The sequence below is a fragment of the Tachypleus tridentatus genome, chromosome 1 (assembly GCF_004210375.1).
Source record: "Tachypleus tridentatus isolate NWPU-2018 chromosome 1, ASM421037v1, whole genome shotgun sequence".
NCBI classification, from domain to species: Eukaryota; Metazoa; Arthropoda; class Merostomata; order Xiphosura; family Limulidae; genus Tachypleus; species Tachypleus tridentatus.
In genome coordinates, this window is record NC_134825.1 from 158,725,102 (window position 1) to 158,797,190 (window position 72,089).

Consider the following 72,089-nt stretch of genomic DNA (forward strand, 5'->3'; position numbering starts at 1 on the left):
TAACTATCATAGTAAAAATGTATGCCAAATCCATTCAGTCGTTTTTCGAGAAATATTGATGGCATATGTCGCCTGGCTGTTATATTTCGACGCTAGGTTTGCTTATTATATCCAAGTACACAAAGCAATGGTCCAAGCCTCAATACATGTCATAATTTGCTTGTTATTTTAACACTGCCTGTATCCGAAAGTTGAGTAAACTCATGTTGGTCAGAAAAAAACAAACAAACAAAGAAGATCCATTGCGTTAATAGTTTTATTTTTTTGAGCAATATCATTGATAAAAAGACAACGAATTGATCTGTTTTTAAATGCACCATTAACTGTTTCAAATCTTTTGTTTGCATTTAAGCACAAAACAACACAACGGACTGTATGGACTCTCTCTGCCCATCACAGGTATCGAAATCCGGACTCTAGCGTTACGAGTCCGCAGACGTATCAATGTATTACTGAAATTGTTGAAAATGACTACCAAAACTACACAATGTATTGGCTGCTGTTGGTAGTCATGTGTTATGATATACTCAAAGCTATCTGTGTGCACTTTTTAAGTATTTCTCTTCAAGCTATAAAAATAGCAATAAACACTATCAACTGTCACGAAAAGGACTTTTATTCGTTTAAAAATGAAGAATAATTTTAGTAAAGATATATTGATTGTGTTCTTTAAAAGCTAGTATAAATTGTAAAACATTGTATTGACGATAAGTCTGAGGACTTAGGACACTTAAAACAGTGTTTTGATACCCGCGCTGGGCATTGCACAAACAGTCCATTATGTGTCTTTGTGCATAACTTCTGGTGATGCAGCCCCGCATGGCGAGGTGGGTTAAGGCGTTCGACTCGTAATCTGAGGTCGCGGGTTCGAATCCCCGTAGCATTAAACATGCTCAATCCTACTATTCGTTAGTAAAAGAGTAGCCCAAGAGTTGGCGGCGGATGGTGACGACTAGCTCCTTTGTTTCTAGTCTTACACTGCAAAATTAGGGACGGCTTGCGCAGATAATCCTCGTGTAGTTCTGTGCGAAATTAAACAAACCAACTGGTGAGAAAAAGAAATTCTCAAAGAAATAATGTGAATATTACTGGAACAATTTAAATTGACACTTTGGAACAATACTAGTATGTATCGTGATACCAAAATAATTTTAAAACAAATCAGGTAAACATAATAAGTTAATATAATAGTTTAACATTTCATGATTTCTTTATGTTTTTTTATTAAAGTTCACGTGTTTTTTTTTTCAAGCGATAGTATGTAAACAATTGATATTGTATATTTTAATAACTGGTTACATTAGTCTTTTTGTTCTATAATCACTTTTGTTGGAGTAAACTCTTAGGGACTGCTTGCAGTTGTCATCATTAAAACTTGTCATTGTACTATAACTCCATGATTCACCCAATCTTCGTCTTTTACCGAACAAAGAAAATATTGAAGTATAACACCTATGTTAAGTTAGATAAGATGAAATCAATGACTTGCTAGCCACATCAGTTAAAGTAAGACATTGAGAGCGAAAAGATAAAGATAATTTTATTAATTTTTATAACCATATTTTTACTTGTTTTACTTACCTACTTTACTGAACAATGTTCTCTTACTTTTAATAATGTAAATTATAAACGGTCCCTTATGCTCTGCTTAATTGTTGAATTTTCCTTCTTTATCCTTCAAGCGTATAGAGGGCACAAATGTAAATATTCTGCTTACTTTCCCTAGGTGGCGGTATAATTTCATAATTCAAAATGGAAGGTTTTGGTAAGTAGTGTAATTATATAAGGCAACTTGTTTATTTCGTTCTTGCAATAACATATTAATTTTTAGTAGTTTATAAGTTTGTTTTAGTATCATAATGACATTTACTTACTTTTATTACATTGTGAAAGGAAAACATGTAAAGGATAAAGTTGCTTTCCCAGTTTGACAGATAGTCAGTCACAGTGTATGTTGGTTATTCAACTTGTTGTCGCAAGTAAAAGTTGAAATTAAAAATATAAAAAAAAAATTAAAATAATTTAAGTTATATTAATAGTAAATGTATAACTTGCTGTAGGAAATAATTTTAGATTAGTCAAGCTATTTTCGCAACAAAACAATGTGACACACGATGGGTAGAAAGCACATTACCGATGTACGAAACGTGCGATGTTTAGGGAGATCTGGGGGCATACACCCGAGAAAAGTTTTGAAAATTTGATGCCGTGAGATTGAGTGTGGAGCCATTTTAAATACGGTACAAACGCCATATACACACAACGTAATGTACTGAATTAAAGTTTTAATATATAAGTTGTAGTTATATTATCTACATCTCATGAAAAAGTGATTGTGGCATGGTCTGATTGGTTTTACCGCTTCCTACAGTCTTGTAACTATATTATAACTTGTATTAACTAATTATATGTTTAATACTGTACAATGGTAAATGTATGATAAAGAATATAACTGTGGTAAGTTTGTAAACTTGCTAATAAAATTTAGTAACTCCAAATCTGATATTTATAAACTGTTTGTTGAACTGTCACACTTTGGAAGAAGTATATGTATAATAATTAATTCTCAGATTACTGACATCTTTTTGTGTCATTCATTATGGGTGGAAGCTGGAGTTCACCTATTAGTATTACATCATTTTAAATCATTTTATGTTTTTGCCTCGTATAACACTCTAAGAGAAGTTGCAAACTTTAAAGTGAAAATTTTCAGTGCAAATGCATAGGATTTAGGAGATATAGTTAGTAATTAGTGTAATTAATTGCAGTATTAATGATGATTGTGTTTAGATTTCTTTTTGTAACTTATTTGTTATTAGGAATGCTGTAACTTCTAAGTGACAAAAACATGGATCCAGAATCAATTTAATTGATACATAAATAGTTTAGAAAAATGTGTTTAAAATAATCAGTAGGCGGCAGTAATTTTAGATTTATAACATTCTAATAATAAGTTTGAGGATTATATGGGATCACAAATGTGAAAGGTTGCTTGATTACATCACTTCAGTTTTAGGTTTCACAAGCTGTCCTTTTATTGCATATATCTAATGACTTGTAAAAAAAAAAAAAATTGATGAGTCACCACAAGTAAACGTAATCTTAAAAAGGACGTGGTCTACCACTACTTTATTAATGTAAGCTTTGAAAGGAAAATACCAGTTTTCTAGTCAGGCAACTTAAATTCAGATTGGCAATGTTTTGATTACTTGGATAGTTTAAACAACTGGAAGAACTAATTTTGATTAGTTAATTATTTTTGTGACATTAAAATATCTGATCAATTTGGGTTATTTTATGTAATTGAAGCTTTAGTCAGAATCTTGAAAAATACAGCCAGAAGTATAAATTACTTAAGTTATAAGCTCTTTGACTGAAATAGGGTATTCAGTATTGATTTAACTTGGTAAAAATGAAATATTTATTTGATGTTTTGCAGTAGTTTGGCTCTTTTTTCAGTACACATGATGGCTGGTTCCTTTGACCCTTGGTGAGCCAGTATGTCACGTAATTAAAGCAGTGTGAATATGTACTGGTATATGACAGAAAAAGTATATTATATTAAAGGATAAATTGTATTTAGAAAGAATCTATTGCACTTGTTCACTTGTTTCGTTATTAAATATTCAAAGCACTTAGGACAACATGATTAACTGTGCAGCAATATTTTTAATACTAAAGCCACTCAGTGTAAAAGGCAATGCAAATCAGGCTGCTAATTTACTTTTAATTGCATGTAATGTAGTAATTGTCATATATTGTATTGTTTGCATGCTCTAGTTTGGTGACATACCTCTCACTTAACTTTGGAAATGAATAAAAGTACATTTTGAAACTGATCTGTCTTCAGTCTTGATGAAAACTCTCAATAAAACTTTTGCACTGGAAGAAACATGGGTCATAATTATTGTTTAGTGTAAATCATTGTTCATGTGTTTGCTACAATATACTGGGAACAATCTTGGAAACACCAAATACCCAGAGGTCCATGATTTCATGACTGTGAATGTTGATAAGCTTCTAATACGATAATTTATATGTTTTTGACATTGTCATCATTATCGTTAATGTTGTAGCTCATCAGTATTCATATTTTTGGTCTGTCAGGTAGTTAGTATTTGAAAGATTTTTTTTTTACTGTACTGTATGTAACTGCTGTGTTTAAGTTAAGCCATTTATATCTTATGATACAAAGTCACCTGAAATTTAAAAGTCAGTTTGATGTAATGAAAATGTTATATTTTTTTAGAAATTTATATAAAAACATATATTTTCATACCTGGGACCTTCATTTGCATTAGATGGTAGCAGTTGTACATAATTAGTGTTTATTATATTACTTGTAGCACCAAGCTTTATCTGTTAAAGATGGTGTGTTTCTAAACAAAATCTATCTCAAAAGAACTAGAAATAGGTTAAGTACTAAGTCTCCTTCACGACACTTGTTCTTGGACAGGTAGGAGCAACATGTTTTTTACTACTGATATTTTTATATTTTCCCTAAGCAAAGAGGGTGACAAAACATTTATCTTTTGTTATTATGATGAGTTGTAAACTTGATTTTTGATAGTAATGGCTTGTTTATATGTTGTTGGTTTTTTCCCTTCCCATGATAATATTCTGTAATATCTTTATAATTCTGGAGAATAAGCGACAAGTATGAAACCTAGAATTTAGAAAAATGGATAAAGGCAGTGTACATCTATATAATGTGTTACTATAATTTTATTTCATCACTGTCAATATAACTTTAGGGTTTTTATTTGTTCAGATTAAGGTTATTAGTTTATTAGTCCAAAATTTTAAAACAGCTCACTGTGTTATGTTAAGAAAGAAGCCTAAAGTTGGGAACAGTTAAAGATAAATTACCATAAATGCCCCACTTTAACCCAATGGCTTACCCAGGAAAAGTAGAAAATAAAGGAAAACATTGCAAATTTAAACAGGTTTTTTTTTAAATGAAGGAATATAATGCATGTGTAAAAGATCTAGTCATTTGTCAATAATATCCCTCTATTCTTGAAGTACTAATACCACAATGTTTCACTTGATTTTCTTACTAAAGTTGAGAAGTTTGGTGATGTAATTTTGACTTGGAGTTAGTGCCCAAGGTCATAGCAGACATCTTGTAATACTGAGGTAACTAATATTCCAATACAAACCTCCTCAAGACATCTGTAATACTGAGGTAACTAATATTCCAATACAAACCTCCTCAAGACATCTGTAATACTGAGGTAACTAATATTCCAATACAAACCTCCTCAAGACATCTGTAATACTGAGGTAACTAATATTCCAATACAAACCTCCTCAAGACATCTGTAATACTGAGGTAACTAATATTCCAATACAAACCTCCTCAAGACATCTGTAATACTGAGGTAACTAATATTCCAATACAAACCTCCTCAAGGCATCTGTAATACTGAGGTAACTAATATTCCAATACAAACCTCCTCAAGACATCTGTAATACTGAGGTAACTAATATTCCAATACAAACCTCCTCAAGACATCTGTAATACTGAGGTAACTAATGTTCCAATACAAACCTCCTCATAGATTACTTACAATATAACATTTGTGGTATGGGTAATTTCTCCATTACATCAAAATATTTGTTTTTGTAAGAATGTGTTGAATTATTTTTCTGCATGATTCCAGTCTTTATTTCAACCTATCCAAAACTTGTTAATGAAACCCAGCACAACTAAATTAAGTTTTTTTTGTGTGAAATATTATGCTTGTAAATAATTCCATTTCTATATTCTCTGCTTTCTGCTGTAATGGAAGCATCACTAGAAGAATATTATGGGAAACTTGTGCTTGCTTAGCATCATAAGATGTAACTTCTATAAAAGTCTTGCCACAGTATCTGTCTGTTGCAGCAGAAGTTTGTGGTTCAGTTGTGGTTGCCAGTTTCTTGAAAGGATAACTGCATTATAAGAAATGTTTAACCCAGTTTACATGGTTCCTTTAATCAGTAGACAATAACTTAAGCTGAGTTATGATAGAAGCGATACAGAAGTTATCCAGTGGAAAGATCAAACCACAGATAATTAAACAATTTTAAAAGCACTAGTTATAAATGTGTAATTTTCTGCCCACAGACATAAGAGGGGTTCACTGTATTTTTCTTAGAATTAATTATTGCACAAGTATGTTTGACTGACTGGCTTCTTGAGTTCATCTTTGAAAGTTGTTCTTTAAAGTAACCATAAACCTGATGTAGGTGGCACAATAGATGTAGATCTAGTTACCTTTTATATACATGATGTAATAGACTCCAACTCTTGTTATATGAGGACTATATTTCTGGATGTGAATTAATTCCTTAGTGGAACATATCTCTGCTATACATGCTACAATTTATTGTATAGCACATTTTAGTGTACAACTAATTATACACTAGCTTATGTTTGGAATGAGTACACATAGATTTGAAAAGCCAATATAACAAGCTTTGAACTTTGAAGGGAACAAAAAACTGTCTTACTTATTTATTTTTTTCAGTGAAACAATGTTATGTGTAACTGCTTGGTATATTTTTTCATAATTTTGTAGATGTCCATAGTATTTTTTTTGCATAATTGTGTGCTACGAAAGACTGCAGAAGTGTTATAAGTTCAATTCTCTTGAGCTTTAATACCAAACATGGTTTACAAATGTTTTATTTTCTATACTGTTTTGCTATTTAATTTTCATTGATAATAAACTAGAAAGTTGGTAGAGCTTTAAGTGCTTGTCTCTGATCATTGTTTTAGATAATTGAAACGTAAAGTCATGGAACAAAACAATGGTTTCTTTTACCTTTGTTTGAAACAACTTTTAAGTCAAACTCAGAGCATATGTAGTCATTAAATTTGACACAGGTTATTGTCGATTTGCTGTGCTAAAAGAAACTGTTGAATTTTTTTTTAACATTCAGGTCAGGGATAATCAAGTTACTTTGGAGATAAAGGCAATATATGAATAGATCAAATTAAAATTTCCATTTATCAAAAGTATTATTTTATGAAGAAATCACATGTTACTGCAGTTAGGTTTTCATTTTCTAAAGATTCACACAAAAAAATGCACTGTTTGATAAAGATGTGAGAATTTAGCAGAGTTGAAAATTAGTTGTAGTGCATTTGTTCCAGATTTGATGGATATTTGAAAACAAGTTTTGCGAGTCCAAAACAAATTGAATACTAAGTGCATACAGAAAAAATTTAGTAAACAAAACAGTATTTGATTTTAAACATACTAGTTCACAATAACATATCAGACTTAAGTAAAGTTAGCAGAGATATTTTTAAGTGTTTTTGCAGTCTAATAGTTGTATTAAAGTTTTTATACAGTTCTTAATAAAGAAATGAATGAATGCTTATGAGGGCTGTTATTTCTTAAAATTGATGTGGCTATTTTAAACATTTCAGATATATTTATGGGAAGAGATTAGGGTACATGTAAGGTACATGCAACTAATGACTTATTTTGTCAGTGATGCATTTTAAAACAAGTTTTTGTCTGTAGCTACTGAACCATCACTTTGGTCTTTAGAAATTATTATTAAAACAGAATGCCAAACTGAAGGCAGCTGCTTTAGTGCCTACCAGTGATTTAGCATAACAGTATTAAACCAAGTGCAAATTCTCATAAACTCTTGTATCGAGTGTAACATAAATAATGAACTCTATAAATTTTGGTTGTGACCCAGAGAGTATGTTTTCTCAAATAGGGAAATTTTACAAAATATTCTGCACAACCTTTTATACCATAGGGTGTCCTACTGTAGCATGATTGGTCTATAGCCCTACTATAGCTGTACCTCCACTGTTGAATTTCTTTGTTTCTAGAAGTTGGTAGTAACTGACATTGACACTTTGTTTGTAGAATATTGTGTGATATAAAGAAAACCACAAGTTATGGAATAAATTATTTAATATTAATAGTGTATTTCCATGAAACATTTTAACACCATTAGTTTGTTAGTGTACTGTACTCTGCTAAGCCACCTGTATTGCTCATGTAATTGTGAATGACTATAGGAGTTTGAAAACCTGTTAAATTTAGAAGCCTTATTTTTAGCACAACGCAAGCATTCAAAGTTGCTGAAACTGGGTCGTGTAATTTCTGTGTCTTACTAATAAACGTCAGTGAAATTTTTTTGCTCGTTTGTTTTAAAGCTTGTAAATTGTATATTGAAAACATATGGGCTGTTTAAGTGATGTCGAGAAAACTCACTTGTAGAAAAATAAATTACATGTAACAACGGCTCATTTGGGTTGAGAATTTTTTACGTTGGGGAGCGAACAACGTATTGACCTTCACAAACCTTTGTTAACCTGACGATGACCGAAGAAGGTAGAAACGTTGTTCGCTCCTCCACGTAAAAAATTTTCTCGACCTAAACGAGCCGTTTTTACAGTTATGTATGGGCAGTTTAATTAATTACATGAAGTCGAGTACCGATTAAAGCAATGCAGGGAAAGAGACTGTTGTTGTTAGAAGGTTTTTAATTTCAGGTACGTTGTTAGTCGCATGTTTACATATGGCAGTTTACAGCTTCACATACAGAAAAATCTAAACATTTTTATGTGATACTTTATATAATTTATTAAACATGGACTTGTGTACAATAATTTGAATTTTCCTTGTGTTTCTTCCTTTTATTATTTAACTGATGACGTCATTCCATGTGAGAGAAAAAACAATGAAAACTTCTCTGATATTACTTTAATAGTTTGTGGTAATATTTATGATCGTGCGTTTAAATATTTGACTTCAAAAATGTTATACACTAACATAAGCATGCTGAATGTTTGTTATGCACTTTGTAGGCTACAACACAGCATAGTAGGTGAAATTCAAAAGGGAAAACGAAAAATATTTGTTACTCTTAATTTGGGTTTTAATTACTTTTAAAACAGAGCACTTTGGAGAACCTGAGGAAGTTCTTAAGTTTAATACAGGGTGTTCGGAAAATCACTGTGCAGTTTTGTAATCATATGTCTATTCAGTCTATTTCAAGCCAGCAACTGATAGCGGTGTTTAGAAACAAAATAAGAATGATCCAGGCCTGTATTGATGCCAACAGGGGTCACTTTCAACATTGTTTATAATTGTCATTCATATTTACCTCCTGTATTCTATATTGAAACATGTTTTAATAAATATATAAGTGTACAGTCACTTTCCGAACACCCTGTGTGTAGTACAAGGCACGCATGTCGATTGTTTTCATATTTATCATGTCGTACAGCGAGAACGATCGTTGGATCTGTTTATTTTTTTGTTTTTCGAGGTGTTATGATTTATTCCTTGGGTGTAAATTTCTTTAGCAATGGTAAATCTGTAGACAGTGTAAAACTAGCGCCTTAATTATCGTCTTCGTTATTCCAGCGTATCATCTTTCTGCCATTTCCCGCCAACTTATCCTTGCAATTACTTTATGTAATATTTTGTATTGAAATTGAGTCTCGAGACTTCGTCGTTCACAACCAATGGAACTTGACTTCGTGATAAAGACCGACGCCTGTTTGTCAATCCGCGTTTTAGGCTTAAACCGTTACCAACAGCGTTCAGAAGCAGATGACATGTCAGTCTGGTAACTTCAGCCACGTGCATTTGTCTTTCGTCTTCCAGCGAAGTGCCTACTGTCTCTTAACAAGATTCTTTCTTAATTATATGAGGTGAATGACCGAGTTCATTTAACTATCAAAGTATTTAAGATAGTTTTTGATTTATTGTAGAATTACCCAGAAACTCAAGGTTTATAGTGAAAGTTACAAGACATTATAATGTCTGTTTTAAATTCAAGTTCAGTAACATTTACCCATGGTAATGAATCTGAAGAACAAAAAGTGAAAGGTCAGCCAGAAAGGGTTAACAGTCAACTCACAACGAGAGGTAAGGTTTGGTGTTATTCGGATCTTCTTTCCTCTCATCTATTCTGAAATAATAATATTGAGTGAAAACCTAACCATGAATTTATATATGGCCCGCGCTCTCACTGTGATGTTTGTTTTGTGTTTTTGAATTTCACGTAAAGCTACACAAGGGCTATCTGCGCTATCCGTCCCTAATTTAGCAGTGTAAGACTAGAGGGAAGGCAGTTAGTCATCACCACCCACCGCCATCTCTTGGGCTACTCTTTTACTAAGGAATAGTGGGATTGACTGTAACATTATAAGGTACTCCACGGCTGAAAGGGCGAGCATATTTGGTGCGACGGGGATTCGAACCCGCGACCCTCAGATTACGAGTCGAATGCGTTAACCCATCTAGCCATTATGGGTCTTCACTGTGATGTATATCGTAAAAAGAAATATTCGTGGACATTTATCAAGGGGTAAAACATATACTAAGTTTTCTTCAAATTTATTTTCTGAACTTGTGTACATCCCTGAAATAACTGCTATTTATTACAGAAAAGGAGAAATGAACAAATTAAGATGGATGGTTAAAAAATGAACCTATTGTGATAATTTATTACAAATACTAAGCCTTTTTGTTTCGCCAACTTTCGACATGTGAAATCGCACCTGAATAGTTTTTCCACATTGAATAACAAGAAAAGGGCACAACCCCAACTTATAGAACTAATAAAAGGTGAGGTTCAATACCTTTCGTCAGTTTAGTTTAAAAAGAAATATAAACTCGGGGTTTTATGTTCTCGAAATTCACCGTCACACCTTTCTCGTATATAATGAAACTTTCAACGAAACAAACCCTTCTGAAGAAATCTGACGTTTGCATCGTACGTTATCCTCGTGTTTCAAATAAATATTTCAGGTTCACGTGAGTTATCGAGTGTTAATTCAAAATCTTAACGTTATTACTCGTTACAAAGACAAGAGGAAACGTGCCCGCTGCGGTAAACATTCCTCCCTGCGTTGCGACTTGGGATGTGTGTGTACGGAACGCGGCTATTTTCAATGCTCTGCCTGTCATCCGTAACGGTTAACCGTGCTCCTGTTAAATAGAAACTGTTAGCACAGATCTAGTAAAACACATATGCCTAGATGGGATAAATTCCTGAAATAATAATTATAAATAAAAAAAAAGAACGTATGTCGTAGTTTCCTAAGGTGTTGGAATATTTAAATTTTAAACTTTAGTAGGAATAGATTTATTAAAGCTGATTTTGTTATAGTTTACGTATTTTTCTTCATTCTGATGATCTACTATCGCTACTAGAAGTTTGAAAAGTATTGTAAATAGTTTGGCTCATTAGCAAGAAATATCGTTAAATACTGAATGTTAACACATTGAAACATGTATATATAGGCACTTAAACTTTCATATATCTTTTAAACAAGACTTTGTTAACAGACACGTCACTCATTTAAACTAGTAATAACATAGTTATGTATGAACTTTTAACCCGTTTCTTTCTGGGTAGATCTATCCTACCTGGCTAGAGGTACCCATATTTTGTGTTAGATAGCGCTAAAGCTAGACACATCTCACTTTCTTGGACCTAACTGTACTTTCTGTAGGGCAGTGCTTCGGTTAGATCTGCCTCACATTTTAAGACGTAATTGTTTTTTTATATAAGAGAATGATAAAGTTAAACGTGCCTCACTCTCCTGAACCAAGACGTATTTTTGTAGGACAATGCTGAAGGCGAGATGCGTCTTACCCCCCTGGACTTGTGTTGAAGAGAACTAAATCCAAATGTGCGTCACCTGACTGGCTGAGCTAGATTTGCGTATTCTTAAACCAGGCTTTTCTCACTTTCCTGTGCCTGGATTTGTTTAGGAGAGTAGTAATGTCAGATATTTCTGGTCTGTGAGCGACGGCACCATATAGACATGTCTGTTTTATAGGTTTACCCTCTGATGTTTATAGTGCCCATGGGGAAAGTGACACTGTCCATCTTCTGTGTTTTTAATTTTTACGAGTCATTGATCTATTTAATTCTGTTTGAATATTTCATTCGAACTTCTGACATTGCATTATTTTAATTTGCTTTATTTGTTTTTTACACTTTATAATTTTTTTTTTTTTACCGGTCATATGGTGCTTAGTTGTTTTGGCCAATAAACCAACCAACCAACCATTTCTAATCTGTCTAGATTTGGTTTGTTTTGTGTAATACAGAAATCAGGCACTTCTGAACTGGCCCGGCATAGCCAAGCGTGTTAAGGCGTGCGACTCGTAATCTGAGGGTCGCGGGTTCGCATCCCCGTCGCACCAAACGTGCTCGCCCTTTCAGTCGTGGGGGCGTTATAATGTGACGCCTCAATCCCACTATTCGTTGGTAAAAGAATAGCCCAACAGTTGGCGGTAGGTGGTGATGACTAGCTGCCTTCCCTCTAGTCTTACACTGCTCAATTAGGGAACGGCTAGACAGATAGCCCTCGAGTAGCTTTCTGCGAAATTCAAAAACAAACAAACAAACACTTCTGAACTCGTCGCTATAACATTCATTTGGTAGTGACCTGAATCCTGACATTTTAAATCTGCTTTGGCATAGCTGGACCTGATTAGGCGATCCTAAACCGAACATTTCTCATCCAGCTATAGCTTACTGGTTTTCTAGGTCAAGCATGTTATTCCCGACTGGACATAGCTGGATGTATTTAGAACTCTGAGGTCATGCTCTTGCTGATCAACATATATTGCTGTGTGTTAGATTTTTTGAGAGTTCATCTAGTTTTCTGTTTTGTTTTATCTTAATATTTAGACAGTTGGAAGAATGGAGAGAAGTTACATTATTAAATTCTCTTGATGTTTCATAGCTAAAGTTTAAGTACCTCACATTAACTAGTTGTACAGGTACGTAAAATAAAAAGTCACACATTAGAGTTGCAAAGCTTGTAACTACCGTCAGCAATGACTTTCAACTACCAATGGTTCTGGTTTGTTATAAATATTTATATTACTTCATGTAACAGTAATATTGTATTGATTGTAGTAATTATTTACTCATGTTGTAGTCTTGTGTGAAGTTTAGACTTTGACTTACAGTTGTTCTGGTAGTGGTGATAGTTTAACATTTCCAGTCAGAAACAAAACACAGTTGTGATACATTGATTTCTATACACACACAACAAGTTTTGCCAAATACTGGCTAACTAAATCTTCTGATTGGTCAGGCATATGCTTAACTACTTGTGATAATCTATAAAATCTTGACACTTAAACGTAGACTGAAATGTGTCACAAGTGAAGGAGTAAGTTATGTTGTAGTACTTGTGTAAATACAAACAAATGACAAACAACTGTAATTTTACCAGTAATATGTACTTACACTTACCATTAATGTATATTACATGCACTATTGATATATACTTATGTACCACAGTTATACACTTACATATATTACTAAATATGTATTAACTCAACTATTGATATGTTGTTTAACTGGAATGTTAGGAACCTTTAAGCTTTTCACGTGGATACAAAGTGTTTTGTAGCTTTTATTTCGAAGTTATTGACAAGTTAGACTTGTACAAACTAACTGATAAGTAATGGCTGGACACAGGAGTGGACAGTTTGTACAATATTATTGGTTTAACTAGATTAACCTTAGAACACCAGTGTAAGGTCACTACAACTCCGTAGAAGTTAACAAGTCTGTATGCTGCACTAACTACACTAGCGTTCTAGAAAAACATCCTTTAGATATGTTTAACAACCGTTAAACTTTTGTTGGAAAGTTCGAGTAAGATGAAAAATGTAGGAACTTTAATGACAATTCTTAGTACATACGACTTGTTAGCATATTACATGTTATATTATATACGTCTTGTTAGCATATTACATGTTATACTATATACGTCTTGTTAGCATATTACATGTTATACTATAACACAATGCTCAATACATATTTAAGTAAAAAAAAAACGTTAGACATCTTTGTATTGAAATTTCATAAAATCTCGAACTCAAGTCTTACAAACAACAGATTTTAAGGAAACAATCGTGAACAAATTTGCGCGCCCAGAATCAAATGGAAAACAACAGAAAGTAGGAAGCTATACTAGTAAACGTGTGGGAAGACGTTTTAAAATCGAAAGCGGAAATCATTAAAGTTTATTAAATGTGAGAATATACATGTTTTTTCCTGGTAATGTGCATATAACTATAAATGTAATATTTAGAGTAAGAGTAGTTGGCGCTCAGATGAAAGGTACGAACGCCCTCTGAGTAAGGGGACAGTCATTCCCTGAGTTGTTTTAACCAAACAAAACTAAATCAACGCCCTCTGAGTAAGGGGACACTCATTCCCTGAGTTGTTTTAACCAAACAAAACTAAATCATTTAAGAGTAATAAATGTTTGAATTTAAGTTATATATTTCCATGTTTTAGGTTTATTTGCACTAGGATTATAACAGTCCAGCTTTTAACACCTTTTGTATAATAATATCATAAGTTTGTTCAATCTATCGATTTCTCTGAAGTAGACAAACGCAGTCAGTAAATTTAAAACTGTTTTGGTTTGTGTGTTGACTTTATCAGTAATTGTACAGTCTTATTGCATTACACAGGGGTGGGCAGAGAATGGACAGTAAACTCAAGGCTGACTTGATTGTACGACTGGATCGGCTCGGCATGGCCAGGTAGTTAGGGCGCTCGACTCGTAATCCGAGGATCGTGAGTCCGAATCCCCATCACACCAAACATGCTCGCCCATTCAGGTGTGGGTGCGTTATAATATGACGGTGAATCCCACTATTCGTTGGTAAAATAGTAGTCCAAGAGTTGGCGGTGAACGGTGATGACTAGCTCACTTTCCCTCTAGTCTTACAGTGCTAAATTATGGAAGGCTAGCGCAGGTAGCCTTTGTGTAGCTTTGCGTGAAATTCAAAACAAACAAATAAACTGTACAATGGGAATATATCCAGCATGGACAACTGTAAGCGACAAAATAATTAAAACCAAACTACAAACAATCCAAAACACACTCCTCACAACAGCATACAGAGTTCCTAGAGTAACATCATCTCAATGCATACATCAATATTCCAACATACCAACCATACCAGATGGACTCCTACATAGTACAGTAACGTACTTCGATAAAAATTGGATAAAAAACAAATTACTATGCGGACTAGATAGTTACCTCATACATGATGAAGTTAGTCCTAAACATCTCTCCCCGGTCAATATATATTTTAAACATAAAAGAAATAAATAAAAATAGTAAATATATAATAACAGTTGTATGTGTGTGTGTCTGTATATATATACATAAATAAAAACAAGTGCCACCAACAAACTTGATATCCAGCTGATAGGGCAAAATAACAACCATATATGTACCACAACACATGGACATTTGCCCTGAAAAGGATCGGAGAATTATTCAGTTTACTCTGACCCAAAACTGAATTAACTATCACTATCAAATACTGCAAGAAGAGGTCAAAAAGAAGCTGACTCTTCAGGATACGAACATACAATACCCAAACAGAGAGAGAGAAAGAGCGAACAATGGGAATATAGGTTGTGCACTATACTTTTCTTGCTTCTCGATCAATCGAAGCGTTGGAAATAACTTTAAAATTGTTTCAAAACGACGTTTTTTTTTTTTTTTAAAAAGAGTAAACATATTCAAGAAGAGTGCAGTTCAAGTGACCCAGTTTCTTCAGGATAAAAAACTGTTAGAAAGAATGTATACAAAACAAAAGTATATAGTTAGATATATAAGCTGTAATAACTTGAAATAGGAGGGCAATTTACCCTGTTCTTAATGGAAGTCCAAATACACTTGTATTTATTATTTGACTTTATCTGCTTGTGCGTCATGCGGCAAGTGGGGAGGGAGGTTGGGGGACAGCTCACAGAGATGTTTTATTCTGCCTGCGCACGAATCTATATCACCGTCTTTTATGTCGATTATGTTTAGAGTTCTTTTAAAGCAGTGGGAAAAATGCTTGGTTGTGATGGGACGGGTAACCTACCTACGGATTGCAACTGTGGGCGGGTAAAAAAAAGTTTCGCCATTCATGGTCAGTCATGCTAGACCAAACAGGCACTTGAACGTTTTACGTTACACCAACATTTGATAAAATCGTATTTCGTTTCCACGTCCTGTTTCCTAGTTATTCAGTTCTTGGGTTAGTGTGTACACTGTTTACTGTTTTTGGGGGCATTTCTTATACAACTGCGACTGCATGCCACATATGTGTGTATATATATGTATTGTTCGTGTCTTTCTCGAATTTTGATTTTGGTGTTGTTGTATTATTATATTATTGATAACACACGCTTTAAATCGATTTTTAAACTTGACCACTACAGAAAATGAAGTGTTAATTTGGAAATAAAACTCAGAAAAATAAGAGAGAAAGGAAAACAGCAACGTCGTTTTAAATGTTTTTGTAAATTATTATTGGATGGCAAAATTTAATATACGAGATTAGTATGTATGGTTTTCATATGAGACATATTCCAGTACTCTCGATTTTAACATGTGTTTAGTGCCTGTCTTTATATATTCTTCAAAACAAGAAACGCAAAAGGGATATTTTTGTTATTTTAAAGAGAAATATATGTAATAACGTTACAAGCTCAGAGTATGTGATGTTACACGTGTTAAGACACTGATTGAAAGACCAAAATGACAATAAAGTTGTGCACTTTGAAAACGGAGGAAAACATCGGATTTTTCGCCAAAACGCATGCGTGTCCAGTAAATTTGTTTGAGAGATCTGCATGTTCTGCAAGTGCAAAATCCCTATAAAAGTGACAGGTTTTCGATTTCCATAGCTCAGTGTTAAGCCACCGACACGCAATACAGTTACGCCAAGACTGACTGAAGCACAACGCAACAACGCCATTGGTCGCTGGAAGCAGGCGAATCTCGATCAGATGTTGCCAGAGCTGTGAATGTCCACCCAAGCACCATCACAAGGCTATGGAATCGTCACCAACAACATGGATCAACTCGTGACCATCCACGATCTGGCAGACCTCGTGTGACCACGCCCGCACAAGATCACTACATCCGGTTACGTCACCTTCAGGATAGGACCACCCCTGCGACGTCTACTGCCTCAACCATACCAGGGCTGCGTAGGATTTCCGATCAGACCGTACGCAACCGTCGACGAGATTCTTAGGCCCCATGTGCAACCCATCATGGTGAACGTCAACGACGTTTTTCAACATGACAACGCTCGTCCTCACACAGCCCGACTCACCACTGTCTTCTTTAGACACCACAACATCAACATTCTTCCCTGGCTCTCCAGATCACCAGATTTAAACCCCATCGAACATCTTTGGGACGAGTTGGACCGACGTCTGCGACGGCGACAACCTCAACCGCAGACTCTACCTCAGCTTGCAGCAGCTTTGCAGGCTGAATGGACAGCTATTCCACAGGATGTGATTTGTCATCTCATCGCTTCCATGGGCAGGAGATGCCAAGCAGTTATTGATGCTCACGGGGGGCATACTCGTTATTGACGTTGAGTGACGTTAAACTTCACCTTGTGAGCGTGGACTTCGGCTTTGCAGACTTTGGATGTTCAGCAGTAAATGTGCAAAGTTTCACACATGTCATACAGAAATACCCGGAATAAACTTGTTAACAATTTGTCTTATATTTTGCCTCTTGCGTTTCTTTTTTTGAAGAGTATATTAAGAAAAACCTACTCATAACTCGCGTATTAGATGTGTTTCTTTTTCTTTAAACTAGGTTCTCAATGACCGTTAATGAATATTGTGATTTCTTTAGTAAAACTTAATTGTGAATTTTATTACACATTCTTTGACATCGTAGTACCAAGACTAGATCTGAATTTTGTGGCTTTATTTATTTAATTCCATTGAAGAAAAATGCTACAGAAGCTACCTGAATGCATTGGAAACATTATTCTTGATGACAACGTAAGAGAACTATACTCAAATCACTTGTTTTTGTCCTCTTAGCCCGGCATGGCCAGCTGGGATAAGGTGTTTGGCTCGTAATCCGAGAGTCGCACCAAACATGCTTGCCCCTTCAGCCGTGGAGGCGTTATAATGTTACGGCCAATCTCATTATTCGTTGGTAAAAGAGTAACCCAAGAGTTGGCGGTGGGTGATGATGATTAGCTGCCTTCCCTCTAGTCTTATACTGCTAAATTAAGGATGGCTAGCGCAGATAGCTCTCGTGTAGCTTTGCGCGAAATTCAAAAAACAAACTTGTCCACTTAATCAAAGGTTCGGAGAGATCTCGCGGTGACACAGTGTGGTGTACAAACATCCATCTACTTTTAGCACCACAACTAATAAATGGTAAACAGCTGATTTTAATCAAAAACAACAGATTGATATCCTTGGTGTTGGGCAAGAACCATATTTATTTTGGGTTTAAAAGGTCAGAGTCTCTCTTTTTAAATATGTACATTCACACCATTTACCACACGAAAAACAAACGGTAGAAGTTTAATGATCGGTCGTGGGTTCAGTCATTTTATTAATAAGAAATGTTACTTTACAAGTACATTCCACAATAATATTTATTTTCAAGGTTCTGTATCAATCAATACAAACAAACCAAAACTACAAGTCGTTAAGAATTGTTCCAGTGACAGCATTTAAATAGTTTTATTCATGGTTTCTTACCAAGGACTCTCCAAGAAACAGCATTTAGGACTGAGACTTTTTATCTTGTAAAGTTCACACAATTTCTGTAATATACATTTTTCACTCTTACTTTTCCATTGCTACCAATTTGTTATATTGGCAAGAAATTTCGTGCATTCATTTCTCTGAATTTTCTAGTTTATGGACCTATACATTGTGTGAAACACCCTGAGGCGAGGTAATTTTACCGTGCCCGTCACAAAGTCTGCTTAGTTTCCTGGTTAATAATCACGTAATTATTTGCAATTTACGCCTGAATATCAAATAATAAAGCTAGTTCTGTATGTTGCTGCGAAATGGCGTTATGCAAACTTGACTTCCCTATTCTGTACAGTATTTTTAAACCTTAAAGGAAAGGTGTTGTAATAGAAAGTTACTCATTGTACTGCAATACATGTGCCTCGCTGAGAGTACATCGTATAAACATACGGCGTTCATAATACGTGATATTTGGTAATTTAGTAATGTATAAAACACTAAAGGCTCAAAACTTTCCCTGCGTGATTTATCGCGTTCGAGACGCTAAACGGACAACAGTGCTAGCACTAACTACACTTGTGCTTTAAAACGGTAATTGATGCATGCGCTTTATAAACTTGTCGCGTTATAAGAGTGACAAGTAATCTCTAGCATCGTTGGTGTATGGTATGGTACTTCTCACTGTCAGTAGTTTTGAAACTTAGGAACGTTTGCTAAAATTACAAATACGAATTTTGTACGTTTAAAACGGATCCTACAATTTTCGATGTGTTGTCAGCAAGACCTTAGAATTAAATTATAAGACGACGTTGTACAGCAGAAGACTAAGTTCTTGAAGAGAACTCAAAAGTTACAACTTGTGGTACTAGTACCATATATAACTGAAGCGGTATGTATTGCAGTAAACACAAATATATAAATATATATTTTCTTAACGAGTTTATATGTTTCTTTATTGAGCACTAAATTTGGTTGATAGGTTTGCCATTTGATGTATTGTTAAATATCAAAGCTTAAACAGATAATGTTTGTGAACAATAAAAATCTGCAATAAGCTTAAACGGATAATGTTTGTGAACAATAAAAATCTGCAATAAGCTTAAACGGATAATGTTTGTGAACAATAAAAATCTGCAATAAGCTTAAACAGAATGTTTGTGAACAATAAAAATCTGCAATAAGCTTAAACAGAATGTTTGTGAAAATAAAAATCTGCAATAAGCTAAACATCTGCAATAAGCTTAAACAAATAATGTTTGTGAAAAATAAACATCTGCGGTACTTGTTGTGATTGAAAGTCATAACTAAAGGTTAAGTTTGAATCCGTTGCTCATTCCATTGACCTTTTGATAAGAAAATTCATAAGTTCAGATGACAGATTTCAATGTTGAACGAGATAAGACGGTATCGGATAGCGTTTGTTAATTAGAAAGATAAAGCGCTAAAGTAATGGATTTTTCAAACACGTACGCCAAATCCGTAACACACGTGAAAAATAAAAATTTTGAATAGGGTATTAATATAAATACTGGAAAATTTGTTTTGACACCTCCATGTAACCTTTTTAAGCCTTACGCAGACCGACCGTGTTTCATTGGTTAGCCTTCCAGCTGATGGACCCGAGTCTTCCTGATTCACTCCTCACTAACGAAATAACGAAGTTGGCACGTTATAAGAGTGACGGTCAAATCACACAACTCGATTATATTAGCTCACGAATTGGTGGTAGTTGGTGTTAAGTAGCTGACTTCTCTTTCGTTTGTTAACTTAAAATTAGGAATTCTAGTTCAGATAGCTATCATTCGAGTGGCTTGGCGTAAAATCCAACCAAGATATAATCCGAAATATAGTAATGTTACATTTTCAGTTAGGAGATTGCAGGTGTTATCTGGTGCAGGCTTTGCATGTAAATAAAATACTTTATCATAAAAGCTGACATCATAACATCTCAGTGTATGTTCACAGCAACAGTTGCAACTCTTAAGGTAAAATATCACGTTGGTGTTTAGAGGGAATCATTTTCGTGTGTGTACATATACAAACACATTAGAAAAAAATCGTTTTCTACTGTTTGAAAATGACGCTCATTGTGCTTTTTGTTTTCAAAAATGTTTAAAGCTAGATGCATCTCATTTTCCTGGCTTTGTCTAGGAGGGTATTGAATTCAAATGTGCATTACCTAAGTTATCTAGATTTTTGTATTCTTAAGTTAGGCTTATCTCACTTCCCCGGGTACAGTTGAATTTATTTAGGATAATATACAGACCAGACGTTTTCCATATGCCTGGATTTGTTTAGGAGAATGTCAGATATTTCTGATCTGTGAGCGACATCACCATTTGAGATATCTTTTTTTTTTCTAGGTTTACCCCCTGTTGTTTATGGTGTCTTTGGCAACGTGACACTGTCCAACTTCCCTGTGTTTTTCACTTGTTACGAGTCATTGACCTATTTAATTCTATTTAAATCTTTTATATGAATTTATACATTATTAAAATCTTTTGATGTTTCATAGCTAAAGTTTAAGTACCTCACATTAACTAGTTGTACAGGTACGTAAAATAAAAAGTCACACATCAGAGTTGCAAAGCTTGTAACTACCGTCAGCAATGACTTTCAACTACCAATGATTCTGGTTTGTTATAAATATTTATATTACTTCATGTAGCAGTAATATTGTATTGATTGTAGTAATTGTTTACTCATGTTGTAGTCTTGTGTGAAGTTTAGACTTTGACTTACAGTTGTTCTGGTAGTGGTGATAGTTTAACATTTCCAGTGAGAAACAAAACACAGTTGTGATACATTGATTTCTATACACACACAACAAGTTTTGCCAAATACTGGCTAACTAAATCTTCTGATTGGTCAGGCATATGCTTAACTACTTGTGATAATCTATAAAATCTTGACACTTAAACGTAGACTGAGATGTGTCACAAGTGAAGGAGTAAGTTATGTTGTAGTACTTGTGTAAATACAAACAAATGACAAACAACTGTAATTTTACCAGTAATATATACTTACACTTACCATTAATGTATATTACATGCACTATTGATATATACTTATGTGTACCACAGTTATATACTTACATATATTACTAAATATGTATTAATGCATAACTATTGATATGTTGTTTAACTGGAATGTTAGGAACCTTTAAGCTTTTCATGTGGATACAAAGTGTTTTGTAGCTTTTATTTCAAGGTTATTTTACAGATGTACATTTAACATGTTAAAGATGAAATTTCTTTGTGTGTTATATCCTGAAGTATATTTTATGTGCCAAAGTGTTTGAAATTACATAAGTTGTTATAGCTATAGGTTGTGTCTATCATGTGCCAAATAGCAGATTCAATTTTGTTTTATTGTTAATAGGATGGGTGTTGTATTGGAAAGGTTCCACTTGGCTCAAAATATCTCATCAAAAGAATCTATTTTCATCTTTTATTCAGATACATTTTCAATCTGTTTTACATGTTTTTTTATTGGAAAAAGTTGTGTTTTAGAAACTTGTGTTTTATTTCCTTTGCAGTATTTACATAGAAAATGTACATTTTCAAGTGTATTTGAGTTCATAGGCATTTCTTCATCTGGCAGCAGGAAGGCATTTTATAAATTGATTTATATTTGAAAAGTTAGTGGGACCTAAAACTGATAACTATTACCTTCTGATTGTATTTAAATGAGACTATTAAGTTTACACAGTATGGTAATGTTTGTTGTTTACTTGGTGTTAACTGGTACACCAGTTTTGTATAGTGTATGTGGGTTTGGTATAAAGACACATAAAGTGAATGTTTGACATCGATAAATGTAGAAGGTTTATGGCTATTACCATTAAGGAACTGTTAAGAGCCTATTGTAGTGTATTCAGAACATGTCACCCTAGCAGGAAATGAAGATTAACAGCCACTGGGTCAGGAGAGTAATGGCTGTAGTTACATTTACTACAGTTTTGGTTATTATAAAAGAAATCAACCAGCTCGTACAATAAGAACTTAGCTCTGTCTTTTGAGTCTGTGTAAGAAGCATTAATTTTCTGATAGAGAAAATGATGCATTGATACATAGGCTTGCCAGTCCTGTAGATATTACACCTATGTTTTTATGAAACATAAGCTTTGTGAGGGGGGGGCCTCATACTTAGCCACTGTATCAAGCTAAAGTGTTTGCTCTGAGAATCAAAGTTTGACCTGTCTGTTCAACTGTAATGACACTCATTTTTAAAAGAAAGGGCAGCAAATATTGTTTAATATATACTGAAGGAGGAATCAGTCATATCTTTTAGCTACATTAATTGCTTTATATGTAACATCTAGAACAGTATAGTAGAGTAGCAAAAATAAGCTGTGTATGTATGTGTGTGTGTGGTTGTTTGTGTTAATTACTGGAGTATTTTTGACAGGAAATATATTGCTCGTTAACCCACTTATGTAGTTGCTATGAGTATTCCATGTGGTTCACATGAAAGTGTAAATGTAAAATTATGGATAAAAAACAGATGTTAATGTTTTTCTTTGAATATCAGAATGATTGAAGTATTTATCTCTTTCTGCAGTTATCAGAATGAGTTATTAATGTTTTTCTGTGGTTACCAGAATGATTAAATTATTAATTTTTTTCTGGAGAAGGTTACACTTTTATTGAAAATTGCCTCAAAATTTTCACAGCTTGTATCGCACTAGTATACTTTATAAACTTGTCTGTAGGTTTCAGAACTTTTGCACAGCAACTCAGTTGCAGTAGTTTACAGTTGGTTGCTGTGTGTAAGTTGTAGTTCACGTAGCGAGAGGTATTGTGTGAATAACAGTGTAACATTTCTCTTAGCATCGTAGCATCTCGGTGATATTTCTGATATGTACTTGTTGATACATTTCAGAGTATATATTTACTAATGGAGCAGATCCATTAGAAAGCAGGATAATTGAATTAGAGAAGAAGGTTCAAGATCAAGCTGATGAAATAGACTGCCTAAAGAGTACAATAGCTGATGTACTTCGACGGGTGAACCAAATTGAGGGAAGAGGTTAGAAAAGATATACATAATTTACACTTTACGTACACTAGGAAGTATAAGCTTGCTTAATGTTCTGTATTTCTTTAATAAATTTGAATTAACTTGATTTATTTTGATGCTTGTGTTTGCTTATGTATAAATATAATTACATCAGTTCTTTATGTTGGATAAAGTGTAAAAAATTCAAAGTTAGCCCCTTGAATAAAATTCGCTCATTTAGTTAGTGAAATATGTTTGGTACAAAGTATTGTGTGCGACCTGAGGCTGAAAGATGTTTATATACCACTTGGTGCTATTCAGTTTTATAAAATCGTAAGTATGTATCCTGATTTATTAACATTCAGAAATAAGTAAACTAAAAATAATTATCTGTTTTAAACTATTATCCCACATATAATGTGAGTTTTTGTAAACAAGAAAATATTATGACTTTGAAACTTTGTTCACTTTTATCAGTTGTTATATGATTATTTGTTGTTGTCTTTTTTTTCTGTTTCTTTTTTTCAGGAAATACAGTGATATTTAGTTCTGTACCACTAGAGTAGATGTCACTACTACCTTGTTAAGGTAGATATAGTTGTGCTATTCTAAAATATGTCTGATTTTTAAATATAAACATCAAAGGTAATATAAATGTTTATATATATATATATTACCAACAGTATCTTTCTCTCCCTTGTAGCTGTTGTTATTACAAACAATAGCATCTCCACTCCCAAAGAGATGATTTCCTCATCACGCCCTAGTTACAGAACTCCAGCCAACAATGTACATGAAGTGCTTGATGGGAACAGGACAGAGAGGTCCCAGCATGCACTTTCCTTTCAACAAAGAAATAATAGGCAGCATTCATTGTCAACCACTGATACTAAAAATCATGGAGGAAGATTATCAGATCCAAAATCTAATCACCACTCCACAGCCAACAAAGAAGAGAAGAACCCTACTCGAACGTCGTACATGCCGAAAAGACTGTCGTATCATTTTGCAGGCTCCACAGGCTCTTTACACAGTGAAGGAGGACAGAGTTCAAATTCTCTTTCTTCTAGCTCTTCCTCAGCTACCCTTCAGAATTCTGTTAGGCCAACACCCTCTCCACAACATACACCCTCTCCTAATCGCAGCTATTCAGCATCCACTTCTAACCTTTTGGCTATGAAAAGGTTATCAGGAAGTCAGGAAATTGGTTCACCAATTGGATGTCGTTCAAGGTCTATAAAGTTGTTTTTTGTTTTTTTAACCTAAACTCTCAGTATTAATGTGAGTGTTTGTTGCTCTTGTTTAAAATGGAAAGACTTTTGAAGCTGTGAGCCAATATTCACATTTTGTACTTCTGTTTTTTTGTGAACTTAATTTCTTTGTTTTTGGACATCGACTCACAAATTATCTTAAGAAGAAGCAATTTTACACATTAAGTTAGCTCATTTTGATAATGTAATTTGAGAAATTACATTTTGTTTCTGGACATTAATTCATGAAAATCAAGGAGTTATTAAAATGTTTCACTTTAGAAATATATAAGTCTATATGTTCAACCATATTTTAGTCTCCGAATTATCTAACTGATATATAATTTATATGCAATATTTTATTCTTAATGTTTCAAAATCCCCAGGAGACTGTAAGCAATATATTTTCATTGACAGTCAAAAGTTACTGAAGATGGATGGGTAGTTATTTTTGTTGTTGTTTTTTGTAATTATGTAGTAGTGTTTGTTGTTTTTTTTCAGTGAATAAGAAACATTTAAATGGATAAATAGTACCTTGTTATGTAATTGCATGCTATGTATGTATGATAGAATAGTTTTTTGAAAGAACACTGTACTTTTTCCCTTCCTAGACATGTGACCACAGGATCTCTTTTAAATCTGCATGTCCAAACACCATCTGTTTTGCTGCCCAAGCACGGGTAATGTTGACTGCTGTATAAAGCAGTGGTATTTCTGTTTATGGTAGTGGAGATCTTTGTTGGGAGCAAATTTTCCAATAGTGTTGAATTTAATGTTTCAGGCTTGTTTCTAGAATGTTTGTATGTAAATAATGGTGGTGGTGATCTTTGTTGGTTAGCAAGCTTTCTAACAGTTTTGAATTTAACATTTCAGGCTTGTTTCTAGAATGTGTTTAAATGGTGATGGTGATTTTTAGGAAGCTTTCTGGCATGTGTTGAACTTAATATTTCAGGCTTGTTTTTAGAATATTTGTGGATTAATGGTGGTGGTGAAGCTTAAACAACAATATCTATTAGCTTAGGAATATTTTATGAAAGTTAGTGGTGATGGTGGTTTACTTTTGCTAGCAAACTTTGTAGATAGTAAATGCTTTGGCAGAAAATAATTAATTTTATGTTAATGGTGGTGGTGGTCTCATATCACAAACAAATGTATTTGACTGTTTTACAGCTAACACTGTATAATTATTAGGTTGAAATTTGCTTTAACTTGTGGTGTGGTGTTCTACAACATTAAATAACTTCTGTGACTGTTGCAACCAAATATTTAAGAATGTATGATTTGAAATAGTTCTTTTGGGTTCATGGTAATAGTGATTTTGTCAATAAAAACTGTGTTACTTACTATTGCTGGTCTGCAAGCACTTTTGCAAGTAGTGTTAGCTGCAAAGTTCCAGATGTGTTTATTGTGAAAATGTTTTGTGCTGGTACCATAGCTGAACTTTTTTAAAATTTTGTTCATAATTTTGGACTGTTGGTGGTGGTAATGTAATAACTCAGTGTTAAAAGTTTTTTATGATAAAACTGAAGAAGCTTAACTTGCTTTAAAATGTTTTTGTTTCTGTTGTGGTGGTGCTAATGTAACTAACAATTAGCAAGATATTTCTGCAGTAGAATTATGGAAGCCAAAGTTTAAATTGCTTAAATTTATAACATCATTGTGTTATTGTTGGGGTGGTGTTGATAAGCTCTGTTGGATAACACATTTTGTTACTCTAGTGTTTAAGATAAATTTAAAATGGCACTTTGCTGATAATTAACATGAAGTTGTTATAAGTAAAACTCAGAACTGATTATTTTTTATGTTATTGTTGTTTAAATAATTGAGTAAACTAATCTGATTATGTGAACATGTATATTTGGATGTATTATTATTGTGTAATTTTTAATTTTGTTTAATTTAAATTTTGTTGTATGGCAGCTGCAAGGATTGAAACTCCTGAAATAAGGGGAAAGTGAAGTGTTAAACTTGTAAAGACAAATATCACTATGGTATTTATAGTTGTAATATTTCGTAGTTTTTATAACTGTAGTATTTCATGGTATTTATAGTTGTAGTATTTCATGGAATTTGTAGTTGTAATATTTGGTGGTTTTTATAACTGTAGTATTTCATGGTATTTATAGTTGTAGTATTTCATGGAATTTGTAGTTGTAATATTTTGTGGTTTTTATAACTGTAGTATTTCATGGTATTTATAGTTGTAGCTCTTCATGGTATTTGTAATTGTAATATTTGGTGGTTTTTATAACTGTAGTATTTTATGGTATTTATAATTGCAGTACTTCATTGTATTTAGAGTTGTAGTACTTCATGGTATTTATATTTGTTGTACCTCATGGTATTTATAATTGTAGTATTTCATGGTATTTATAATTGTTGTACCTCATGGTATTTATATTTGTTGTGCTTTATGATATTTATAATTGTGGTATTTAATGGTATTTTCATGTATAAAGTTTTGTTTAGCTAATGTTTTTAACCAAAGTTTTTCCATCCAGCTATTCTGTAACCTAATTCTTAAAATAAATTATCTACACAATGGTTTATTAGTTTAGACTTCTTGTGTGCAAGAGAAAAAAAATTACCTTTATAATGCAGATGCTTTAGTATATATATAAATTATTTTGTTTGGTATTTCCAGAAAATGCATGGTTTTTAATGTATGTCACTATCATACTGTAATATTAGGATGTATCTTTCACAGCTATAGTGACCAGTATGTGTATCATTATGTACTTTCTTATCAGTCCTGAGAGAAAGAGTTTTCATATTTGTTGTGTAAAAATTTCTACCATAATATTATATTCTTATCTATAGATTATTATAGTCATATGAAGATACTAAAGTGTAGAACATGTATTTTTTCTTACTTTATTCCATACCTTCCTTGACTGTTAATGTGAACTTTGGCTCATTATATCAAGGTTTCATTAAAGTATTCACTACTAGAAGTTTCCTGTATGTAAATTGGTTTATAAATATAGCTTAATAGTAATTGAGTTGATTATAACTTATACTTACTGATATATCTCTTTCATGTGCTAGATATTTTCTTTAATATTGTACTGTTACGGTTGTTAGGTATATATGGATACTGCATCTATATAAGTTTAATATTCTCTTTAACTTACCTACCAAATAAGTGGATTTTATCATTTTATTTTTTGTACCCATTTTCAGTTAGTATTTTAATCTGTTTTAAATCTGAGGTTTAAAGAATTGTTGTTTGTCAATTATTCTCATGTGGATGTTTTCCTGATTTAACAAGTAATAAATAGGTAACCATAGTATTGTTATCTTATTAAATCATAGGGAAATAATATTATAAGATATATTTTAAAATCATTTGTATATATCCATATTTGTTATCAGGCAGAAATAATACTGTGAAATATACTTTAAAATACTATTCATTATTCACACAAAACAAATGTTAATCATTGGTATGCTTTTTTTTTTCAGCACAAAAGAAATTAACTTAAATTCTGGTAAGTTTTGAATGTTGGTTTTCAAAGTTTGTGATTTAGATAATGTGAAAAACTTATTTTTAGAGAAGGTAATTTTTAAAAATGAAGTCAGCTACATTATTTAAAGAAAATTAATATATTCATTCATAGTTTATGCTTTGCTAGCCAGTTACAACAGGATGAAAGAAAATGTGTTGATAATATCACATTAAAGTATTTTTTTCAGAAGATTGTTGTGTGTAATTATAAAGTTTTAATTTGCTATAATACCTGATATCCAACAAAGAGCTTGTTATTATATTCTGTTTATTATTTATTTTATCATCTTTCATTTGTAACACAGTTTTAAGTTTTCTTTCTGAAAACAAGTATTTACCAATTAAATTCTTGAGCTGGGATACTGTTTGTATTGAAGTGTTTAAATCTTTCTTAAGATAAAAATAAATGGTTAAAAATCACTGTAAAGATAAAGTGTTATATGGTAACTGTTTTGATCGAACAATTTTTCAGGCCTTGGTTGAGGTTATCTGATTAAGAAACAACTACATAATTCCTTTTTTTTTCCATTTTGTCATTTTATCCATTCTTTTTATTTTCAGACCTTATGATGGTGTAGAGGCATTTTTTTTTAATTTCTGTTGCTTAAAACTTGTTTGATTACAGAGGAAGGAATACTAAAAATGTATCTGCGAGGCCGGCCAATTGTAATGCACATCCCATCTGATTACCTACAGAATTACACTCCAAGTAAAGTGAACAATGCTCCCCTGGAACGACTCTGTTTAGAGTGGGTGTATCCTTTTGATACTAGCACATTTAGTTTCCTTTACCTTTTATATATCTTTGAACTCTGCCTCCACAAATATCTGTATTGAAATATTTAAGTTCAGTAATAAATAATTTTCAGTAGAATGTACTTAAGCAGGTATAAAATATGCATATAGCAGCTCTTAAACCTTCACTAACATGTTTATATATATATATAGTAACATGATAAATGCTGCTTTAGATAAAAAACAAACAAAAGAACAACTGTTTAATTCAAAAGGTTGTTTAGAGAATTCAGTTTAATATTATTGTGTTGATAATACTATAGATATTTGTTTGTAAATTTTGTCAGTAGCAGAGATATGTAATTGGAGTTGATTGAGTTGAAACTATGTTTGTCAGACTGAATTATTCTAATAAGCTCAGTTAATGGACAGAATTAATAGAAAATGGCAAAAAAATAAATTGATAATTTGGAATTTAAACCAGAACAGTCAACAGGTCAAGTTCATCTGTGTTGAAGTGAGAAGTAGACTATTTGTAGGAACATGTTTTCTTACAAAGAATTAGGTAGGTGATGTGTAGTTGCCATGTTAGCTAAATTGTACAGTTAATGAAACATGTCTTATCACTGATTGGTGTTTGTTTGTTAGATCTTACCAAACTAAGTATTTTATGAGCTTGTACTTTGATATATTACTCCTTGAACATCTGAGTCAGCAGTTGAAGACTTAATATTTTGAATAACTAATATTTGTTATAAATAATTATGAATATGTTTGTGGATGAAATGCTTTGTTACAAACAATAATACACCTTTAACATTTCTACTGAGGTGTAATACTTCATGACAAACAGCATTGAACTGGTCCACTAATTTAATGACATATGACAAGCAGTAATAAACCTTTCAGTTGATGATATATTTCATGATTAATTTTGAGCTAGTCTACTGTTTTAATGCTCTATGACCAGCAGCAGTGAACTTGTTTATAACCAGTACTTTGTGAAAAAATATTGATGACCTGCTTTATGATGAGTATTAGTAGACTTTTCTATTAACCCTTTCACAATTGGTTGTGGGTCATCACGTTTGTTGAACTACTATTTTATGACTTTACGTTACTAAGTTTGGAACTCAAATTACTAATATGAACAAGCTAGAATATAAAACAAGAACCTATCTTTTTATTTTGCTAAGATATAGCTTATGTACTGAATCAAACCTCTTTCCAATTCAAAAATGAACCTTTATATACATTTACTTCAATATATGATGAAATAACCAGTGAACAGCTTAGAATGTTTTTCTCATGGTTTTCTCAGCCATTTTAATTTGTGAAAAGACTTCCATGTTCTTTCAAACCAAAATTTTAAGAAGGCAAGTTGTGTTGTTAGTCTGCTTTAAGTTTCATATATTTTAAAGTATAAATACATACTAGTTATTAAGCGTAATAAATTACAGTGGAATTCTGTGGTATCAGTATAGTTATTTATTATTTTTTCTTTATTCAACTGTATTTATAAAACTTAAAAAAAATTTGTTTGAAATCCTCCACATGCAATATTTTAAAAGGCTTAGCAGCCTGTGTCCAGCAGCAACGAAGTTTAAAGGTCAGAACGAGAAGAGATAATTATTTGCTTTACTTTTTGATTTATTGCTCTATACTTCAAGAACAATAATTTTAGTAATGTTCTATGACAAATGGTGATGAACCCGTCTACTGATGTAATGTTCTATGGCAAGTAATGATGAACCTGTCTACTGATGTAGTGCTTTGTGACAAACATTAGTGAACTTTTCTATTAATGTAATACTGTGTGATCAAGTGTTAATAAACCTATCCACTGATGTAATGTTCTATGGCAAATGGTGATGAACCCGTCTACTGATGTAATGTTCTATGGCAAATGGTGATTAACCTGTCTACTGATGTAGTGCTTTGTGACAAACATTAGTGAACGTTTCTATTAATGTGATACTGTGTGATCAAGCGTTAATAAACTTATCCACTGATGTAATGCTTTATAACAAGAATTAATTAACATACCTATTAATGTTATGCTGATTGTTTAGGTGTACTTAGAAAGATATAATAAGAAATTGTTTTTAGAAATTATTATGGTTATACATTATACCTTAATAATTGTGGCATCGGAAAATATACCAAGTAATTGAAAGGTAAGTTTTGTGCAAATATGGAATGGGTGAGTACAAACAGTATATTGAACAGTTTTATTTATATTCAGGTAAGTTGCATTCCATCTGTTTCAAGACAAACATATAATCCCATTGTTTTCATACTTACACACTCATATTGATCCAACAAATGGTGTTTCTTTTTTTAAGAACTAGCACTTTTCTGTTGTCACTAGTACAAAACTATTTGTTTTTCAGCAAAGGACAATAGTGCAAGCTTCAGTCATTTCATTTTCTGTACATCAAGTAAAGATAATGTGTTGGAAGTATTTTTGTTGGCTAAACCATTGATCCTCATGGATAAGTTTTCATAAGCTGTTATAAATAACTTTGTCTGTGACTTTGTTTTAGCATATGACAAACCTTTATTATGAACATGCTTGTAGTAGATATGATGAACTGTTATAGTACCCTTGACCCATGGAACACAGTTATGGCTACAGAGGAAGGGATTGCCGATCCAACCTTCACTTTCTGCCTACAGGGGAGATGGTGTATTTTATAGCTGCTGTTGTTGTTCTGTACAATGTAGATGAACAGACCCAGCGTCATTATTTAGGTCACACTGATGATGTGAAGTGGTGAGCATCCGTAACTTCCAATTGAACAAGCTAACTACTATAACTCTAAATTATTAACCACCTTTATTATACAAATACTAGTTAATAGTCTGTAACATCATAATAAAGTTCACAAAAAGACAAAAACTTGTAATGATTAGAATAAATTCATCATTATTTGGGAGCCTCTGTAGTTATCAATATTTTCAGTTATAAAGGCCAATGATAACTTCCAGTGTTTGGCAAGCTTAGGTAACTAGAATATTTTTAAATTCTTAAAGCTAATGAAATGAATGATGCAAAATAATACTTATAACTAATATATATTGATATAAAGTACATTTCAGAATGCTTTTAGTATATGTCTAAATCAATTCAATTAGCTGATGGTTGGTGGAAGTTCCTAACAGAGATCGTCTAGTTTAAAATTATTTTTACGTTTTTCCTTATGAAATGATGAATTTATAGTCCTATATTTTGTAAGTTTTTGCCTTGTATGTATCCTGTTCTTAAACATTCAATTAATCCCGACACATAACTGCATTATTTATATCCTGTTGTTTTATATAAAATTAAGAGTAAAGTTAAAAGAAATGTTAAAGTATGTACATAAAGATGCTTCATTTGTGCACTAATTAATTGATGCAATGGGACTATTACAATTAAGAAATTCTGAAGCTAATACTTTGATTGATTATTTAATTTGTGATGTCTTGAATAACTGAAATACTTTGTTAATAAACTTTGTCAGCACTGCTTAGATCATGGTAAAGTTTTTTGTCATTTTACCCGTCCCACCAAACATGCTTGCCATTTCAACTGTGGGTATGTTATAATGTGATGGTCAATCCCACTATTTGTTGGTAAAAGAGTAGCCCAAGAGTTGGCGGTGGGTGGTGACGACTAGCTGCCTTCCCTCTAGTCTTACACTGCTAAATTAGGGATGGCTAGTGCAGGTAGCCCTTGAGTAGCTTTGCACAAACTTAAAAAAACAAAACAATATTTGTCATTTGTGAAACATGTTATGCCAGAAAAACTTAAACATCATTGGTTTTTTTTTGTATGAAATGCCTGGTGGTGTTGTATAAAAGTTTTGGTTACAAATGATCATAGGTTAGAATCTCCATTATGCATTTTATGATGTATCACTGATCACTTTGTTTGTGATAAAACTGAATATATTTTGAAAATATGATGTACAGAATATTCTGAGATTCTTTTAAACTACCATTGATTATTATATGTATTTTGTAATTCATAATGTTTTATAAAACCAAAATATGTATTTGGGATTTCTATTTTGTGACTACACTGATATTTTTTACATAATGAGGTAGAAAAACTTATAAAGAGCATAAATTTTGAAATATTTCTATGTTTTACTGTGATGTGTTGTAGCTTGGCAGTTCATCCAAACAAACTGATCCTTGCCTCTGGTCAGGTAGCAGGTGTTAATCGGAGAGAAAGAAGGGTAAGTTAGTGTATTTTAAAGAAAGTTGTGATGGTCAGTATTTTATGATAGGGAAAGAAGGGTAAAGTTAGTGTATTTTAAAGAAAGTTTTGATGGTCAGTATTTTATGATAAGGAAAGAAGGGTAAGTTAGTGTAAAATTTTAGTATTCATAATTAATTATTTTAATATGAAAAAGTGACAGTATACTTTTCTAACGTTAGTTAAAAAATACATGTTCTAAAATGGGATTTTGCAAACGTTTGTAATAAGTAGTGTAAAGTTAAGGTAAGCTGGTATATGTAAATTTTACAAAATAGTTCAAAATACTGTTTTTTTATTAGTAAAAAATATATAATTCAAGGTCATGCTGTTTTATTGAGTTTCTTCCACAGAATTATTGTATAACTGAATATCGTGTAACATTTGCTTGTCTGTGTGTGTTTATGTTTATATATGTATTAAACCATAACATAAACTTTGTGTTTATACCATTAAAAGATACATTTTGATAATAAATTTCCCTTTAAAAAAACTAAAATTTAAATCAAGGTAAGTGTTTCTTTTCAACATTAATCCTAATAAAATTACTAAAATCATTTAGCATATAATGTAAAAATGTAGCAAAATAATGTAAAATATTAGCAAGCATTTTGCTGCTCATTTTTTTTTTTTCTTCTAATTGCAAAGTGATAATAAACTTTCTTAATGTTAAGGCCTGTATTGTTTCTATAACAGCTAAAATAAAGTTCAGAAGAAAAGAATCTGAAGGTAGAAAACTGTAATACATTCTATTTGTCGTTATAAAATGGTATTTTATTATTTTAAACAGAAGACTTCATTTGATTGTGTTATGCTTGTTCATGTTGTTTCATTGTTAGTAAAAAGTTTTGATCTTTTAAATATTTTTTCTTTTTTTTATTTTTTCCATGTTCAGCCCAGAATTGTGGAACGGGTAAAGTGACTTTCTTATTTGTTTTGCTCTTGTCTTTTGTATGCGACTAATTATTTAATTAATATCAAGGAATCAAACACAAGATGTTTTTAGTAGAATTCAACCTGGTGTTGTACACAGTTTATTCAAAATAATAGTATAGACTTTTATAATATTTTGTGTACAATTTGAAGAGTATAGATGAAGTGACACAGTGGAATTTGCAGCATATAATTTTTTATAACCCATCTCCTTTAACAAAGTTTAAAAATTTATAACACAAAAATATTTTTTAAGTTTTAAGATGATCTCCTTTTAACAAAGTTTAAATATTTATAACACAGATTTGTTTAAGTTTTAAGATTTTTAAAAATGCAATTAAAATATTGTAATTTTTTTATATCCCATTTCCTTTAACAAAGTATAAAAATTAATAACACAAAAATAGTTTTTTTAAGTTTTAAGATGTTTAAAAATGCAGTTAAATGATCTTTAAGGACTTTATGGAAAACTAAATTTGTAATGTTGTTATAACAAAAACAACCAATACTGGTTTTTGTGAACAAAACTGAAAGCAGTAAATAAATGCATGATTTACATGTGTTAAAACGTTTAAATTTATAGTCAGAAACAAACTTATTCAATATAAATACTTGTTTGACATTTTGGTGATACATTTCCTTTGTTCACTTCAGCCTCATATCCGAGTTTGGGATTCTGTTAGCCTCAATACCCTACATGTGATAGGTGTTGGAGAGTTTGAGCGGGCTGTTTGTTGTGTTGCATTTTCTAAAGCTGTAAGTGTATATTTTAAACTGCTAGGTGTGTTATAAATGAATTAAACAGTAATTTGACATTAAACAATATTTAAGGAAATACACAACAACAGTTCTTCATGTTTACAAGATGCCTAAAAACAGTAAATGGTCCACACCAAACAGTCCAGAAGACCAATTAGTAACCTTATGTTATATTTTGTTTCCTTGTTTACAAAATTGGTCAATAACAGTTAATTTGTATTTTCTGAATTGTACCATTTTTCTATCGATAAAACAATTTTGCTGATTAAACTGAGACATGTTTACTGTGTGCTATTGTACTATCACCATCTCTGATCAGTACAGAAGTCATTGTGTTGTACAGAAAGAAGTTTTCATCAGATGCAATTTATTGTGACCACATTTGCTAAACCACTTGTTAGTTTGAACTTGGTAATAATTACTACCTGATATTATAGTTTAAACTTTAAAACAGTGACTTGGATTTTTAAATTACAAATATTTGATATCTATATCTAACAGTATAGTGGAAAAATGATAGTGTATGATATTGCTTTTGTAGCCCAATTAAATTATTGGTGTTATAGCAGCCAACAAAAATCACATAGAATTATCTGTGTTCATAAACAACTGATGTCATAGTCAATGCCATGAAAAATAATAACAGGTTCTGAATTCAAAAATTTTTATTTTCCTTGATAAGAAAGAAAAGACCAGTGGAGAGCCCAAAACAGCAAGCATCATGACAGACTTGTTGGGAGCTCTAACTTTCATAGAATATTTTACAGGTATTTTTAGGCATCTATTTGATGACCACCATCAAACATGAAGGACTGACTGCAAGAATAATTCTTGTTTTTCAAAACTATTGGAATTGTTCAGGAAAATAAACTTATTGTGTAAGAAAGCAAAGAAACTTTGATTGTGACACCTTTCTTCAAATTTAAATTCTGCAATCTTTAATAGAATTAACATAAAAAAATATTTTGTAGTGGAAATTTATATTCCAAGGAAAATATTAGAGACTGAATAAAAGTGTTGATGGTTGAAAATAAACATCTTCTTTTTTATTTATAAGGATGGTGGTTCACTCTTGTGTGCTGTAGATGATTCACCTGAGCACACAATATCAATTTGGGAATGGCACAAAGGGGAAAAAGGCCACAAAATCACCGAAACCAAGGTATTATTATATTCACAGACAAAAGCTATGGAATAAAACATATCTTACATGTTTCACTTTTCAAACAAGTATGATCAAGTAAGATCATAAGAGTTTTGTAACAGTTACTTCTCTAAGAAATGTAAATAATTAAGGAGAATTTCAAGTTTTTTCTCCTCTTTCTTATCAGAGTTCCTCTGACACTGTGCTGGCTGCTGAGTTTCACCCAATGGACCGTTACACATTAGTTACATTAGGGAAAGGTCATGTCCATTTCTGGAGCCTAGAATGTGGAACATTAGTGAAAAAACTAGGACTGTTTGAGGTTATTTCTTGATGCTTTTAAAAAATAATTGATTTTATTATTTTTTGGTGTGAAAATATTTTGTTTTGAATCTTTAAAGCTCAGATTGGAAAATTTATAAAATAACATACCTGTGTGTTTTATATGATAAAAAACAAGTAACTTCAGACATAAATTTTATTAAAACAATGGAAGTCTCTCTTCATAATTATTATGTAAAATATTATTGTTTATTTCTGTTTTTGAAGAAGTTTTGCTAGGTTTTCTTTGAACCCTGTACTAGAGAGAAATACTGCAATTATATATTTAGTATATGGAGGATGTTTTCCTTAACTCTACAACTTAGTTACTAAAACTTTTTAAGCTTTAACTCCAAAGAGTTATTTTGGATAAATCATTTTATATTTCACTGTATTCACCAATGTTTGTTCTCTTGAATAATTTTTATTATCTCAAGTGTTTTGAACTTGAAGAAATGTCTGTTACTTGTTGCTGTGTGGGTGATATGTATTTGATAATAACATTTTTTATTATAAATTTTAGATGTTAGGGTGCTCGAATAGCAATTAACAGATTGTAGCATCCAACGTCTTGGCTGAACTTGCTTGTTCTTTCAGATGTGGTAGTGCTATGAAGTATTATTGGTAAAGGGTGTTCCAAGAGTTGGTCGTGTTAAGCAGCCACCTTATAATTTATTATTTCAAAATTAGAGATGGTAATCCTTAATTAGCTTTATGCTAAATTTAGTAACAAATAAAATAAAAAACAATTTGGTGGAAATGCTTTATCATGCCAGCTTGGTTAATTATCTAATCATACTATTCTAATAATTTGAATTTGGAACTAATGACAGTTTTCAGTCGCTTTTACTTCATGTGATTTCATGACTTAAGTTAAATTCACTGAGTAAACTAACTTACATAAACAGTAACACTTAAATATTACTGCTACATTATGTATTTTCATGATAATTGCACTTCTTAAAATTATAACATGAATAAATATGGTAGGAAAATTAAACAACTTGTTTGAGTATATTTGGTAAAATAAAAGCTTAACATAAGTGAACAATTTACTTTAATTTTTTATTGGTGAAGATATATGGACTTACTTTTTTTCTAAAAACTTAACTCCCACTCATTTATGTGTTAACTTGTGAGATCTAGTGTTTTTTACTAACATCCACAAAAAGTAATGACCGTTAAAACAGAAATTCGCATTCCAAAAGTGTAGAAAATACTCCTTACTTTCTGCATTTACATGCTATTGTAATAGTTTGCCATTTGAACAAGACTGATGTGACTGGAGTTCCATTAATTTCTTACTTTAGTTTCTCATGTAAAATACATGAGAGATCTGGTTGTTTGTGTGAGAAGTGAGATACTTAACTGTCCCTCTGTATAGTTTTATTATATGGCAAATGTTAGTTCTCAAAATTTTGTGTTTGTGAAAGCAATACTAAAACAAAATATATCTGTATTTGGTTTTGTATTGCAGAAACAAGACAAACCTAAATATGTACTCTGCATGGCATTCACAGATGTTGGTGATATACTGACTGGAGATTCTAATGGCAATATCATTGTGTGGTCCAGAGGTTGGTTTCTGTGGTTTCATATGTTTTGGATGAATCATTACATAAATACATGCTTGGTTTGTTATTTTTGTACTTTTCTAATTTAATTTTTGTTTTTGAAGTTTAGATTTTAAACACTTGAAAAACTGTTTCCAATATGGTGCTGTACTTCCTCTCACATAAATAGCTATTCTTGTTCAGTGCTGCCCTTTATATGCAAAAATGTTTTTATATATGCTACAAGCCTTTTATCTTCCCATCAATGGAACTGAGTGATTCCAATTGATATCTTATGCAAATTATCATGTGTCAACCCTCCCCTATTAAGAGCATGACATACTCTCATGACATGAAATGTAACTTTTCTGCTCACTTTTGCTGAACTATCATTTCTTGTTTGGCTGTTCTTGTGTTCACACATTTTTCTCTCTTGGTTCTCTTTATGGGATTCGTTTGTGTAATTTTAATAGTTTAGTTTTGACAGTGGGATTTCTTCATTACTTTTCTTTCCTTTACACTGAAGAAATTTACTAATTTAACTTAATTTTCCAGTCTTTATTTTTTCTCACATTCACATATTTTACATTAAATACTTCTGTTTGATTTATGTATTTCTACAATGAATTTTGATGTTTGTGCTCCCACTTTGGGTGTCATACATCTGGAACTATTTTCACGTGCTGCAGATGGGAAAGACCAATTGTTGAATTTCTCTGCTATTGTTCATCATGAGATTGATGATTACAAGGTTCATCCTTCTTCCCCTGAACTTCACTAATCCTCCTAAACAAGCTGAACCTGTTTGGGCTAACAAAGATTTGGTAGCCTTTTTACACAACTTGATTTTGTTGTGTCTTTTCCTTCCCTTCCTGTAAAATCATCTAGTTCTAGAACAGTATTTTTCAACATGTTGACTCATTTGTTGTTTTCAGCTCTCACTTTACACATGTAGTTTCACTGTTGTTGGGATTTTCTTGGTCATGATTCAACCTTGTCTTGGGTATATTTACTGCCTTTTTCTTTTTAGGACTTCCACGTTATTACTTAAGTGATATGTTTTGAATCATGTATTTGAGACTTTGGAATTTTGTATGTAATTTGTGCATCAACACTTTACTCTTTTTCTATGATTCCACATTTGTTGCAGTTGGAGGCACAATAAGCTCCTATTCCTTTCCTGTTGTGATCTTTATCTACCTGTCCTTGTCCCCCTTCATCATTTTATTCAATGTCAATGGATCAACAGTACAAGAGAATAACCAGAGGGTTCCAGTCCACTGGGAGCTTGACTGTATGATTATGTTACTATTTGATGAGATTTTAACTACAGATCCATAGATTCTTTGGGGTTTATTAGAGGGAATTGTGCTGTTTCTGGTACCCCTTTCTTTTCTCCATGGATTGGGATCCTGTCAGCAGCCAGTATTTTTGTGAAGTGGTACAAGAGTTTCTGTATCAACAGGTCATTGCATCTATTCTTTATTATTCTCCAAGCTTTTATTTCAGACTCATTATTGTCTTCTCACCATCTGAACTAACCTTTTTTTGCCTCAATCTAATTTTCCATTTGTTCCCCCCTTTTTTTTTAGCTTGGAATAATTTCTCATCCTTAGATGGGCCTTTTCTTAAGGTTCGTAGATGACCAAAAGGAATGTGGTAAATGCTTATTTGCATTATTTTGAAATCTTGTCACTATCTCACTTTCTCTATATTCAAACTACTTTCCCCAGTGATCCTTGTTTCACATTTCCTTATGTCTTCTTTCTTCTATTCACCTGTGGACATTGGTGTTTATGTGCAATGATGTTTCACGAACTCTTTATCCTTCTACATATTTTTTTTCCTTTCTTCAGATAATTTTTTTCTGTAACTCTTCAGTGGCTCATAAGAATAACTCCTCTGTTTAGCTGCTTTTCCTTCCTTCTGCTTCACACCTTTATCCTTGTTCTGCTCTCTGTAGACTTCTGTACCCTGTACATGTTCTTTTATGTTATGTTGCTCATACAATTTTCTTCTGGGGTGTCTGTTCCTGCCTCTTTACACCTTTGCAGTCATCTTCTGTTCATAATCTTTCTCCTCCTATCTTCTCCAGATGGGTTCAGTTCTTCTTTCATTTGGTTCCTTCCTCTTTATCATCTTCCTCCCATCGTTTGTTCCAACTATCTTCTCATCTGATTTGACCTCTTCATTGACATTTCATCTCATCACCCATCTTTAATCAGACATGTGGACTTGTCTGTTTTCTTCATATTACAGTTATCATCCTCATTGGGTTATCATTGTCCATCTATAGCCATTGTAAACTATCAGAAATCAGTAAGATGCTGACTGAGTCAGTTATTTGTTTTTTATTTTTCCTTTTAAGGTATCCTTTTCCCTTTTTTATTGCTCATTGTTTGGATTCTCCTCTGTGTTGAGTGATGCCTGACCAGGCATTCTTTAACAGATCAAATCTGAATTGTAAGGTCATGTCGATTTAGATATTATATCTTCATGGCCACACAGTGCAAACTGTAGAGATGGGGTATTCCATAAGATTGCTTACAGGTTTATCCTTGTGATAAACAAATCTTTGCTCAAAGGCCTGCATTAAAAAATATTTTTTGCATATAAAGGTAACACTGAAGAATAAGAACTATTTATGTGCAAGGAGACAACTTTCTATCAGAAAGTTACAACTTTTGTTGCAAGACTTATTATTGACCAACATGTTGGAATAGTAGGAAAAAATTCTCATTTTCATGGTATTCACAGACTGTAGATAACCTAAGAAAGTTTCCTTTCAGATATCATTGTTTGATACCACATGTAAAGTTAAGAAAACTTTTCCAATCAAAATAAATTATGTTGTATTTGGAATGTTTTTCTTTAGGGCTGTGTATACCTGGGCACAAGCTAACACTGTGGTAGAGCTCTAGATTTCACAATTGAGAATTTATGTTTGTACACATGTATGTAATGTCACAAAATATTCCCCACACTATGTTGTGGATGCAGTTGACTGGCTGACTTCCTTTTGGTCAGTAGTTCATGATTAAGGTCAGTGGTCATGAATATAAAATACAAGTACATCTACCTAGAGCGTAAGAGTTAGACATCACTTTGGCCTTGAGTGTTTCTTTACTTTCTTAATTTTAAAAAGTGAAATATTTTCCACATTATTTGTTATTTCTCTTAAAGGTTGAAATCTAGCAAAATTATAATATATATATTGTATTTGTTTAAAACATTCAATTACATTTGAGTTGGTTTGCTACAATAAATTTTCTTTTTTCTGGATTATGGTTGACTTTGTTGGATGTGATCTCAATGTTTAGTGTGATATAAAACAAATATTTGTACTTATTGTGATTTTGGGCAGTATTTGACTGACGTTAATTGATAATGTAACAAGCGTAAAGAAACTGTATTCAAACCCATTAGTGACAATAAGTTTTAACTTGTTTAGGAAGTAATCGACCAACACATACTCTACATGGTGCTCATCAGGGACCAGTGTTTTCTGTGTGTGTGATGAAGGATGGAACGTTTGTAAGTGGAGGTGGAAAAGACAGGCGAATTGTGGAGTGGGACGATTCTTGTACTAGAACTGGCAGGGGAGCAATGGTTTGAAACAGTTTATTACGTTATTATATAAAGATTATTCAATTTGCTGACATTTGTTTGAAAACAATTGCTGAGACGTTTTTAAATTTGTGAGAAAGCCTTATGTTTCAAAACTTCTAAGTAGAATTTCCGAATCATTTTTCAAATGTGAAATAATTACCTGATTTTACAAATACTTTAACAGAATAGCTTCTAAGTGAAACTGTAGATATTGCTTTTACGTAAAATATACTTTTAAAATTATTTCGTCACTTATGTCAGTTACCAGAAACATCTGGAGGTATTAGAACTCTCACCCAGGGAAAGGGAAGTATGTTACTAGTAGGGACAACGAAAAACTGTATACTGCAAGGAACCATGGCTTTAAACTTCTACACTGTTGCACAGGTAAATCAGATTAGTTTAGACTATAGCAGAATATAGCATACACCAGTATAACTTAACCTAGTTTTCTAAGTAAGAACTGAGCATAATCATATTATTATGCAGTCTTATTTATATTTGTGGAAAAATACAAAATCCATTTACTGTGTAGTGTTCTTGTATTGCTTTGTATAACTTCATATACCTTTCACGTGTTCTTCAAGACAAATATATATTGTAAAGAATATATTATGTAAAGTAGATTGTACCAATAGTTCACAAGCTCTTATGTTTAATTTTTTAGCAGTGTTAATTAAGGCCTAGATGTAACATTAATTTCAGTCTCCAATGAACATTAAAACTTAGTGTTCATTGCATGATTGTATCTATTCTCCATCTATAGAAGGGATTCTTTGTTGTTACAAAATTAATATCAAAGATTTCTGCAGTAATTTTTTGATTCCTATATTTTTAAAAATTGTATTCATAATTATCTATCTTCAGATGTTCATTAATTGAGTTTTTTTTGTCACAAATTCTGTTTCAACACAGTATTTACAAAGCATTCCTTCACCTGAATATAATGTGGGTGATGATTATTGCAGAGGTTAGAGGTTACAGATTTTGTCACATGAGATGTATCAGTCTTTTTATGTAAAACATCTACATTTTCTGTTGTTTTACCTTGGGGTTTTCAGTTTTTTGTGCATGGAAGCCACCATTGTTGTTTGTAGCGAACCTTATGAATGAGACACAATAATAACCTAAAGTAACCTTAATGCAGCCAAACTTTCAGTCTGAATTTATTAAAGATATATTTATCTTTGAATTACAAAGACTAGTCTTCCATCTGCACATAATGTATTTGAATATTAGTTTGCATAATTTTTAGAGGTAACAAATATCACCAGATGAAATGAACCAGTCCTTGTTTTTTAAAAATATAGAAAAAGTGTGACTGATCTGGAAAGTTTAGTTTGGATTTAAATGTTCTAAAAAATGTGACAATCTTGCATGTGAGATCCTCTGTTTGTAGGAGTAGTGCTAATGGTTGTGCTGTCAGCAAAGTGTGCTAATGATTGTGCTATTAGCAAAAGTAGTGGTAGTACTAAGAGTAACAGGTATGTTGTTTTTGATAAGACATGGTGAGTGTAGCTGTGGTTCAAGTATTGAATTCATATCATGACTATAGGGTCAAACAGAAGAGTTGTGGGGACTTGCTATCCACCCGACACAGAACCAGTTTCTGAGTGGTGGTTATGATGGTAATGTGCATCTCTGGGATAGTATGTCCCATTCTGTAGTGTGGTGTAAAGATGTTGGGGTGAGTTGTATTTATTATTTACATTTTATATAAAAAACATAATGTTGATAAAGATGTTGTGTTAAAGTAAAGATATAGAAGTGAACTAACTGTGTTTAATTACAAGATAACATTTTTTACGGGAAATGTACATAAAGATACAGTGTAAATTGTGTTTATTAAATTTTACACAGGATACATAATGCCAGAAAATGCATGAATTCCCACACTTATATGTCATGATTTATTAACCCTTTTGAAATGAGCTTGGTATAATATACACAAGTTTATCTACACATTAAGTATTTATAACTTTTGATACAGCATGTGTATCTTCACAAAATTTGTTAGACTTATTAAAGATTACAAGTACTTGTATATGCAAAAAATGAGATTTTTAATGAAATATTTTACTGAAGATATGTTTGTGAAAATAAAGTTAGTGGTGTAAGTGTAAAGTGATTTCATGTTATGATTAAAACTATTCTTCATCCCAAAAATCTCAAACTTCCTAAATACATTTTAAAAGTTTGTTTTAAGTGAGACTTTATATTTTGTTATTTTCTATATTCTAACTATGTGGTGTCTGCCACTTAACTAAGCTCACAACCATCATAAAAATTATGAAATAAATATAAATTATGCTTTTTCAATGTTAGAATGACTGCATATTATAACACAAAAATACAAATGTTTAGTCTAAGTAGTCTCATAATGTTACATATGAACATATATATTTATTATTTATTACATTAACTTTCCAGTCATGGCATCTAACATTACATAGCTTGCATTGATATGGTGCACATGCATTCTGGTCACGTATCCAGTATTATAAAACTGACATCTGGTTTTTTCTTTATCTTGGCTGTGTGTTAGTGGACTAGTATTTTGTAATATACAGTCACATTTAAATTATTATGCAGTATACGTGTGTGCATTTCTATATCTGTATATATATATATATACACACACACACATTATTACTATTTAAAAATATATTATTAAATTTATTTTTCTTAAAATACAGAACAATAAATCAAGAAGTAAAGCAAAACAGTTATCTCTTCTTGCTGTGACCTTTATGCTCAGTTGTTACTGGATGTAGGTTGCTAAGCCTTTTGAAATTTTGCATGTGGAGAATATCAAACAAATTGTTTTTAGGTTTTATATGTATAGTTGAATAATCAAAAACTCATATCTACGCTGATACTATAGAATTCCACTATAACCTATTAAGCTTAGTAACCAAGGTTTTTATAACATTTTATAAAATGTGAAACTTTGAGCAGACTATAGACACAACCTACCTCCTTGAAAACTTGGATGAAAAGAATGTGGAAGCCTTTTCAAAGATTAAGATGGTGGGGCAAACCACTCTGATGACATTCTAAGATGTCAATTGGTTTTTCACATGTTATATGTTAAAGTAAGTGTTTATAAGGAACTATTTCAAACAATGGAAAGAGTTGAACCAGGGACACCACAGTTGGTTCAGTACATAAGCCATACCTCAGCAAAATAAAAAGATATGAGGTTCATATTTTATATTCTGGCTTGTCGATATTAGTAATCTGAGTTCCTAACTTGTACGAAATTATAAACTTAGTATTTTGACATCACAAATGCCCAATTTTAAACCACTGCATTCAGCATACCACTAAAATCTATATTTAAATGTGTTCTTTTAATATGTACTTTTAAATTAAAGAATTAATTCATATATGATATTAAAAGTTTGAATTATAATGTACAGTTTGATTCCAAACTTATTGACATAAATTTATAAAATAGTAATTCATTAAAATTTTGAATAGAAGTCAACAAATGCGATGACATGGCCTTTGAACCCTGACCCATTGCACAAGGGTTAATGGGTTGCAACAAGTATTAGCATAAACTGCAAAACAAAATATGGTAAAGCATAAACATATTTGTATTATAAAAGGTATTGGGCCTTAAATGTTATTGAATAAACAAAACAAAACCACTAAATATTAGAGCACCACTACACTTCAGTGAAATATATTAGACTAGTAATTCATTTCTACGTTTGAGTATGGGTCTCAGAAAAGTATGTGTGTACTTAGGTTGGTTATGAGGTGAGAAAGCTTGGAAACCCCTGGTTTATGGTACTGGGAAAGTTTTGTTTAATACTAGATGCTTATGGTTTATATGGGAAATATAACATCAGTAAAGATACAGGTTTGAGTCCTGTTTTATATAAAAAGTATAATATAAGTAAAGATGCAAGTATGAATAATTTAAGACAAACTGTAACATCAGTGAAGATGCATGTGTGGGTCATTTTTCATACAGGAAATATAATATTAGTAAAGATGCAGGTGTGAGCCATGTTCATCTTGGGTCACGATTGTAAGTAAAACAAAATGCACAACCTAGTTAACTGATGAATGAAGTTATTGTCAATGCTGTAAGTGTAGCTAGTAGTTTAGCCTCCAGTTTTGACTTTAAGTCACACACTCAAGCCCTTTTCTGGCCACCTTTTTGTTCATGCCTAAAGTGTGTTTGATTAGATATCTTGACTTTGTCAATGCACACCAAGAAACCATAGCAAAGAAGAAAGTGACACTCGATAGTAACCAACATTAGCATTGAGATTGGAATCCCATTATTCAGAGTATACTTTTAGTTTATAGAACCATCTAAATTCTTTAAAATATATGAGGATAGTTTCCTCAAAAACAGTGTTAATATCTAGATTAACAGTTTCTTGTAATGCTCTACAGTTATATCAAACATCATTATTTATACTAATTGCTTTAGCTAATATCATGTGGCACTAAACTCTTTAATTTGGTAAATTTCATAAAATTTGAGAAAAATAACCATCCACCCATGTGGTTCTTTTGAAAAAGTGAGCAAGACACTGCTAATCTAGTTTGCCTGACCTAACTAATGCTTTTGTATTTGCATGTACATTTACCTTATAGTTTTGTTGCTTTAAATTAGGCTTGTTTAATTGGATTGCCAAAAAACTAAAAATGATCCACTTTTACCCTTGGATAAAGCTGTAGTTAAAATTTTAGACCAATCATTCATGTGATGTTTTTCATAAACGTGAAGAAAAAATTAGGTCAAAATTCAATATTTTTGTTGAATAACTTTGCACATATCATTTATATTTAAACTAAATTTGAAATTTTAGTGTAGGTTGTAAATATGAAAAAAATTCATGAAAGTTAAATATGTTTTCTCCTTAAAATAAAATTTGCATACTTTCAGTGTAAAGAAATAAAAAAAAGGAAAACTTCAAGTTAAGTTGCAGATTTTATATCATGTGCATTTCTTGATGGATTACTTTGAAATTCAGTGTGTGAAGTAAGGTTCAGTATACTGAAAATATGTGTTAATTTGGATTACCACAGTTTAAGCTACAGAATGTGTAAAATCACTAAACTATCACAGTTTGTCCTGTGGGTTATTTTGGCTTTAAGATGCACTATTGTGTGTTTTGATCAGTAAATCTACAAGGTTGGATTGGTTTTTTTATGAAACAACTGCATAAGTTTCAAGCAACATAATATTTATAAATATCTCAGGGGTGCATTTTGCTTAGTTAAGTTATGTGGCATAATGCCCATTCATATTTATTTGTTTCTGTTATATTATTAATTTTTGTTTATTTTCATGTTTATTAGATTCAGATATAGAATTCATTGTTCTTGATTAGTTTTAAACATTATTTGTTATTGTTTTTCAATCTCCATTAACTATTTTGTAATGGGTGATCTGTTTTTTTTCAATAATGTTTTCTTTGCAGGTATAACTTGAAATGTAATTGAAATTTAGATCAATTTTTTCTTGTCACATTTCTCTTCTCTGAGTAATTTTCTTATTTGCCTAATGTGTAATTGTAACTATAAGTAAATATTAAGAAATATAATTTATTCTTCAATCTAAGTGATGCCTAAAACTTACAGGAGCCAGTTCAGTCTGCCTGTTTTTCCCCTGATGGAAACGTTATCTTACTAGCAACTGTGAGTGGACGATGGGTGGCAATGGATGCAGCTACCAGACAAGTGTACATTGTTAACTGTGATATAAACCAAGTAATTGACTGTATCAAGTTCTCACCTGGTAAGAGCTTTTATAACAGTGATGATAATATAATTATCAAATATTTTCATCTCAGAAACAACTTGTTTGAGATAAATGTCATGAAGTTAGTGTTATTACAAAAAAAACAACATATAGGTGTTTTTATTTTACTGTGTTTTTTCAGTTATACTTTCATAAATACTTCCTGTATTTATAAAGAAAGTAAATGAAAAAAAAAGGCTTTCCATGGCCTGATGTCAGGCTGCTTGACTTGCAATCTGAGAGCCATGGGATTAAATCATTATTACTGAATGTACTTGCCTTTTTAGTTCTGGGAATATTATGCTGTGATGGTCAGTTTCACTATTCATTGGTAAAAGAGCAGCTAAAGAGTTGATGGCAGTTGGTGGTGCTGAATAGTTGCTGTGGGAGTGTTATTATGTGATGGCCAATTTCACTTTTTGTTGGCAAAAGAGTTGATGGTGGGTGAAGTTAAATGGTTATTTTTCTCTAGTCTATTACTGCTAAATTGGAGAAGGCTAGCACAGATAGACTTTTGTGTATCTTTGCATGAAATTCAAAGCAAACAAAACTAAATTTAAAAATATTATTTCACGAGAAGAATTCACAACTTGCCAGTAAAAAGTATAGATGCATTTAAAAAATTCATCAAAAGTACTATCAGCTTTGGAACCACCATGATGTCACATTTAGTTCAACTACGGTTATAAATCTGAATACTTTGTTAACATCTACATAATGGTTATCGAGCAAAAGAAAAAAAGTTTTGGAAAGGTTGTAATTCACACAATGTTGAGATGTAAACAGAAGTAAAAACATAACATTCAGATAAGAATATATCAACTGACATTTTGAGCAACTGTTCTTCATCAAACTGAATTTCATTTTCATAATAAACCTGGAGAAGTGTTGTTCAAAATGTTGCTTGATAAAACAATTTGTTTCTATCTAAACATTCTATTTTTACACTGATTTTATTTTAAAAGTAAAAAGTGACTGTATCCACATTTACAGTAAACTTTAGATCACCTGTAATATGATAAAATGTTGTGTCTTTTACAGATATCATATTACAGTTTTCATTCTCAATACACCTTCAGGCTATTAAGTTTGTTAAACTAATGTTAAAACAACACTGGAATCAGTGATTACAAAAGTCATCTGTAGAAACAAGATCTGTCAACACTTGATGTCAGCACTGAATTTTGGACTGTGCCCCTGTTTAATATGATTTCCTCTCCCAATCTTTATACATATATATATTATGGCTCATTTTAATAGCATTTATTATTCTATATATTTTTAAACTTAACAGATTGTTATTGTATTTTAATGACACCACATGATGTCGTTATAAAAGTTGTATTAATTATTATTTTAAAAAATTATAAAATTCTGTTTCAGATGGTAAACTCTTGGCTGCTGGTTCCCATGACAGCAACCTGTACATTTATCAAGTTCAGGAAGATTTCAAGAAGTATAGCAGGATTGGGAAATGTTCAGTAAGATTGAATATGTTCTTGTATCATCACATTTTGATTGAATTGTGTTATTTTAACAAGTTATGACTCAACAACTTTTGTTCTGCATGTTTTAAATATTTAGTTACTCATATTTTTGTTTAGTGTAACAGTAGATTGTTTACTTCTGTGATTTTTCAAATGGTATAAAGGAAATTTTAAGTTTTTTCAAAGGATATTTAATATATTGTGCCCTAACCCTAACAAGTTAAAAACACTTCAAACATAAATGTGCAATTAAAATCAAAGTAGATATCACCACATTATTATTACAGAAATGATAAATGTAGTTTCCTTACAAATCTTCAGAAACACCTACATTTTAACACTTGAAATGTAAAAATTTAGAGCACTGTTTATGAAGTTAAATTATTTAGTATTTAAACAGTTTTAGTACTGCCTTTGAATTTATTTGTTTTCATCATTTGCATCATTCCACAAATAACTTAACAAAAATTAATTATTTTTTTATGATTATTTAACTTTCATAGGAAAACACTAGGGTTTTTTATGTATAAATGTTTATAAAAATGTGGGTCTTCAATAGAAAATATTCCACTTCTGTGAAGTGATTTAAATTAGATACAATGTTGTGTGAAACATAACTGCATTTATAGTCTTCTCAGAAGAGTGGTGAGATCATACAGTTACCTCAACTTGTGTTTGTAACCATAATTTTTACCTCAGTAATATATAGTGCATATATTGAATTTTGGACAAACTACAAGTCTGTACATTTTGGAAGTATATCTCATTTTTATTCTAGATGGGACAAAGTTTGATGGCTAAAGTTAATAAATAATTATTTTCATAGGAATGTAATCATACTTTTATTATAAAGTGTATATATGCATATGCGTGCATGCATGTGTGTGTATATATATATTAGTGAAAATAAATACATCTTAAGCAAGTTAAATAAACAATCACAAGGAAGGACTGTGTTAAAAACAGCAAATCCAAACCTCTGACTAATTATATTATTTTGTTTTAACTTAAAAAACAGGCTGAAACAAAAATAAATTAAACAAAAAAAAGTTGCATTAATTGAAAAGATCGCAGGGTACAAGCTGAAATGTGGGATTATAAAATGTACACTACGTGTTGGAGATGATTGAGGAAGTAGGACCCACATTGTGATGGGGATATACCATCTGTCAGTGTTAACCTACATTTGCCAGTCTCACATAAGAAATAAATATAATGTGCAGTCTCAGTACCTAGTTTTAGAAAGTATTTGAAGTGCATTCTCAGTGTGATCTTGCAAAATATATGAGAGAATTGTGGATTTTCATGTTGGAAGCATATAATGGTATAGTCTCATTATCTTATCATGGAAATATGTAAGATAAGGTATGAGTATCTCATATTATAAATATGTAACATACAATCTCAGTATGTCAATTTAAGGAATAGAGTAACATGAATAAGTGTATAATATGGAACTGTTTTGATTTAGGAAAGAAACTCAATATCCCAGTTGTTTTCAGAAAGTTGACTTCTTCATCTGGGATAAATAGCAAGTAAACATTGTAAGCATGTTGAACAGATATATGGTGGATGTACGGAAAGTGAGACACTTCACATTTCTAAGATTAGGACATTAATTGTGAAATAACACTGCATGTGTGATACATAGGTGAAAGGAAAGAAAGAGAAAGAATAGTTTTGGAATAAGAATTGCTTATGAGTATGTTTGTGCAAAAAGTAATGTCCAGAACAATTGGGTGTTATTTTTTTTCAACACTGAACACTTAATAACACAGGGTTTCTCTTCTGATTCTAGTTTTGTTCTGCTGATTTTGCACAAGTTTGAATGTCACAAGTATTTTAACTTATAATATCTGGTATTTTAAACTGAATGTTAGTTAAGTGATGAATACATCTGACTGCAAATGCAGTTTGTTTAAAACTATGGTGTTTAGCAGGATATTTACCATGTGTCAAACAATAGGTTTTATAGCACACTGTGGTGTTGAAAATATCACACTATCATTTTATAGTTTTAATGAAGGATAATACCATATGGAAATGATATTTGACCCTAAAACTCAAAACTAAGAACTTAATTTTATATGTTCTAGATTGACCTCAGTGTGCTGGTTATGATTTCTTTTTTAAATTTATATATCTTGACTCAGAAAGAATGATTTGTTGTTTTTCCTTAGATAAAAATTTCTACATGGTAAATTTTTTGAATAAATTCTTTATAAAAACTGTACTTTGTATAAAGGTAAAATGTTAGGACCTGTTAATAGAATGTTTTTCCAAGCCAAGGCTTTGTTGTAATGAGTTTTTTTTTTTGCTTTGTGTAACTAGTATTCTGGATTTTTGTGTATTGTGAAGTATTTATACAGTTTATTCCTCGATGATATTCTATCTTGATTTGAAAGAAATATGTGTATTTGTCTTCTAATTCCTTAGGGTTTTGTATTTGGACCTGTCAAGTATGGTTTCATTGACTAAGAATGATTCAGGATGTGTCAATAAGTGGTTATTTTTCTTTTAAAATTTGTAGATTCAACAACTTCAGTGCTGTCTAAATATAGATGAGTCAGTGGGGGATAGGGGAGGCACTAATGGAATTTCTCCAGTATCCTCTTTTATTACATGGGTACACATACAGTGTGCATGATTTCAATCAATGCTGGCAAATTTAGGACAAAAACAGAAATTTATATTCGTGATTGGTAAAACATTAATTCTACAACTACGTTTTTAATACATACTTTAAATATAGACACTTGTATGAAGTAACAGGTTTTTAAGTCACATGTTACTTATCATTTTTTGATAAAGAAATCAAATTTTATTTAAATAATCAAGCCAAGTAGATATGAATAAATTTATTCTTATATTCTTATTATTATATTATAATGCCACTGGTTTATTTTGGGAATAAAAAACTTTAATAAACCTGCATTTCATGGGTTGTTACAAATTTACCATCTCTTTACCTCTTCTACTTATTGTTATTTAACACAAAAAAGTTTTATTATTGCCTCGTTTAAAATTATCAAGTGTAAACTCATTCAGTTTATATGGAATAACTCGCTAACTGTAGTTACAGTGTAATAGAATGGTTCACTTTAAAATCAAGTGGGCAAGTTTATTAAATGAGCCTACTTACTTTAGTTTTTCATAATCTTTATGGAAGTTGGGATTATACTTAAATGCAAGTTTAGGGTATTGAGTGTTAGAAATGTCGATCCAAAAGCATTATAAAAGAAATGAATAATTCCTTTAGACCAAGAAGTAAGTTTTGTTAAACATAATTTAATTATGCCAACATTGATATTTGATAAATTATTTATAATAATTATTGTATAAATTTAACTGTAGATGTTTTTAAGGCTATGAGACAGTTACGTGTTTATAAAGACATTTGTCAGAAATAAGCTGATATATTTGAGATCAATAATAATCAATGTCAGAGCTTCTGATTTTAAACAAATGGATTTTGATAATTTGGTTTGACAGTTTATATTTACTACAGACATAGAATCACCTAACTTTTAGATGCTTTTCATATTTGTTACATCACTAAAATCAGGGGTTCAATTCTCTTTGGTAGAGAGCAGATAGCCCGATGTGGCATCAAAAATAAACACATGCATACAAATGGCTTTCATTTGCAACATCAGTCATTCCATCTTTAATTACAAGATAAGTCTAGCACCAACTAATTATTTTGGTACTATTTTTTAGCTTCTCTTCTGATTATTTTAAGATAATTTGTTACATCTTTGATTCCAGGGGCACTCTAGCTTTCTGACTCACTTTGACTGGTCTGAAAACAGCACATATATTCAGACAACAGCAGGAGATCATGAACTGTTATTCTGTGAGTTTCTATTATGTTTTTTTTATTATGTACAATTAAACTTTCCCTGATTATTTGTCAGTCAAGTGTCTTGTAGCTATGTATAGATTATCGTTGTGTAAAATGATCAGTTTTTGGATAATTTCTATTATTTTAGCAGTGAAGTTGGGAAATTTTGTCAATTTCTGTTATGAAATACACAAGTAATGTAGAAAGAGTGCAATGGTGTGATCTAGCTATATTGTAAAGGACAGCAGCTGTGCTTTTGTTTTACTTGTTCATTAGAATTAGAATAGACATGTGCAATCATATGTGTGTCAGTGTACTAAATCCCTCTTGATATAATTTGATGTAGGTTTACAGAAACACTAAACGTAAGATAATTAATGTTTTTTCCCAGGGAATGCTTCAGTTTGTAGACAAGTAACAAATGCTGATGTAGTCAGAGACATAGTGTGGGAGACACAAACTTGCACCATTGGGTTTAATGTTCTTGGTATGGCCACATTTCATATTATATTTTAGTTTTCACTGAAATTCCCTGTTGTAACTTCTTATTTATTACTTTTGTAAGAGAAATTGTTTATCTATCTACTTGGAGAAGCTGTGAACAAGGACAGCTAATTTGTATGTTTTTGTTTTCTCATTTATTGAGTGTCTTGGAGAATGTATATATTAAGTTGGACAAGTAACTTGTTTTGCTTTTAGTGACATGGGTTTTCATTTGTGTAATACTTTTATTGTTTTGTATCATGATTTTCTGTGACTCACTGTTAAAACTGGAATTTTTACCCTTGTCAGAGTTAGCATGTTAATATTCTTTCACACTTGGAAACCTTTGTATAAATGAAATAAGAATAAAACTAATTTATTAAAACACGCACTTAAAAATTTGACCTTTGAATTTCATATGATCTATTATAGATTTCTTTATGTTGTACCACTAACATCAATTTCATAATGAATGTTTTCATACTTAATTTGGAGGTTAATTTCATTACAATTTATGATAAATTTCTTGTAATGTGTAGTGGAAATAAGCTGCCTCTAATTCAATATATTATTTACTTAATGAAAAAATTATCTTTAAAGTTTGTAAATTTAAAGGTCTTTAGAACAGGAATTTGAAATGGGACACTAATAAAAGCAAAAAAAATACTCCTTTCCATCCTCAGGAATTTGGCCTGACAATGCTGATGGATCTGATGTCAATACTTGTGACAGATCTCATAATAAAAAGTTGTTAGTGACAGGTGATGACTTTGGAAAAGTAAAACTCTTCTCCTCCCCAGCGTGCCAGCCTAAGGTAATTATTAAACATATTTTATTGCATTGTACACATTGGTTATCTTTATACATCCAACTTTCCATGTGCTCTTTCATAAAAGAGCAAATGAATGCCAAATTTTTCAGCTGGACCAATATTTCAAGGCATTGTGACTATTCACCTTTTGCTTCTGGAATATGAACCAGGAGTGACAGGTTCTATGTAAAAACACCAGACAACGTTAGTTGTACTTTTGGAGGTAAATAATGTAGTAACGAACGTGTGAACATACTAATACACCAGTTGATTGTACTCACCACAAGTGACTTAATTTCAACAGATGGCATTCCATCTTACCCATCTGACTGGACCAGTGAATGTTGATCTAGCCGATACTGCAATTCTCAGCTATTCTTATATAACTCTCTGTTGCATTACACAATCCATTTAAAAAAGTAATGAAAGAGTTAATGCTAGATATGTTTAGAAAGTGATACAATATTATTTGCATCTTGGTTTGAAGATTAGTGTTATATGAAGTAACTCTGTAACAGAGATTTCCATAACTAAAGACATATATTAATCATAATCAAATATTATTCATTCAGCATCACTTTAATTTGCAGTTTGCCTCATAAAGATTAATCATACAGTACTGCAATTTTTTTTATTAGAGAACAGTCTAATTTTACATTACTCTGTAGTCATGTTTAGAGATCATCTTACAATACCACATTCCTCTTGTTGTTCTTGGGTGCAAACCTTACAGTATCATTAACAATACCTTTTTGGGTGAAACCGTGGTTGTTAAAGAGAAGTACTTGTTTTTTTTTTTGTTTTTTTTTTCCCAATTCTGTATTTACAGTACCACATTATTCTCTGGTCATGTTTACAACTGAGAACTAATTATCACATTCAAATGCAACCTTATTGGAACATCAAGTATATAGTATCAGTTTTACACAGTATATTCCAAAAATCAATTTAACACAAAAAATATGATACCCTATAACCTGATTGCCTCTGAAAAGTGGGTCTTTCTCTTCAGGGGCAAACACAATAACATTTAGGGACTGAATATGCTGTGGTAAATAACGTTTAAGACACCAATCATTCAATATCCTCTTCACTCAATAGTAAATAATGTTTATGGATCAAGGTTGAAGTATTCACACGCAATTAATGATTAGGAACTAAACATCCTTCACACTATAGTAGTGTGTAATGTTCAGGCATGAAATATCCTCTTCATATAGTAGTAACAATTAGAGATCAAGCATGCAATATCCACTTCACATGGTAGTAATGTTTAGAGATTCAGAATGTAGTATGCACTTCACACAGTAGTAACGTTTAGAGATTGAGAATGTAGTATGCACTTCACACAGTAGTAATGTTTAGAGATGAAGCATGCAGTATCCACTTCACACAGTAGTAATGTTTAGAGACTGATAATGTAGTATGCATTTCACATGGTAGTAATGTTTAGAGATTGAGAATGTAGTATGCATTTCACATGGTAGTAATGTTTAGAGATTGAGAATGTAGTATGCACTTCACACGGTAGTAATGTTTAGAGATGAAGCATGCAGTATCCACTTCACACGGTAGTAATGTTTAGAAGTCGAGCATGCAGTATCCACCTCACACAGTAGTAATGTTTAGAAGTCAAGCGTGCAGTATCCATTTCACACAGTAGTAATGTTTAGAAGTCAAGCATGCAGTATACATTTCACACAGTAGTAATGTTTAGAAGTCAAGCATGCAGTATCCATTTCACACAGTAGTAATGTTTAGAAGTCAAGCATGCAGTATCCATTTCACACAGTAGTAATGTTTAGAAGTCAAGCATGCAGTATCCATTTCACACAGTAGTAATATTTAGAAGTCAAGCATGCAGTATCCATTTCACACAGTAGTAATATTTAGAAGTCAAGCATGCAGTATCCACTTTACACAGTAGTAATGTTTAGTGATAATGTCTAAAAGATTAGCTTCATTTAGTATTATGATTTTGATTTAAAACCTTTAAAATTCATTGTTCTAGTTAAGTGTTGTTTTCAGTGTATACAGTTCTTGTTAGCAGATAATAACTGTTTTTATTGATTTGTACCCCTCTTCTGTGATAATTACTTTAAGAACACATTTTGTTACATATTTTCAATGTTTTCTCTTTCAGTGCATTTACCATATGTACAGTGGACACAGCAGTCATGTAACGGCTGTGAGTTTTCTCCCTGATGATACCCGAGTGATTAGCTTGGGTGGAAAAGACTGTAGCATCATGCAGTGGTCAGTTTGCTGAGATAGTGGATACGATGATTATGCATTGTTTTAGATGTGAATTTTTTTAAACAGTCGTTTTGTTGAAGGTTTACAATTTTCTGTTCAAAAATAATTGATAAAGGTTGACTAACAGCTTTACTTATTTTGAATATTTAGTTAAATACTCTTTCTGTGCAACTAACACTACACACAGTGCTTAGCATAATGTGGTAATGGTGGCGTTATACTGTTATGAGGGCATCTAAGTGCAGGGGCTTGTAGTCTGTACTGTCAAGCTGTGGACAGTATAGTCTGTCTGTGATACCTTATATAATTTAACCAAGATATTGGTGACGTCACATTTTGTTGTCTTGCAGTAGGCAGTAAAGTATTCTGTGATATCGTACGTGTTTTGAGCAAAACATTATTGATGCTACTTAGAACACACAGTTATTGTAGCCAGCATGCTGATTCATATGAGTAGAAAAGCTGAAAGCTAGAACAACTGAGTTTGAGCTTCAGTGGAAAGTAATTGTATTTGGTGTAGTGTAGCTGTACCATTTATTAATGAGATATAAATACCATGTTTATACTTGTTTCATTTTGTATTTTTCAAGTATTTTCATCTTATTTTAAAGAAAATGTTATAGAATATTTTCAGAAAGAGATTTTTATTTTGTTTTCAAAGAAATATATTTGTATATATCTATATATAAACCAAAGCAGCTGCATTTTAAATATATTTTAGATAAAAATTTAATGTTACCCGAAGTTGTTCCATCTAAGTCCAATAATCCGTGCTCATTATGCAATTTTCCTCCAGATATCAGAGCTGCTTTCTTTTATTCTGTTTTAGGTGATTAAAGTTTTTTGGGGTGAATTCAATGCAAGAATTTTATTAATGACAACATTTGCAATCACATGTTTAAAAGACTGTTTAGCAATTTGTGAAATATTTATTGTTAGTTATATATATTTTTATATGTGATCCAAAAGAAGTAGAATGTAGGTATATTAGATTTAGATGGAAAAAAATGAATAACAATTTGCAATAAGCATTATACAAATAATATTATTTTAAAATAGCTTCACTGTTCTAATGACTTTGGGAAATGAAACTATATGTATATATAAAGGTTAGTAAAGGCAAGTTTTGGATTCTTTTTTCTTTGTTTTAAGCACAGAAAGACACAGTTAAATTGGAATTTCTATTTCTCCATGTGAATGGTTACACGTTACTAATGTACAGTTTACAAAATCTTGCTTATAAACATTTAAATACTTGGTTTATTTACATCTATAGAATTGGTGCATATCTGATTTTTAATGTAATTATTTCATGTTTGCTCACTTGTGAGTCTGTTTTTCTTATAAGATTTACTTTATAAATTTTAATGAGTAGGTGGAAAAATAAGTATGTGATTAACAAATTTCTTTATCTTTGGTTTCACCAAAATGTTAGTGGGATCAAAATTTCTGAAGTGGAATTACGTGAAGTTGTACTTAAGTATTTTTGGGTGACATTTTGTGACATGATAATACTTGTGTATGCCTATTGAATACAATATCTTAAAACATTTTGAAAGAACACTTTTAAAAATGGATGTAAAAACTGTGAGGGATTTCACATTTCTTTTGTAACAGTAAAATGAAAGTTGAGCCTTACAGAGAAAGTCGACAACGTCATGTTGCTTTATATGTATTGTATATGTATATTAAAAACATGGGGAATAGAGGATATAATTAAATAAATTTTGGAACTGTAATAGCATTCATGAAAAACTATTTATTTTTAATTTTTAAAAAATTATTAACCAGATATTTTGGAGAAAAAAAAATGTATTCAAGGAGGAATTTGCCAGTTGAGTAATACAATTTATTTTACTTATTTAAAGGAAAGAAGTTTTTAAAAAAAATTTTTTAGGTTCTTAATTTATCTTGGTATCCATGTGATAAGAACCATCTAAAATGTCTATGTATAGGTAAATTGTTATCTCAGAGTTTGGTTTGGAATGGCCAGGTGGGTTAAGGCGTTCGATTCGTAATTCAAGTGTCGAGGGTTAGATCATGATCGCCACACATGCTTGCCCTTTCAGCCGTTATAATGTCAATCCCACTATTCATTGGTAAAAGAGTAGCCAAAGAGTTGAAGGTAGGTGGTGATGACTAGCTGCCTTCCCTTTAGTCTTACACTGCAGATAGCCCTTGATTAACTTTGTGTGAAGTTAAAAAAACAAACATCTCAAAATTTATTCAAATGGTAGTATGCATTTTACCTCAAAGGAACGAATTAGCAGAACATATATTTTGTATATCATATTTGTACAGGTTTAATGACTACTTGCAACACTCTCTGTTGTTCACTGATGTTATTTAGCTAATTTGAATATTGAAATATGATTTGTTATCCGTAAACTCTTTAAGTACTCACATAGTCTGATGAGAAGATTTAGAGCTTGTACTGAAATAACATATATATTTTAAACAATAAATGTTGTGTACATTGTCACGTTTTTCAATGGAAGTTATATTGTTAAAGGAGTGAATTGTAATATATTGAAACATTTAAATATGAAATAAGTAGTAGTTATTATGTAATATGTATACACTTCTATAAATGTCTATACATATGTGTATTTGTATGCATTAATTATTATCACTAAGAAACATGGCATTGATATTGTGTTACTGTTTTCATGCCGTTTAGTTAGAAAACTCTGTGTTTATTTTGTTATTTTGCAAATTGCAATTACACTATGCAGTTTAGATAAATATGTTACTAAAATCTAAGTTAATTGTATTTTAAATTTTGAAATTGTCTCGGCTGTTACAGTACCTTTGTGTTAGTATTATGCACGTCCAGTAGTAGTTCTTGTTCGTAGTAAGTTATACAGCTAATACATCTTAAGTTTCAAGACATCATGAAAAGTGTTTCATCACGGATGGAATTTATTAAGATGATCCTGATTCATTTTCCACTTGGATGTGTTTCCTTGAAATCCTTAAGTGATGTTAACAAATAAAATATTGAAACAGCTCAAATGTATTCCAAATGATAATTTTATTAACTGAGAGATTTAAATAACTTGCACAGATTGGTCAGAAATGTTAGTCTGTATAATAAATGGTCAAGCAATTCACCTGTTAACAAATTTCTTAGGATATGTAGAAACATTATTTGTGTAAGATGTTTTCTGGGTGATTTACTAAAACCTAAAAAGTCTTCCAGGAAGATTCCTAGTCTATTGTTAAAAGTACTTGTTCACAGGCCACTGACGAGATAGCGGGGAACTTATTTGTTGGTAAAAAGAAACTACCCAGTCTGGTTTATCTTAATTTTAACTGAAAATAGTTTGAAGTAGTAAGGTGACTGAAATCCATCAGTGTATATTGAGCTTAACAGTGAAACACAAGAAACATGGAGGTTTTCAAATAACGCACAGAGATATTCAGGAACCATTTAGAAGTACCTTGGTAGATATTGTGTAGTAAGCCAAGTACAGTATTATGGCTATAACTGCTTTCAAGGTGTACCTTTCTGCTCATTCTACTGCTGACCGTTGTGATACTTTGATCTTCTTTACCAAATAACAGGTGAAATTTTTAGTATATCAAGTGAAGTGTGAACAGGACAGTTGCTTTCTTAATGATGCTGAGAATGTGGCTTTATTGATATATAGATTGAATTTACTCCCAAGAGGTAAATCATAATATTAGCTAGGGATGCTGTATTTTAAGTAAAAAAATTATCTTTTAAGAAACAAAAATTTGTCTCAAAAAGATACATCCAAAACCACCCACTTCGGGAGTTTCCATATTGAACTTTTAATATTCAATAATTTGTAGTGTAAAGTAACTGCCAGACTGTTGAAACATGTTACTTGAAATGGTGATAAAAAAATAAATTGACTTAATCCTGTCTACAAGAACAGTATGTTCAACTTTCCTTTTATGAACAAAGTAATCTGAATTTTTCAATAACGATAAATGTTTGGATATGTTAAAGGAAAATAAAGAATGTTATACATATTTCATATGTATTTTTCTTTCCATTAACCAGTTAGAACCATTTTCTACAGATTTTTGTCTTCTTAAGCACTGGACTTTGTTATCAAATAACGTGACATAGTACACCATGCAGTGCATGTGTTTATATGACTGGAGTAATGCTAAAAAATTGTAGTTTATTTTTCTATCTTGATGTAAAAAGATGCAATAAAAATAAGAATTGTGAGATGAAAGTTGAAAGTGCATCACACTTTGCAGTTAATTTTATTTATTCTTGTAACATAAATTATTCAAAGGTACCTAAACAAAATAATCACATGAAAAGAAAAATTAATTTCTTGAACTGTAATAACGTTTAGAGATCAAACATGAAATGTCCACTTCACATAGTAGTAAAGATTAGGGATCAAGCATGAAGTATCCACTTCACATAGCAGTAAAGATTAGGGATCAAACATGAAGTATCCACTTCACATAGTAGTAATGATTATGGATCAAACATGTATCCACTTCACATAGTAGTAAAGATTAGGGATCAAACATGTATCCACTTCACATAGTAGTAAAGATTAGGGATCAAACATGAAGTATCCACTTCACATAGTAGTAATGATTAGGGATCAAACATGTATCCACTTCACATAGTAGTAAAGATTAGGGATCAAACATGTATCCACTTCACATAGTAGTAAAGATTAGGGATCAAACATGAAGTATCCACTTCACATAGTAGTAAAGATTAGGGATCAAACATGAAGTATCCACTTCACATAGTAGTAAAGATTATGGATCAAACATGAAGTATCCTCTTTACATAGTAGTAATGATTAGGGATCAAACATGAAGTATCCACTTCACATAGTAGTAATGATTAGGGATCAAACATGAAGTATCCACTTCACATAGTAGTAATGATTAGGGATCAAACATGTATCCACGTCACATAGTAGTAAAGATTAGGGATCAAACATGAAGTATCCACTTCACATAGTAGTAAAGATTAGGGATCAAACATGAAGTATCCACTTCACATAGTAGTAAAGATTATGGATCAAACATGAAGTATCCTCTTTACATAGTAGTAATGATTAGGGATCAAACATGAAGTATCCACTTCACATAGTAGTAATGATTAGGGATCAAACATGAAGTATCCCTTCACATAGTAGTAATGATTAGGGATCAAGCATGTAGTATCAATTCATACATTTTATGGAGTGGGTTCTTTATTATAAAGAGAAATCAAATTATTCTTGAAATATGCTCCTTTTTATCAAACTACATTTTTGTATTTCAGAGCAGCTGGTATGGGTATTAATCAACTACATTTTTATGAACAAAAGTTTTAAACTGTCACAAAATACAAGTGTGTGCGGAATGAAAATAAAATTATGCAAACGTGGAGTAAATAAGTTATTGACAATTGCTTTGCTATCTGTATGCGAAACCTATTGCTACATATACTGAAAATTCGTGAAACATTTTACTGTTTTTGTTAAAGGAACTTATATAGTCATCCCTGTTTACCCACGAGAAAGACATTTTTGTAAAACAAAAGTGATAAAAAACGCACATTAATAAGATTTTATAATTGTCAAAATAAAGCAAAGTTGCATGTCTGTCTACGTCACCATAAATGCTACGAAGAAAGTGGTTAACAAATTTTGACGAAATTTGATAGAAGAACTCAGGTGAATCTCACTAGAGATCTAACATGAGGGATAAGAAATCCAATGAATGATTCGAGTTTGGCAACCGTTTCATTTTTTTCACTTAAAGCAGAAATTAAACAAGTTTAAAGCAACGCATAGCTCTCTTTCAGTAAACCAGCGAATAACGAATGTTGTCTCTTCATCTTCGTTAAGCCAAAAGAACCTTGACTGAACTTGACCATCATCCATTTTGTTTGACAATGGTACCAATAGGGTTTTAAACTGCTTTCAAAGCCTTGAGTTATGTTTGAATTTTATTTGCAAATGTGATATAACTACTGTCCTCAACGACAACTTGTAACTTAGTTGTTTGTATCCTAAATCAAAATGGTTTTCGTTTCAACGCTTGGTACGTGATTTATTGGATTCTCTCGGAAATTCTGCAGTGCTAGATGAGTTCTTTTGTATTTGCCAGGAGATTATGACACCAGCTGCCCTAATGATTTCATATTTCGAGCAGGTGTTCAGGAACCATCTGTCAGTAACTTTGGTATGTCCCTTCTCCACGGGAGTTCAGCAGGTGCTTTCAAAAGTATGACCCCAGTTTGTTTCATTCTCAGCAGAATCAAGTACAGGTCACTTGCGAAAGGGTTCATTTTTCTCAGGGTACATCTTGCAGGTTAAATGCGTAAAATGTTCCACGTTCTGAGAAAAGACCTGTTATTGTTTCTGTTTTCCCAACTATCTTTTCTTTGTCTTTGACACCTGTTACTTATGGTTTGTTAACTAATAGAGATTGTTAAAAAAAAGTGTCGTAACCATTTGTTACAATAGGTTGCTCCATTATTGTACGTTGTTGATAGTAATTAACATGATTTTTTTAAACTCTCTTCAGTGTTTCATTGATTCACTTGAGGTAATATGAGGTGCTAAAAAATACCTTACTGGGAATAGTTAGAGGGGTTAATCTGATATACGAAAGGTCTGTGGGTCAAGGCCAACCAGAAAGAATAAAAAGACTGAATTAGTTCACTTGGAAGCTGAGACGTTAAAGAATTATAGTGGTGAAGAATGAATTTATTACTGACCGAAGTTCTATACAAGTTTGCTAAGGGGTTCCATAAAGAGGTAATCTTCTTGTAGGGTCTTTATGTGAACTCTAACCCAAAGATGATTGAATATATAGATCATTGAGAAATTTGTAAGTCGGGATAAAAAGATAGGCCACCTGAAATGATATGAGACTTATTAACACAAAATTATATTTTAACTCTTATTAGTAGATAATAAACACTGAACAATAAGTCCACCCCCTAAAAAAAATAGTAATACGTCTGCGGTCTTACACCGCTAGAATCCGATTTTCTATACCCGTGGTAGGGAAAGTTCAAATAGCCAATTGTTTAGCTTTGTGCAAAACTTCAAACAAATATCCATAATTTAAAAAACAAACAAACCAAAAAAACATACACATTCTTAGGTTAACCTTTCACCCAAGAAAAGTGGGACTGACCATGACATTATAATAAAAAATATATATATAATTTACATTATCACAGGCGTCGCTGTTTACTGCCATATTTTGAAGTCGAGCCCCCAAGCAAAAGTATAAATTTGGACAAAATATTTATTCTATACAATTTATACATACACTCTGGGTAACTTTATGGTCATTGCAAGCCATTTTACTACATTTGATACACTTTGAAGAATTTTTTTTCCTTGAATCACGTGCGCATATTTGACACCATTTCCTAACGTTCTTTTCAGCAACTTTTTGTCTTTTTGGAGGGATCACTTCATTTGTATCTTCTTCAGGCAGTAATTCATCAGTAAGCAACTTCAGAAATTCACGTCTTGCTCTTTTTTGGTACTTTGATGCGAATTCTGGATGGCGCTGGCGATAAAGAAGGTAAGCATTGTATGCGGCAGCATCAAGAATGTTATAAAATAGTGCCATTGGCCACGTTCTGGTCTTTCTTTTTGTGGAAAAGAATCTAACTATTTGGTCTAGTGTATCGACTCCTCCTTTGGTGGAGTTATAGTATGATATTATTTCAGGTTTTTCTGATTCATCATCGATTGAGGGCTCTCTATGCAACGTAGATAAGAATATTCTAGAATGCTCGAGAACATTTATAGAGTGTTCTAGAACACAAAATTTCATATCAATATATTAATTGATTGTTTACCAGACATGTAATTGAGTTTTTTAAACGGGGGTCAAAAATGACCCCCAATGTGGAAAACGTGACAAGGGGTGTAATACCCCATTTGTATAAAATACATGTTAAACGTATTAGTATAGTATGTTATTAGTATAGATTAAATTAGGTACATTTTTAGGCCCGAAAGTCACACCTTTGATATTTCTATAACAACTTAAACACAAGTGGGCCCATTTTTTACTCCCACCGTGTGTATGAGGCTTAAAACGCTAGTGTCTCCTGCTGGGATAGCGGTAAATCTTGGGATTTACAACGCTAAAATCAGGGGCTCGGTCAATACAGCAGATGGCTCGTTGTGGCTTTGATATAAATAAATACATACAACGCTAGAAACCGGGTTTCGATACACATGATGGGCAGTGCACAGATAACCCCTTGTGTAACTTTATGCTTGACAACAGGCAAATTTTTCCTCACCCTGTTACGTTTGAGTCTATTAGTGAATGATTTATAGATGGCCAAGAAGAAAAAAAAATCCTCTTTGCCCTGAGAATCAGCCTTCGATATCTTTGCTGTAAATGGAACCACAAAATGTTCGTCGGCTTGTTGTTGTTTTCTTAGTGCAAAGCTACATGGTGAAGTATCTGCACTCCATCACCGGCAATTGTATCTCAGATTTCAGTGCTGCAATTCCATAAAGTTACCGTAGACTCACCAGGGGACGTGTCTTTATTGTAATTTACCTTAGACTCACCAGGGGACGTGTCTTTATTCTAATTTACCGTAGACTCACCAGGGGACGTGTCTTTATTGTAATTTACCGTAGACTCTCCAGGGGACGTGTCTTTATTGTAATTTACTGTAGACTCACCAGGGGACGTGTCTTTATTTTAACTTGGCATTCTTTGTAGTCTTGTAGTTTAGAATTTTATCACCTACAGTTAAATGGAAAAGTTAACCTCGAAATTAATGTTTTCAGCGAGTCCTGTTCAGTAACAGGTTTAACTTGCATATTTTCTGTAGCTTTTCTTGAGAAGGGAAATCATGACGTCCAGTTTATGCATATATTTTACAACCCTATAAAAGTCAATATGTATTTTTTTAAATGCTTGAAACTAATTATTTACAGTTTTCGGCTTTTACACATTTCTCGCCTCTTCGTTAAACTTTAAGTGGCGTTTTTAGCTTTATTCACAACTCGTCTGTCCCACTTTTTATTGTATCTGTCTATTTTTCTCTCACTTTACTTATAACCCTTGGTGGCTCAGGGATTAGTCCGAAGACTTATAACTTTGAAAATAAGTTTGTTTGTTTTCTTCTAATTTCGCGCAAACCTATACAAGGGCTATCTGCTAGCGGTCTTTAATGTAGCAGCGAAAGAGGCCCGGCATAGCCAGGTGGTTAAGGCACTCGACTCGTAATCTGAGGATCGCGGGTTCGAATCCCTGTCACACTAAACTAGCCCGCACTTTCAGCCGTGGGGGTGTTATAATTTAACGGTCAATCTCACTATTCGTTGGTAAAAGAGTAGCTCAAGAGTTGGCGGTGGGTGATGATGACTAGCTCTTCCCTCTAGTCTTACACTGCTAAATTAGGGACGGCTAGCGCAGATAGCCCTCGAGTAGCTTTGCGCGAAATTCAAAACAAACCAAACACCCTCGAAATGTCATATTATGATAGTTACATGAAGGTAGGAAAACAAGTAGGTTCAAGAAGTATTCATATAAAATCCTAAAACCCGAGCGCTTTCGAAAGATGGACCTATCTTCTTCGAAAGCTCTCGGATTATAGGGTTTTTATTATTATTATAATGTCTACTATTGTTAAAAGGTTTCTTTTAGACTATTCGGTAAATATAACGTCACAAAATTCAGTTTTTTACGTTCATCACTAGGATTTGTTTTTTCAAATGAATTACGACTTAGCTGAATTTCTGTTTGCTTGTCTAATTGCGTGTTTCAATTTACCCGTGTAAACACAACGTTTTTGGGTTGTTCTCTATTCTGTGGTTCATGAAAGGAAGATGAGATAACCCCTAGCTCTTTAGCAACACTTGTTTTCTCACAAGAGAAGTTTTATTGAGGTAAATCGTCAAATGAATCCTTGGTGGTTAATTAAAATTTATCTCGACAGGAATTTCGTGCTCCTCAGTTAGTTAACTTACATCTGACAAAGTTTTCAATTAAACTAACCAATTGTTGTTGTTTGTTTTCCGTCGAAGTATTTCCAAATAAGTTCATTTTGTTTGTTTAAAGCTACATAATGGGCTATCTGTGCTCTACTCACCAAGGGCATCGAAACTTGGTTTTTAACATTGTAATCCGTAGACATCACTGTGCCACTGGAGGAAGGGCAGGAAGGTCACAGTGGATGGCCTTAGTTTGAACTTTCTTTATTGTACTCTGTTGAACTTTAAGGTGGTTCTCTTTTTTATATTATATTTCTGTTATTTTATTGCATGTTCAACCTCTGGTGCTGTAATAATTGAGTAGTTTGTGAAAATACTTGAAGAGAGTCATCTGTATTTCTACATAAAGTTAATTCATTAAGTTGCTCTTGGTGGCGCTTTATGACAACATGTGGTTCGCAATGTTCTTGCTTTATCTCTGAAGGCAAGTTCATAGATTTCTTTACCAGATCAGGCTAAATAATGGCAGCTGTGGAACCAGTGTCAATCAACATGGTGGAAAACCAATGAATACTTTGGTTCAAGATTGTCTTCTTTTAAGAACACACTCGTTTCAACTTAGGCAAATGGATTATTCTCAGGTTGTCATTTTCTTGGTTTACTATCAGCAGTTGATTTATCACAAATTTTAATATGATGTCCGTGTTTTCTACTTTATCGTGGTTCAATTTTTTTTGTAATTCTTTGGCAATTTTTTTACTTCCTAAATAATTTTGTTTTGAAATGTTTTTATAATTCTTCTCTGCCTTCCTTAAGGCTTCCTCAATATTGTTTTCAAGTTTTTTTTGTTCTTAATAATTATTCGATTAATCTTTTATCACATTATTATTATTACTGTTTAAATTACTAATTATTATTAATTATTATCACATTATTATTATTACTATTTACATTACTAATTATTATTAATTATTATCACATTATTATTATTACTATTTACATTATTAATTATTATTAATTATTATTAATTATTATCACATTATTATTATTACTATTTAAATTCCTGTATATTATTACTTTTTAAATTCCTGTTTATTATTACTGTTTAGATGCCTGTTTCATTTCTCTGAATCTTTTTTTTCAGTTTAAATTTGAGCCCGAATCATCATGAACTTATACAGAGGAGTAATTATACCGATTTGCACAGCATGTCATCTTATCCATCACTGATGCAGCGTTTTGGATTATTTAACTGTTATAACACTTCCGAACGTGCCAATCAGCCAAAGCACTTAAGTGTTTTATTAACTGCTAATCACGTGCTTATTTTTCTTTAAATGGAGTCGTCCATATTATTTTTTTAAAATTTATTTCTGGTTAAAGTCTGGTAAATACAAATAAACCTGATCATGCGCATACACACACTGGCTCTCGTACATTAAAACAAAAGGAAAAAACTCAACCAGTTTTGTCAGCAGGTACATAAAAGCGAATTTTCAGGACATCTGTTTGTGTGTTTTTCTTTGTGGATAATTACATAATTTGTGTGGTCATCTGGCCTCAGAATTTCACGATTTGGATCACCTACAGTAGTAACTTTGTCCATGACGTAATTTTGAATTCTTAACTTGCGATTAGTGTAGAACAATAGTCTTCTGTTGTCGCTATCTTGAGTGCTGAACAAAAATTGATTAGACTATAAGCTTGACAAGGCCATATAAATGCGCAGGTGTGTTAATTGCAAGAATATTATTACCAGAATATAAAATTGTAAAGCGAGTTTGTTTATTTCGAACATTCGCGTGAAGCTCTCTATATAAGGCGCATCTACGTTAGCAGTTACTAATTTGTAAAAGGGACACCAATCATGGACCTTCAGTTTCGTAATCTCACATGTCAACTACTAGGTCACAATTACGCATTGAATCCTACATTGAGAAATATTTCCCGCCTCAAAAATTATATTTGTTATATACAATATAACATCTTAACTAACTGACTATTTAAGTGAGGAGATAAAACTGGCTTACGGAAGAACAAATTTGTTTGTTTGTTTTTGAATTTCGCGCAAAGATACTCAAGGGCTATATGCGCTAGCCGTCCCTAATTTAGCAGTGTAAGACCAGAGGGAAGGCAGCTAGTTATCGCCACCAACCGCCAACTCTTGGGCTACCCTTCTACCAACGAATAGTGGGATTGACCGTCATATTATAACGTCCCCAGGGCTGAGAAGGCGAGAATGTTTGGTGCGACCGGGTTTCGAACCCGCGACCCTCATAGTACGCATCGAACGCCTTAACTCATGTGGCCATGCCAGGCTTAAAAACAAACTCTATGAAACCGAAACTTAACTTTTAAAAATACAATTGAGAGCCAAATGAGAAAACTTATATTCTGAAAAAAATGTTTGTCAGACAATCTTAGGACAGTTGTTATCTTACATTCTTATGTTATTGTTTTTGTCTTTTTTCACAATGCACATACTGTTATTTTTAATCCACACAGATAAAAACAATAAAACTAAAACATTTAACAATCTAATTTAAGGCCTATTTAAGTAATACATTAACCTTTCGCACATGACCAGTTAGTCCCAAAATTCCATACGTTAATAATACAAGTTAATAACTAATAAGTATGTAAGTCCAGTGTTGTGAAAGGATTGACAGATGCGTAAATCGAAATATTTCACGCTTTTCTTTAACGAAGTTGAAAAGGCTTTTCACAGATGGCGATACTATCATCTGAAAATTGGATAAATATAAATGGAAAAATACTAATATTCTGATAGTCAGTATTTTATTTTTCTTTGTGGTTTGATACTTTCCCAGCAGTAAAGTAAAAACCGTGTTTTGATACCCGTGGTGACCACAACACCGAAAGTTTCAAATAAACAAACGTGCTCGCCCTTTCAGCCGTGGGGGCGTTATAATGTGACGGTCAATCCCACTATTCGTTGGTAAAAGAGTAGCCCAAGAGTTGGCGGTGGGTGGTGATGACTAGCTGCCTTCCCTCTAGTCTTACACTGCTAAATTAGGGACGGCTAGCACAGATAGTCCTCGAGTAGCTTTGTGCGAAATTCCAAAAAAACAAACATTTGGCTGGAAGTGCATTTCTTATTTATGCGTATAGTATAATAAAACACAGTACATAATCGACCTTGAAAAGAGTTTGTGTATCGTTAATTCGAATTAATATAGTACTTGAACAATAAATAACTTATTCATTCTCACACATGCGCGCATATGTATATAATTAAAAACTAAACTATCCAGTCAGAACAAAATAAAAACTAATTAGAAGATGGTTTGATTTATTCATATAACTTAGTTATTTCTGGTTTTATTTGATAATAAACTAGTTTCAAAACAAAAATATTTGTAATTAATCACAAAGCTACACGATCGAAACCCGGTTTTTGGTGTTGTAAACTTGCAAGCACACTGACACGCCACTGGGTGAGGTCCGGCATGGCCAAGCGTGTTAAGGCGTGCGACTCGTAATCTGAGGGTCGCCGGTTCGGATCCCTGTCGAGCCAAACATGCTCGCCCTTTCAGCCGTGGGGGCATTATAACGTTACGGTCAATCCCACTATTCGTTGGCAAAAGAGTAGCCCAAGAGTTGGCGGTGGGTGTTGATGACTAGCTGCCTTCCCTCTAGTCTTACACTGCTAAATTAGGGACGGTTAGCACAGATAGCCCTCGAGTAGCTTTGTGCGAAATTCAAATAACAAACAAACATACAAGCCACTGGGTGGTGGTAGTGGGGGGGGCCAAAAATGATGTGATGATCTTCACATGTCATCTTCCCAGTAGTTGCAGTGTTCGGACTGAGAACCCATAAGAGACAACTTCTCGTTGCCTTTCTTAGTATTTCATTAATTAATTCATTAATTATGATGAAATTATTATTATACCTTGTAGCTCAGTACTTATTCTGATGAGTAATTAATGCATTAGATATACCTGTTTTTAGTGATAAAAGAGTCATAAAAGCCAAAATGCATTTCTCCAGAGAGAATAGTTTCATTACTATTTGCCCATTACAATTTTTCTCACGAGGATGTAAGGGTGTGTGTGTGTGTGTGTGTGTGACGCGAAACCTTATAAATGTAATGAGTGTTGAGTCACTTAGCTTAGAGCCAAGTGCATAACATTTAATATGGAAGTAAAAATATTGATTCGATTATAAACTTAAATCGTTTCTAGGGCCCGACACGGCCTAGTGTGTTCAGGCGTTCGACTCGTAATCCGAGGGTCGCGGGTTCGAATCCCGGTCGCACCAAACATGCTTGCCATTTCAAGCCGTGGGGGCGTTTTAATGTTATGGTCAATCCCACTATTCGTTGGTAAAAGAGTAGCCCAAGAGTTGGCGGTAGGTGTTGATGACTAGCTGCCTTCCCTCTAGTCTTACACTGCTAAGTTAGGGAAGGCTAGCGCAGATAGCCCTCGAGTAGCTTTGCGCTAAATTCAAAACAAACAAACAAATAAACAAATCGTTTCTAAATTAAACTGTAATCTGTTTTTTCCTCAACATTTTAAATAAAAAACAAAACATCTTCAATCAACGAAGACTGTAAACTAAGAAATCAAGTAATTTTTTTCCAGTTTTGTATTTATTTCACTTCATACTTTCAGTAAATAGACTAACAACAATAACAGGTTATCCTGTTAATAAGAAACATAACATAGAATAAAACATTGTTGGGACGTAGTGTTACCAAAACTCATTGGCTATTCTATATATATTAGAAGCTGTTAATATAACAGGTTTTTTACCAATAATTATTCTATGAATACGCAACGCACGAATTCATTTCATGAACGATCTTAGTTTTGATTGGCTCACAAATAAAGTTACCGACATTCGATTCTATCTTTTTATTTGTGAAGCTTGATTTAGCAAAGTTTATTTATTTCAATTACCTACGAAATGCGAGGTGTAGTGTATATTATAGGGTGGGAGTTACTACTTGCCCCATCATTTTCGACGGATATACACTAGTGGTGTATAAATTACCAATGTTCCACCTAGTGGCCTAATATTATATTATATTTATTACTCTACTTAATTGTTCTAATACCCAGGACTGTAAGTTTAAGCGTCCTGGGTTCGCGTCCTGTTGTTGCAAGTAAACGTTCTGCAGATGAAGATGTGGGTGAATTATAAGAGTGACGGTGTTCAGTCTAACAAAAGTAACCCAAAATGTGGCGGTGGGTGGTGTTAACTAGCTACCTTTCCTTTGGTCTTTCCGTTTAAAATTAGGAACAGCTATATGCATTTAACCCTCGTGTAGCCTGCCAAGAAAATGTAGATTAACTAAACAATTAAAAATAATGAAAACATCGTATTTCGAGAACAGTTGTGATAAAATGTTTTATGTGCGACTCAAAAAACATAAAAACAAAAGGAGTAGATAAATGGTTTTATGATAATGATACTATCACGGTAACGTTATAAAGACGACAACCACAAACAAACCAGTAACGTTTATATCTCACGATGTGGAACAAGGTGATTTACAGAAACCATTACCCATAAAGTAAGGGCGGTATTAAATAACATTTCGTGACGTCACTGTTGCTCAATTGTATGATAAACATTCTCTGTGCCAAGCTCAACCAACATCTAGTTCTTCTTTTACCTTTCATGAATACGTTTTTGGGTTTTTTTTCAGTAGGTGTTTCCTCCATACTTTACTATATCCAAGCAGTACTGTATTCTAGTATCCATCATCTGAACATGTTACTTAGCTGAAGACTCAGAGATGAGTCAGTTAGTTGAACGAGACCTAAAACATGTAGTTCCAGAATATATATTTATATTGTCAATTATTAAAACATGTTTGCAGAATTTGTTTTCGGTAAACTTTAAGTTACGTAGCACTAACTTTCG

General features: G+C 32.2%; 1 protein-coding gene across 6 annotated transcripts; it reads left to right on the forward strand.

Annotated features, from left to right (window-relative positions):
- The first annotated feature begins 1,737 nt into the window (after positions 1–1,737).
- On the forward strand, positions 1,738–60,268 carry LOC143228823 (echinoderm microtubule-associated protein-like 2). 6 transcript variants are annotated; one of them, XM_076460214.1, is made up of 22 exons: positions 1,738–1,765; positions 23,440–23,586; positions 24,260–24,788; positions 25,418–25,486; positions 28,272–28,297; positions 28,940–29,069; positions 31,676–31,825; positions 33,203–33,275; positions 34,191–34,208; positions 34,883–34,984; positions 36,045–36,149; positions 36,319–36,453; positions 37,930–38,029; positions 41,457–41,614; positions 41,876–42,001; positions 43,170–43,301; positions 47,225–47,381; positions 48,768–48,865; positions 52,640–52,727; positions 53,107–53,202; positions 53,882–54,012; positions 56,153–60,268. In XM_076460214.1, the coding sequence occupies exons 1-22, from the start codon at positions 1,753–1,755 to the stop codon at positions 56,276–56,278; spliced, it is 2,709 nt and encodes a 902-aa protein (XP_076316329.1). In that variant the 5' UTR covers positions 1,738–1,752; the 3' UTR covers positions 56,279–60,268. The 6 variants fall into 6 exon arrangements, with proteins under 6 accessions (XP_076316329.1, XP_076316345.1, XP_076316350.1 ...); XM_076460230.1 differs by lacking the exon at positions 1,738–1,765 and adding an exon at positions 4,005–5,531; XM_076460199.1 differs by lacking the exon at positions 1,738–1,765 and adding an exon at positions 9,410–9,896.
- The last annotated feature ends 11,821 nt before the right edge of the window (positions 60,269–72,089 follow it).

What these genes read in the sequence shown, in the direction of transcription:
- LOC143228823 (XM_076460199.1), top strand. Translation starts at nt 9,788, where the DNA reads ATGTCTGTTTTAAATTCAAGTTCAGTAACATTTACCCATGGTAATGAA. An exon ending in ACTTCTACACTGTTGCACAG is followed by an intron (nt 42,002 to 43,169) that starts GTAAATCAGATT and finishes TCATGACTATAG; the next exon opens with GGTCAAACAGAAGAGTTGTG. An exon ending in GCAGGATTGGGAAATGTTCA is followed by an intron (nt 48,866 to 52,639) that starts GTAAGATTGAAT and finishes CTTTGATTCCAG; the next exon opens with GGGCACTCTAGCTTTCTGAC.